The sequence below is a fragment of the Sphaeramia orbicularis genome, chromosome 22 (assembly GCF_902148855.1).
Source record: "Sphaeramia orbicularis chromosome 22, fSphaOr1.1, whole genome shotgun sequence".
Classification (NCBI taxonomy): Eukaryota; Metazoa; Chordata; class Actinopteri; order Kurtiformes; family Apogonidae; genus Sphaeramia; species Sphaeramia orbicularis.
In genome coordinates, this window is record NC_043978.1 from 21,398,612 (window position 1) to 21,470,700 (window position 72,089).

At 37.1% G+C, this 72,089-nt stretch overlaps 2 protein-coding genes and 1 long non-coding RNA gene across 4 annotated transcripts in view; 2 read left to right on the plus strand and 1 right to left on the minus strand.

The window, feature by feature from the left end:
- Positions 1-759: 759 nt before the first annotated feature.
- On the minus strand, positions 760-18,428 carry LOC115413967 (uncharacterized). Its single transcript, XR_003934529.1, has 3 exons — positions 18,418-18,428; positions 2,245-2,251; positions 760-1,083 (listed from the first exon to the last, which is right to left on the minus strand). It is a non-coding gene; the product is annotated as an uncharacterized LOC115413967 (long non-coding RNA).
- Positions 18,429-47,600: 29,172 nt separating this feature from the next.
- LOC115413618 (14-3-3 protein beta/alpha-1) lies at positions 47,601-55,790 on the plus strand. The gene is made up of 6 exons (XM_030126609.1): positions 47,601-47,726; positions 48,305-48,721; positions 52,630-52,753; positions 53,788-53,951; positions 54,041-54,136; positions 54,807-55,790. Exons 2-6 carry the CDS (start codon positions 48,428-48,430, stop codon positions 54,873-54,875), a joined length of 747 nt encoding a protein of 248 aa, XP_029982469.1. The 5' UTR covers positions 47,601-47,726; positions 48,305-48,427; the 3' UTR covers positions 54,876-55,790.
- A 1,837-nt stretch (positions 55,791-57,627) lies between these two features.
- adam17a (ADAM metallopeptidase domain 17a) overlaps positions 57,628-72,089 on the plus strand; it is a 19,824-nt gene continuing 5,362 nt past the window's right edge. For both annotated transcript variants that reach the window (XM_030126225.1, XM_030126226.1), the window contains exons 1-16: positions 57,628-57,845; positions 58,176-58,308; positions 59,455-59,588; positions 59,715-59,803; positions 61,243-61,432; positions 63,454-63,584; positions 64,752-64,838; positions 65,493-65,615; positions 65,854-65,998; positions 67,887-67,978; positions 68,414-68,566; positions 69,848-70,047; positions 70,181-70,284; positions 70,388-70,522; positions 71,632-71,762; positions 72,010-72,088. In XM_030126225.1, coding sequence (XP_029982085.1) covers positions 57,740-57,845; positions 58,176-58,308; positions 59,455-59,588; positions 59,715-59,803; positions 61,243-61,432; positions 63,454-63,584; positions 64,752-64,838; positions 65,493-65,615; positions 65,854-65,998; positions 67,887-67,978; positions 68,414-68,566; positions 69,848-70,047; positions 70,181-70,284; positions 70,388-70,522; positions 71,632-71,762; positions 72,010-72,088 — 2,032 coding nt within the window. In that variant the 5' untranslated portion in view covers positions 57,628-57,739. The remainder of the gene's footprint in view (positions 57,846-58,175; positions 58,309-59,454; positions 59,589-59,714; positions 59,804-61,242; positions 61,433-63,453; positions 63,585-64,751; positions 64,839-65,492; positions 65,616-65,853; positions 65,999-67,886; positions 67,979-68,413; positions 68,567-69,847; positions 70,048-70,180; positions 70,285-70,387; positions 70,523-71,631; positions 71,763-72,009; position 72,089) is intronic.

Genomic DNA, 72,089 nt, shown 5'->3' on the forward strand with positions numbered 1-72,089 from the left:
TCTGAAGCTGGAAACAGTAAGAACAGCCTTTGGAGAAGGTATTTTCATCTGTCTATACGCAAAAAACTGATTTACCTAACAACTGTAAGATGAACAACAATGAGATAACACAGCATCTGTGAACCGTTGTGGGGTTAAGTCACCTGACAGATGAAAACAGTTACAGAAATCTGATCAGAGTATTGTGCAGCAGCTCTACAGGCCCAGACACTTCCACTGGAAAACAAGGAAAGTTATTTACAGATGGTTGCTCAAGTCTTTTTCGACGTCACGTGTTATCTTTCTATATCAGCTCTCTGTTTTGAACCACATTTAATGCCATAAAAAGCAACGTCGCACTAATGTCAACTATAAGGAGAGGTTTTTATAAGCAGCCAGGTTTACCGTAGACCAGTGTTAGTTGAAGGAATGCCGACAAACAGAACATACGACATTCCCATGTGATCATACACACTTAAGAGGGTTATTTTAAGAGTCGCATCTATGGGAAATGTTGTCATCGCAGTTAAAACGAACACACAGAGATAGAGTTCATGAACACATCAGACAGGACTGTGACTTTTTTAATGACTGATCTGCAGAAGAGGAAAGGTCACACAGTCAGACGCTCCTCATTCTGTCAAATTATTTAGCATTTTTATTTATTTAACCCTTGTGTAGTGTTCAGATTTTTGTTATTCAGACAGTGTTCGTGGATATGGTGGTCCTGCTGCATTTGTGGGTTTTTAATTCAACATAATCAAACAATTTTATCTTCCATCCACACTCTGTCAGTGTAGCCCTCAGCAGCTCCTTTAGTCTTTCTTGTTCTCCCATCTCAGTCAGTTTCTAATTAATTGTCGCCCTCATTCTGGCCTCTTTAGCCATATTATTTGAAAAGGACGAAGAAAAGACTCACAAACCAATCTTCTCTGTGGCGCACATGAAAAAAAGTTACAAAAAACCCCCCCAAAACCCTGCGCTTCAACAAAACACGCATGCGTTGATTAAACTTAACTGAAACCAAAAGCGTTTCACTCTAAACCATACGTTTATTTTACTTTTAAAAAAGATACACTTTAGATTAATGCTCTGTAGTATGGACTTCCGGGTTTGTCAAACAATTTTATCTTAAAATACTCAACAAATGTTTACTTCATTCCAATTACAAGCAACATAAAAAGCATATATGTTTAATATTTGCCTTTGCTAGATCACATTTATGAATTAAAGTGCTACTCGTTTTTAGTTGTTTTTTTTGTTTGTTTTTTTAAATAAAACGTAATATAATCGAGATATGAGAGGGGGAAAAAAAAAAAAATTACTCATCATTTGTCTTTTAACAAAAAATGAAAACGGGTCCCACAGACCCAAACACCATACAAGGGTTAACCTTTATTTAACAAGTAAAAAAGCTCATTGATATTAAACATGTCTTTTTCAAGACTGTCCTGGCCAAGACGGCAGCAGAAGTTACACAAAAGGCTTGCGAAATCAGTCACATCTTTTAAATCACTTCTTAAAATGCATTTTTATAGACTTGCCTTTATGTGATGTTGTCTCTTTTCAATGTTTTTTTTTTTTAACTTATATTTTATTGTTTCATTTTAGAAATTTTACAACACAAAAAATCAGAACATAGTGTCAGTTGTCATCTTGTACACTGTAAGCCCGGACTTTGTATTTACTAAAATGCTTTAATTACAATCTACTTAAATGATTTAAGTTTTATTACATTACTATAAAATGTTAAGTATATTCTACTAATTTGTAGACATAGTGTTAATTTTGACTTAATGTGTGTATGCCAATATTTATTAGCCTTTTTGTGTTTCTTTTTGTATTTTTATAGAGCTGCACCATGAGTGAGAGCCATAGGACGAACAATGGCTTCACTGTTCATCCATGGTGATTTTTAACCAACGCAAACTTTTAGTACCTTGCCAAAGTACAAGCACCTTGCGTACTGGCGAAGTCCAAAGAACTAACTTCTGTACATGCTACAAAACATGACGTTGAATAATTATACACAGCAATTTACATTTCAAATGATTACAATTTAAATCAACTTGGAACTGAGTACAATGAACTGATGGAATTAAGTCTCATGATTATACAAAGCAATTGACAATGCAACAAACTTTAAGTTAAATTAGCTTAGCATTTAATGTGTTGTACTTAAAATAGCAATTCCATTCAAATCAGGCTTTTAAGTTTAATACACTCAAGTTTTTTTTGCTCATTACTTACATTTTTTAAGGCAACCGGTTTACTTAAATTTTTTGTGTAAATTCAACTTATCCGGTCTTACAGTGTATATTGTCCATTTTTTCCATCGATCTTCACAAGTCGCTTGCTGTAGTCTTATGATATACATAAGTCTCTCCATGTTGTGAATTTCTTCCACAATGTCTCTCCAATTATTTAGGGTAGGGGGGGGGGTCCTCTTTGCGCCATTTTTGTGTAATGGCTTTTTTAGACAATGCCAAGAGGATTTCAACCCTTTCATGCATGAATTATGAGAACCTTAATCAAGATTTTTTTTTTTTTTTCTTCTGGGTGTTTTTATTCCTCTTTAGGCATTTTTTATTTTTTTATGAAGCAATTTTCCATAGAGTTCCAAAAATGTCCACTTAACTGGACACCAAAGAAAGCAAAGACAAGTATTTACTGATATACTGTGTGAAAACTATGAAATAAGAACATTTTATTGCTGTTAATCTGATGTTTTTAACAAACTCTAATACAAGTTATTACTCACTTCATGGAGATAATATGCAAAAATAAAAAATAAAAAAATAAAAAAAAATCTTTCTGTTGTTAATTACAGTCTAATAACGGTAACAAGCAAATGACTTATACTCAAATATGTTAAATCCGGTTTATCAAGAACAGCAAAGTTCCAGTAATGTTATCAGTTGTAGTGTATGGGATGATGCATGTGTTGGCAGATATGAAACTAAAACAAAATCCATGAATATACAAGAGATCAGCTGTAGAATAATTGTCCACTGTAGTGACCATTGTGCATGAAAGGGTTAATCAAATACTCATCCTTACTTAGTATGTCCCTTCCTGTTCAATGACCCAAATATAACACAGAACATGTTCTTGGTAGTTCGTATCCCAATATTTTTCCAAGTTCTACACTGATATTATTCCAATACTGGGACAGTTTTATGCACTGCCAAAAAACATGCGCATGACCCACATCCTGCTCACCGCACACCCTCCAACAGGGCTGAGGTAATGATAGTGAAGCCTTTTGGATCTTTGGTGTTATAAAAAAAACTCATGATTTTCCAACAAAATATTTTCCAATTTCTGGAATTAGATGTAGTCACTTGAGTTTCACATATTTCATACCATGTATCATCACTTAATTCTACCAACAGTTCTTTTATCCATTTATCTCTAATATACAGAGTTGAAGCTGCTGTTCGACACCAATCCCTGATACAGTTTGGATGTCACTTTTCCTCCTTCATTCTTATGCGCTTTACCCACAATTTCAGTGATCTGGTTTATTTCACCTGGAAGGTCTGGTTTTATCTCTTTTTGATAATGGTCTCTGATCTGAAGGTACATACAGAAGTCATGATGTTCTAAGTCAAAGTCTTCTTTTTAATGTTTTTAATGTTGAATATTTCATTTTACCCTGTTTTGGTTCTTCATTTATACTGACATACATGTTTTTTTCCATTCCTTCATTTTGCATTGATCTGACAGCATCATGTTATGGTATTTCTGCCCTCTCCACTGCAATAAATTCAAAGTTAGTCATGTTTTCGTGTTTGTTGTGCTTATCTCTTCTATTGTGTTGTGTTGTTTTCTATGTTTTGATTCTGCTGTTTTATGAATTAATTAAATATGGGAAATTAACCCTTCGGTATCCCGTCCAGCAAGGCCCTTACTAAGCACCAAGTGTGCCTTTTTCGCACACTTGTGGAATAATGTCAAAAAAATTTTCATACAGTTTGTTTTTAATTCTTTTACACTTTTTTTCTATTTAATCAACTTGAGCTGTAAATAAAAATACCAAATACTCAATAATTGTCACATTTTTTTAACCCTTTAAATGCCATGTTTGTAATGTAAACAAACCATTTTTTTGGATGCAAAAAACAAAAAAAAAATTTTTTTCAATATACGACATAGAAAGTGGATCACATATTATTTGATTTTTTCATCCTGGCATATGTCAATGATGAACTCCAACATTGGTTAATTAGCATTATTATTTTTGGCGCTAGGTCAAATGTTCAAAAATGTTAGCATCTGTCACCAAGTGTGCATAAAATCCACACATATAAATCACACTCTTAAATATTATATATTGATTTATTTTTCTGCTTTAATTTGATTTTATTTTTGTAAATCAAGGTCAGCCCTAATCATACATATCAAATGGAAGAAATAGTGTGTTTTAGGCACACTTGGGAGACAGATGCTAGTCTTGTAATTTTCTTTTGTTTACAATGTGCAAATTTTAGTTGGCGGCCAGAATTTTAAAGATCATGCGAAAATGAACAACTTTTGAATTCTAACCTTATTTAAGTTGTGAAAAATAATAAGAAGTTTTTAAAACGAAGTACAAAGTGTGCCTAAATGGCACACCCGGATACCGGAGGGTTAAATATAGGAAAATACATGATTTACAATGAAAAAATGCTAAATAAAGAAGATAATATTACAATAAATAGTGATAAATCACTTAAGAAAGGTTAAATACAGAGAAAAATTCATTCGGGAACTGACACAAAAGTAGCTCTGGGTCTTTATGGGTTAAATCAGTAGGTGCTCTTGGTTGCTGGTATGTGTTTAGGTCTTTGAGGGTTAAATTCTCCAGGTTTTGTTTATAAATCAGTATAAAAGTGTCAACCACACCACATCCTACCAGGAAAGCCTCAGCACTTTTTTTTTTTTTTTTACAAGTTTGTGAACTCTATTAGAGTGGCGAACACTGTTCTTCTAAAAGATATTTCATCAGTTGGTGTTTTGATGATGGTATGTCCAGAATCTCCTGCAGGAGTTCATTTTTGGGTTGAGATGTAGTGAATGTGAACGTAGAATTCATGTCATTTTTACACTCCTCCAACCCCAGTGAACCCTCGTGGCCTGCGGATATAGGCGTTGTCATCCTGCCATCAGGTTTTTCCTTTAATTTGTCACCTGTCTGTGGGTGTTTGTGTGTTCAGTCCTCCTCAGTTGACCAAATCCTCACATCATCAACTTGTGACTTACAAAAACCTCCAGAAGCAGAGGTGACGGTGTGTGCTTTATGGAGCAATGACTGGAGTTATGGATGGGACCAGTGAGGTGATGGGACTGAAAGCTTTTATTGTTGAGGAAAGCGTGGGAGAATGCAAAACAAGCTCTGCCACTTGTCACCTGGTCTAGCCTCCTCTGCCGCCCAATCAGGTTTAGTGTCTTTTCCGCTGGATTGGTACTCACCCACATGAGCAGAAATCACAGTGTCTTCACTCACGCACCATGGGAAAAGAATTATGTAAAAGCAGTAAACCGTCAGATGAACCTGAATGGAACTGTTGGACAGTTGAAAAGGTCCTTCAAACAAAAAACTAAATACTGTCTGTAAAATATGCACCAAAAAAATCACTGAGAGTAAAATGTTAACAGTAAGAATTTCTTTCCTTCCTCCTTCCTTTCCAATTCTTCTTTCTTTCTTTCTTTCCTTCCAATTCTTCCTTCCTTTTTCTTTCTCTTTCTTCCAATTCTTTTTCTTTCTTTCTTTAATTCTTTCCTTCCAATTCTTCTTTCCTTTTTCTTTCTTTCCTTCCAATTCTTCTCCTTTTTCTTTCTTTCTTTCTTTCTTTCTTTCTTTCCAATTCTTCCTTCCTTTTTCTTTCTTTCCTTCCAATTCTTCCCTCCTTTTTCTTTTTCTTTCTTTCTTTCCAATTCTTCCTTCCTTTTTCTTTCTTTCCTTCCAATTCTTCCCTCCTTTTTCTTTCTTTCTTTCCAATTCTTCCTCCCTTTATCTTTCTTTCTTTCCTTCCAATTCTTCCATCCTTTTTCTTTTTTCTTTCCTTCCAATTCTTCCTCCCTTTATCTTTCTTTCTTTCCTTCCAATTCTTCCTTCCTTTTTCTTTCTTTCCTTCCAATTCTTCCTTCCTTTTTCTTTCTTTCTTTCCTTCTAATTCTACCTTCCAATTCTTCCTTTCTTTTTCTTTCTTTCTTTCCTTCTAATTCTAATTCTTCCTTCCAATTCTTCCTTCCTTTTTATTTCTTTCTTTCTTTCTTTCTTTTCTTCCTTCCTCTTTCTTTCCTTTCTTTTCTTTCTCAAAGGTAACTGCAAATCAGTATGAAGTTATCCTGCAGGATCACTTTCTTCCTATGTGGACATATTTCTGTGCTGATGGGATTGTCTGTTCCTGGATGATGTCATCAAATGGACACCAGGGCTCATTAAAGGCTTGGATGAATATGATATAAATTATCTATTAAGGCCTTCACAGTCACCAGATTTAAACTCGACTGAATATACCTAACCTGATGATCCGGTCGGCCCTCTTATCACCAAAATACCCTTCCTTCTTCCCCCTGCAGAAGGAGAATTTTATGTTCGTTTCTTCCTTCAAGTTCTCGCTGATCTGTTCACACTTTTACGCATACATTCACGTTCACAGAAACACACTTCCCTGTAAACCCAGACTCATCTGAAAGGAATCCTCCCTGAAAAGATTTACCGTCGAACCTGAAATGTGTCTTCAAGAGGAAGCAGGAAACAAAAACACCATCCTTTATGTTCTTAGTTTACAATTGCATTAAGCGTGATTAGGTCGGGCGTTCTCCTAAAACTACAATGGAATAAGTCATTATCTGTTGTTTTTATTACTGTTTGATGACTAATGACAGACTCTGATGCCCCTCCTGCTGAAAACACCAACACAAGAAACATCTGAGACCGGAGGAAGCATTGACACTAGTACCAGCACAGTGTTTGTCCTTTTAGTATGTTTGAGTTTAGTCAGCAGTTCATCAAGTTATGTTCCATTCTGAGAAATACAAGCCCCATTCCTTTGGGGAAAATCCAATCCAAATGTATCCATAAAGCATTTGACCAAAATACTGTGCAAAACCCAATAAAATACAGAAAAACAATAAAACACACTGCAAAACTACATGCTCACCAATGATGAATGAAGTCCTTTACTTAGTATTTAACTTTAACACATAAAGACCCAAAGAAGCACTGGTGACCAAAAGCCTCTACTGATGTAAACGTTTAATACCTGTTGATCCAATAATCCATTCTACCCTAACCATTCTATCTTAACCAGTCCACCTTAACCATTCTACCTTAACCTGTCCACCTTAACCATACTACCTTAGCCCGTCCACCTTAACCACTCCACCTTAACCAGTCCACCTTAATGATTCTACCTTAACCAGTCCATCTTAACCATTCTACCTTGACCATTCTACCCTAGCCAGTCCATCTTAACCATTCTACTTTAATCATTCTACCTTAACCAGTCCATCTTAACCAGTCCACCTTAACCATTCTACCGTTACCAGTCCACCTTAACCATTCTACCGTAACCATTCTACCTTAGCCAGTCCATCTTAACCATTCTACCTTAGCCAGTCCACCTTAACCACTCCACCCTAACCAGTCCACCTTAACCATTCTACCTTAACCAGTCCACCTTAATCATTCTACCTTAACCAGTCCATCTTAACCATTCTACCTTGACTATTCTACCCTAGCCAGTCCATCTTAACCATTCTACTTTAATCATTCTACCTTAACCAGTCCATCTTAACCAGTCCACCTTAACCATTCTACCGTTACCTGTCCACCTTAACCATTCTACCGTAACCATTCTACCTTAGCCAGTCCATCTTAACCATTCTACCTTAACCAGTCCGTCTTTACCATTCTACCTTAACCAGTCCACCTTAACCATTCTACCTTAACCTCACAACAGACGCAACCAGTCAACCTTAACCAGACCACCTTAACCAGTCCACCTTAACCTATCAATACATGCAAATAATTGGCGTAAAATGCAGTTCATTGTCTTTTCATGGTCGTCAGACATGACCCATTTGGACATTCAGGGGCTCCATAGTTACTGTGGAAACACCACCATCTTCTACAACATTGATTCACCAGTAAAATCCATGGAGTTGGATCAATGACAGTGGATGGAAACGCTTAGTTTATATTCAGTTTATATTTTACAAAAAAAGTCACTTTTTTCTTCAGTTTTCACTGTTTGTAATATCATGACCCTTTACTTTAATTTGAGTTTTTAGGAACATCTACATGACCAGTGAATTAAATATAGGAAAATACATGATTTACACTGGAAAAAAATGCAAAATATAGAGGATAATATAAGAATAAATGATAATAAATCACTTAGGAAAGGTTAAACAGAGAGAAAGATTCATTTGGGAACTGACACAAAAATAGCACTGGGTCCATCTGGGTTAAGATCAGTATTTGTTCAACCCTGAAAGACCGAAAGAGATCATAGCATCAAAAACAACTATAACTCTAAAACTTAATAGAACTTTTGAGCCATGTAAATAATTCAGGCCAAACACATTTTCTCAGCTTTTCAGCAACATCACGTGTCCCATTTGGATGTTCAGAAGATCCACAGGCAATGTGGAAACATCATCTCCTGCAACAGTGAGTCGTCTGTAAAACCCATGTAGTTTGACAAATGGCAGGAGTCGGAGATATTTGTTTTTATCTTCAGTTAAAGATTCATTGTTGCTGAAAAGTCAGTTATGCTTCAATGTTTTGCATTCTGATAAAACAACTTTTGAATTTGCTTTGAACATCCCTGTGATCAGTATAAAAAAAGTATAGGTTAGTACAATAAATAAAGTACTGTAAAAGAGTCTTACACCAACCGTTGTTGTTTTTACAGGGTAGAAATGGGCATACATATTTATTTCTCATTCTACTTTTCTTTAGATATCACAAGAAAATACAGGAAACATGTGCACAGCATTAATAGACACACAAAAACATAACTAAATGGGTTCTAAAGGTTAAAGTCAAGATTTATTGTGACCCCTGACCTCATGACAAGAAGCAGCGCAAACAATTAGAAGCATCTTTTTTTTTTTTTTTTTCACAAAACTTTGCAGGACCTGATGTTGCCCTCATTTCTGATCATTACGCTAAAGTTACATTTCATTTTACTTGATCTGACATGTGTTGAATGAAGCCTGGTATAAAACATCAGAAAATTAATGCAATAAATCTCATATTATCTGAATAAAATGGTTAAAGACATGGTAAGTGCAAAGGGAGGTCACACTAAACACGACCACTTTGGTTTATAGAAGCTGTTTTTCCCCTGAAACATTTGTTTTTTGTGATTTACATACTTCACATATATCCACATTGGATCTTAATACAGAGATTGAGAAATGCAAATGTGTTATCATTAAAATTTTACTAAATCAACAAACCTAATGTTAGCTGAGGACCTTTGCAGAGTACTTTTTATCTGCTCTTCAGTAAAAATTCAGAGGATGATATTACAATAAATGGTAATAAATCTCTAAATTGAGTCTAAAAACTACAACTAAATCTAACTTTCCAGGTCTTTAACGGTTAAGCGTGGGAAAGCTATGAGGAAAAGATGAAATATCAAATAGCCTTAAGAATACAAGGTGAAAAAAGTGTAACTGCATTTAGTTCCACATCACTGTAGCAGGTGATAATTCATAGAAATACCTGTTTGAGTCAATCAGTTTGTACACACTCTTTCACTCACACACACACACACACAGAGTTTCTGATTTTATTTCACTGAGGTGACACATTCAGCAGTCTCAGAGGACATGTATGAACCTGCAAGAGTTTCTGTTGTCTTCAAGCCAAACGCTGCTCCTTGGCGATTACAGAAACCTTCATGTTGGGAAGCGACTGCAGTACGTCTTGGTCACCTGTTCAACCTGTACAAAAGCACAGACTGTGGTGCAATAGTATGTACCTTATGCATTTGCACAGCTGCAGGAGAATCCTTTAGAGATTCACCTGGAAGGACGTGCGTGGTTTGATTTTATATCGACTCAATGCAAGTGCTGTGTTTTGGTGGAAAAAAAATGAAGCGTACCACATTAGCAGGAGCTCCAGAAAGGGGTTGGCAGCAAGTGACAAGACAGCCAAAAAGTTAACGTCAATCCCCAGAGAGAAAACAGAGAGGTTTCTGTTGAACCGGGGCCAAGAATCTAAGCCGGAGGGGGTTCGAAACAGTCACGATTGTGACATTAGTATGGTGGCCCTGAAGGGCAAACCACAATGACAAATCGCAAAGCACACAAGAAAAAAAAAAAGACGCACACAAGAAAAAGAAAATCATGCAAACAAGAAAAAAAAAACAAACACAAGAAAAAGGAAAATCAAGCAAACAAGTAAAAACACACACAAAAAGAAAATCATGCAAACAAGAAAAAAAAACAAACACAAGAAAAAGGAAAATCAAGCAAACAAGTAAAAACACACACACATACAAAAAAGAAAATCATGCAAACAAGAAAAAGGTCCTACCGGAAAAGGTGGGTACCTACCATGACCAGGATCTGGATATTGACTGGATTGTCATTCTGACAGGTGGGAAAACTGGAAGTTTATATTTAAATATGGTTGTCTGACGAAAACTGGCATAAGTATGCCCTGCATCAAAATAATCCCTGATAATTTCTTCGGTGGTAGCCATATTTAAATATAACCTTCCAGTTTTCCCACCTGTCAGAAAGACAATCCAGTCAGCATCTAGATCCTGGTCATGGCAGTTACTGTATCCTCCTTTTCCAGTTGAACCTTTTTTTGTTTGCGTGATTTTCTTTTTCTCCTGTGTGGGTTGTTTTTTCTTGTTTGCATGATTTTATTTTTCTTGTGTGCATTTTTATTGTTGTTGTTGTTTGTGTGATTTTATTTTTCTTGTGTGTTTTGCGATGTGTCGTTGTGGTTTGCCCTTCAGGGCCACCGTACATTTGCAAAGACATTGCATGTTTTAATGCAGATATTGATTGAAGTATATGTAGTAAAGCATGAAAACAAAAACAAAATTCCATTAAAAAATCTCTTCCTAAATCTGGGTGTATTTATTTTTATTATGTACATTTATTTACAATGTTAAAGTTGCGTAACAATGCCCTTGTGTATTTCTTTTTTTTTTTCTTTATTATGTACTTTCATTTGCATTACTGACATTCTCTATCAATATCTTAATGTATTTCTACCCCCCCCCCCCCCCCCCCCCCTTTTAACACATAAAGACCCAGTGCTACTTTTGGAACAGTTGCCAAATGAATTTTTCCCTAGATTGAACCCTCCTTAAGTAATTTGTCACCATTTATCATAATATTATCCTCTCTATTTTGCTTTTTTTTTTCAGTGAAAATCAGATATTTTCTGACATGTAATTCACTGATTATGTATTTTAATCATCATGCTGAGATTACATTTGAGAGTTATTATACCAAAATCAGAGAAAACTTAAGAAAAAGCAACTTTTTCTGTAAAATATACCATTAACTCAACATAAACCAAGTGTCTATTCATTGTCATGGATCAAACTCCAGGTGTTTTACTGGTGAATCAATATTGTAGAAGATGACGGTGTTTCCATGTTTACTACGGAGACTCTGAACGTCCAAATAGGTCATATCTGATGACCATGAAAAGATGACAAACTGCATTTTACACCAATTATTTACATGTATTGATAAGATTAGTGGATCCAAAATTATTAAACATTTTAGATCAGTAGATGCTTTTGGACGCTGGTGGATATTTGGGTCTTTATAGGTTAATTGTTATTGATTTTGTCTTGAGGAATATCTTGTAAAAAAGTAAAAATACTAAATGAAAAGTAAAAAAAAAAAAAAAAAAAATCTCTTCCTGTATGAAGTCAGTGATCTGTTTTATAAAATCGGATCTTTTTTTCTGTCATGTTGTTTCCTCCTACAGCTTCACGTCTTAATGTGTGTGCAGAGTTCAGCTCAGAGGGCGCGTGAGGCTGGTGTTAAAACAACATCTTTACATGTACGTCTATTGTTCACTGATCCACAGACCAGTCGAACCACCAACAGCTCAGTCCTTGGTCCATCCCAGGGTGGAGCAGAAAAATCACTGCAGTTGAAAAGCTGGATTAACCGTCAGCTTTAGTTTTGTCTAATGTTGATCAGGGTGTCCTTTAGAGAAATGCACATGGATATGTTCATGGTGACCAACAAATGAATAAAGACACAAAAAGTTTCAAAAAGAGCATCAGATAAGTGTCAAATTGAACTTGTTTTATCTGTATTGTGAAATCCCGCTATTTCATTGGTATTCAGCTGGTATTTTCTGTGTTTTCATTTATTTCTGGATTTTATTTTACAGGAGAGATGACAAGACGTCAAAGAAAGAGATATGGAAGGCCATATAAAAAATTTGTCTGTTGTATGATGAGATTTATTTTTGCAAGAAGTTAATTGGTAATATGTTATGATTTATGGGTTATTTTTGATGTATAAGGAACTGCATTAGAAGCAAACTATGTCATTATTTACATTGCTGGAAAAACTATGTCTTAGGAAAAAGGATGTGACGTGACAGAGGGATGTTCTGTTATTCTACTTTTTGTCAAGACATTGAAAAGTGTGTAATGTGGACAATTTTATTGTAGCACACAGTAAAATTACACTGAAGGTAAAACAATAACAAGTTTGTCCAGACTACAGGACCAGGACTCTAATGAATTTGTTTTATTTCGAAGTAGCATCAATACATTTTCTATTTATTTTATTTTATTTTAACTCATATTAGTTTTTAATTTTTATTTTATCATTACTTATTTTATATTTTGTGGTTGGACAGATTTACTGAAAATAAATAATATGTTTTATTTACTTAGACTTTCATATGTTTTTAAATGTCTTTGTACCTAACATTATTGAGCAAGTTTAAAAGGTTCAACATGATATAAATATTCCAATCTCTCAGCAGCAGTGGGCAGTCATGTGTCAGAACACACTGAGGACTAACAAAACTACTAACAAATCAACTCTTTGTATCCAGGGACTGTATCACTCACTAAATAAAGTATAAATCCAATTGTTTATGTAGCATATGTGTAATTACGATTTGTCATTAATTAGTAATTAATTTGTAATTAATTTGTAATTAATAAGTATGTAATAACAGGCTAATGATCAGAAGACTAGGACTGACTCAAGGAGAGAGAGAGAGAGAGAGAGAGAGAGAGAGAGAGAGAAAGACTGAGGGTTGCGTTTAAATAGGTACCATGTATTGAAAAAATAAACAGTGAACAACAACATATAACTGACAGTGCAGTAGTGAATAAACAAATGAAAGAAAGCTGCGGCAGTTCAATTTGAATAAGAATGCAACACTATAGTTCACAAACTGATGTGTTGACCAGTAGAGCAACAAAAAAACAAGAGTCCCCAAATATAAAGTTTGTACAGTTCAAAACCCACACTGGGATTTTATGAAGATGTGTCTATGGATCCAGGTATGGCAGTAGAGTTTGTGTTAGAAGGGGGAAACCTTTCAGAAGTGGGCAATGAGTGAGTATGTGTGGGGTGGAGTGTGAAAAATGGTTGTGGGCTGAAGGAGCCCTCCTACCAGCCAAGCAGCAGGATGCATTAGGGGGTTCTTCGCACTGGGTAAGTGCAACTGTTGAGTTTGTGGGCTAGGCTCAAAGCCTGGTTCATTAGCTCGCCATCGAATAGAATAATCACAACAACCTGGACTGTATAGAGAACAGGATTCAATTACTGAACAGACCAACAGGTTACATCCAGTGTGCACACAAAATATCACCAGCTGTATTAATTACTTAATCAAATTCAACCAATAGTGTATTCATTCATCCAATGAATATACATCAATCATATTTTAAAATAAACAACATTCAAAATTAATTAAACATGAATCCATGCATTAATCAGATCATTTGTACCATTAGTTAGGGAATGAAAATAAATACCCAATTAATCTTCAACTCAAGCATTAATCAAATCATTAACACAGTTGAATAAGTCAGTATTTCATGAAAATAAATACACAATACTATTCATTAATTGGTCATATCATTAATGCAATAAATAAGTTCATGTCACAACTCAAATTAAACAGGCATGGACATTAGGTTTGAGGAAGACCTCGTTTGGAAGCAGCAGCAAAATCACCAGCTAACCACATCATATGAATTAATTAGCTGCGGCTAAGCTAGCGCGGCATCAACTCACCAATTCGGGTGATAACTTCGTCATACCGGTCCGTTTAACGCGGCTTGGGTCTTGGTGGACGGCTCCTAAACACCACAATGTGTACACTGAGCGTTAACTTATTTGTGGTTATAAAAGAAGTGAAGTATGTTCAAACCAACCTTCAGCGTGCTTCTCGTATAGCGTCTCTGCTACACCTGAGCATTAACTACCGTGTGTATGGAGGGTATGTATTTACGTCACTTCCCCCCGGGCCACGCCCCTCTAAGTCAGGCTGAGTGGCAAAAACCAACCTGCTCAACATGACCGAGTATAGCAGTAAACACAGCCAGACCAGCAGGGTACGACTTTATTCTTGAAAATTATGATATTTTTCCCACCTGTTTTTAAATTACTACATTATTCTTGTAATATTATGGCTTTATTGTCGGAATATGATGATTTTAATCTCATAAACGAATGACATTTTTGTTAAATTATGAGGGTTTTTTTTTTTTTATAACTACAACTTTATTCTCATAACATTGTGATTCTTTTTGTGTTCGACTTTATTATCATAAAATTATGGGTTTTATATTGATATTTTATGACTTTATTCTCGTAGTGACAAGCGTTTTTATTTTCTTATATGGCTCTAATACTCCGTCGTAGCTTTATTCTCCAGTATAAAAACTGGAGAATAAAGTATTATTTGAAAAACTGGGTTAGCCTCAGTTTAAGTTAGTTTACTAATCATGTAGGAGCACAAGGTTCAGAATCACAACATGAAGACAAAAACCATGAAAGATCTGATGATGAAACTAAGAGCTTTACTAAGAAATAACATTAGTCAAAACAGCATGTCATTTAAGGTACGATTTTACCCAAAAATACAGCATAAATCCACAAATCTAGGTTTGGTTTCCTGGATTTGTGGAGCCATCTACTTCTCTTTTCTTTGTCTTTCGGTGTCTGTAAAACGATAGCTCTGACTGCTTTTCAAACCTGTTCATACAATCAATCGCACAACAGCTCTTCCCCATTTTTTATTACATATTGTTCTTAAGTTTAGACAGTATTGAAGCCAACACTGCCACTCATCTCTCTTTCTGCCACTCAGTGGGCGGAACCGCGGTGACTTCTGCTAGTGGTGACGTCACGTACATACCCTCTATATAGGAGCAGTGGTTGGTTTCACCCCGTCACGCGACTGAAGCGTGACTGGCTATACCCTATCCCATGATTGCATGACGTCCCCAACGCCAACACATTCAACATAATGAAACACCATGAAATTATAATCACACTCACTGGAGACAGACATGAATTAAAGTGATATATACGCAGTTTTATCACCAGGGTTACATTTACATATATCAATATTATGGTACCATCAAGTTTGATGGTGAAAAAAACACCAAAAAAAATTCTCTTATAATCTTCACAAGCTGCGTCAACTGATAGTTTACATTAATGCTCTGTTATCTTAGCTCTGCTTTTAGACAGAAGACAGACACAGTGATTTTCTTTTCATGGAATATCAATTATTTTTCCAAGATTTCAACAGATTTTATTTGGAAAAAGAAAAATAGTGGTAGGCACTTCAGTGGATCAAAAAATACAACATGTAAATGTGTATAAAGGAATAAGGCACTCATCAAGGAAAGAGGTAAAATGTATGAAGAACAAAAGGGTCAAATGCACTATGCGAAAATAAAAAAAACATAAATAAATAATCATAATAATCCATCGTCAATGTTCAACAAGTAAGTCGTGCAAAAATACAACAGCTGGAACAAGTCCAAAGCACTCTGATGCTCATCATTACCTGTATATGATGTATAGTTTTTTTCTATAACAGTCCTTTTTGCCCTTGTAATTCATCATATTTTCTTAATTTACATTTTTCTTGTTGTTGGGAAAACTGGGTTATTGTCATCATCAATTTAAATTCAACTCTCCATTGAATTTCAATAGCAGAAACATTTTGTGTCGTTTGCACATAAGAAACACTGACTTTTCACGACTTTATCACATTATTCTAATAATTATTTCCAAAACTGTGGCTCAATAAGGGAGTGTAGCTTAAACTGAACCTGTAAAAAAAGCCAAAAAAACATTTAATCCTTCAATTAATCACAAACATTCCTTAGCAACACATAAGGACTTGAAGATCTTTAATCTGATAAACAAAAGCAAATGTACTGGAGTAAAAACTACAATATTTGACTCCAATGTATAGTAGAAAAGAAGTATAAAGTATAGGTTCTTTAAATTTGCTCTTAATGTCAGACTGATGACATGAAACAGTGACAGATTAATAGTTCTTATTTGTGACCAGTAGAGGGCAGTGTATGATAAGTCTAGTGTTTCCCTCATGCTCACACGGTCCTCAAACGCACCACTGCTGTTGAAACAGGTTGTATAACACTACTGTTTTGTGTTTTTCTTTCTTTCTTTCTTTCTTTCTTTCTTTCTTTCTTTCTTTCTTCCAATGTGCTTTCTGTTCTGGCTTCTACGGGCAGTTGAGCTTTATCCACTCATCTGCATTTCACACACATGAAACTACACACAAATAGAAAGGGCTTTATATTCACACGGCCTCTATTTTTATGCAAATGACTTCCTGTACCATAGTGCATTGCAGCTCTTGTCTGGGGAAATTAGCTGAGTGCTGTTACTGACGCTGATAGAAGGCAGTGTTTGATATGTACCCCACTGGAGGCCTCTTATTAGCTCATTTTCTCTCACTTGTGCATGAATTCACACAAACCTGCACTGTCTCTGACACCGTCTTTGTCTCTTTCGTGTTCACCCTCTCATGAATATTTCACCATTTTCATCCTCCTGTTTTTTTTGTTTTTTTTTTTTCACTCTCATTGGCTTCAAGAGCAAAACCTGTTCTGTTCGTCCCTCATCCTACTCTCACCACCTTCCTCCTCTTATCCTCTTATCTTGATGACAGGAGGTGTGGTAAATATTGATCTTTTTGTGTCTCTGTTTGTGCCTGTCATGTACAAGACCAGGACTCACGGTGTAATGAACTGAATGAACACCCAGGGGTTCACAGTTGATCAATATGATAAGAAATCTACGACAGAAATCTATGACACTATGGATCTTTTTTGTTAAAATGTAGACAAAGACACATGCAGGGAGGATAGACGGATAGATGAGAAACTCCAGGGAGGATGCAGGAAGCAGGATATCAAGACGGGAAGTGCAACAACAACGTCTTTCCCTCCCCTGCTGTTCCTCCTCCTCCTCCTCCTCCTCCTCCTCCTCCTCCTCCTCCTCCTCCTCCTCCTCCACCTCCTCAACACACACACATCTTCCCATGTAATTCCCCTCCCTCACAATACTCTGCAGCCACAACGTTGGCGTGCCAGTGGTAGCCATGGAAACCACTGCATGCCGGCTGCTTGAAATGCACCCATGAAAGCAGGACTATCCAACTGTATGAAAAGAACGGTGGAAAACAGACAGCATTCATCACCATGACGAGGGGAACTTCAATTTTACTGCACATACATCAGGTTTTATCTGAGAATAGCAGCTCATTTCATTTCCTTTATGGTCGTTATTGTAGACGAATGTGTTAAAAATAAACACAGAATGAACAGGTTCTCAGAGAGGGTTGATAGAAGTTCCATGTCCTGCATTCTGGTGAATTCATGCATCAGTTTTTGCCTTTAATGCATAATTTTATGGAGAAGTTTTATTAGTGTTGGGCATATAATTTCTTTAAGTCAACTAGTTACACTAAGTTAAGTAATAATAATAATAATAATAATAATAATAATAATCTATATTATAAAAGGGAAGTGGACTCTGTGTGTGTCTTGGGCATCACCCAAACTTACTTGCATACTTACATAATTTTGGTCAAAGAAGAGACTAGCGAAAACATCAAGTTGATAGGACAAATATTTTAGAAGATATTAATAATCTTGGAATACAATAGTCTTACAATTACGTCCCAGAATCATGGAATCATTGTTGAAGTGGGTTACCTAGCAACAGATAAACTATAGGGCCACGTTGCCATGGTGTCACATTTCCTGTGCCAGCTGAGAGGGTATTCAACTGCAAATGCCAGTGGAATTTACCAAAAAACTGAACTGTATCAGGGGTACGTTTATCACATCAACATTTATACCACATCTAGAACCTGTGGTTCTCCACGGGTCTACGTGCTAGTGATGATAATAATAGTGATAATACTGGTTTTAACAATAATGCAAGTAATAATAATAAAATAAAATAATGAAACTCTTTAGTTCTTATTGCAAGAAAAAATCAAAACAAACAATATTTTTTCCACCTATTTTATTTTATTTATTTGGACATCTACTCAATCATTCATTAGTTAGTTGTGTATAATATAGATTTTATGCTCATTTATATTTTATTTTATAAATCTTTTACTGTTTTTATTCTGTAATTCATCTGAGTATGCTCGTAATGTGTTTTTTTGTTGTTGTTTGTTTCTTTTAGGTTGTTTTGGGTTTTTTTCTGTGATTGTGAATGAGTCACATTGAAGAAGATTCACTTTATACAGATATTAAAGTATTCTGAAGGAGTGAGTGAATGACAATTTGACCTTTTTTTTTCTTTTTTTTTTCTTTTTTTTTTTACACTTTCAGGCTTAATATCTTATATATTCTATATATATATATTCTATATCTAATATCTTTACTAATTGATAATTGGTGCATGTCCCTGATTTTATAATTATGTAAAGCAGCAGTGCAAAACCTCAAAATATACATTTGGTTCTTATGCCAGAGGTCCAGAATGTTGGTAGTATGACCAGAATGATCAACACAGATTCTTTTTTTTTTTTTTTTTTTTTTGTACTTTTTATTAGTTTTTTAAATTGTACTTGTGCTTATTGTACTGTATATTTCTTATATGCTTTTCTTTTGGTGTTCTGTTTGCCAATTTGGTATGTGTGTGTTTATGTGGATGTATTTGTAGGAATGCCACCTGGATGGGGGTGGGGTGGGGGCAAGTTCACAGATTTTAAAAGAAATGCCTTAATGATGTCAATGTTGTTATGGAAAAATGATAAATAAAGTTGTTAAAAAATATACATTTGATAAAAATGTCCTGTCCTGAGTCCCATACCTACAAAATTACATCATGAAACAACAAACTGCAACCAAAAAAAATAAAGTACTGATGCCCCACCCTACCCCCCCCAAGTCATGTCTAGCACTCTAACAGAGGTTTCTAAGTTGTAAACAGAACCTTGTATCACTGAAACCCTTTCACCATGAAGGAGAGGAGAATCAGCTGAACAAGCTGATGTAACTAAGCCAACAAAATGGGGAAAAACAGCAACATAAAACGGTTTCTCTGGATTTGAATGGTAGTCTGATTTATTATTGGGTTTAATATGGCAGTTGGCTGTCACATTGAGGCTCATAGTTCATGTTCTGTGAGTTGCTAGGCTTTAGGAGTCACATTGTCTGAAAGAGGAGGAATGTGGCTATATTTGCTATAAATATGACGAACTGGTTGTAAACAGTAATGTGGCTCCAAGTAAGTGGTGCATTTGATACCATGACTTCCCATTAGAAATGAATGGGATAAACGTAGTAATGGAACGTAAACAGCACTGATGGAGTCACACAAAGACTCACAATTGGGAAAATGTCTACTTTTAGCAACACTGGAAGCCAAAGCGGAGACACACAGACTGGCCTTTTATTCTGTCAGTCTTCCTTTGTGTTTGTTGTACCAGGTGTCAGCCAGATTACTGACCAGTCGGCAGTGACACATTCCTCTGGCATCCTCCCTCTGTCTGCATCGGACGCCCTTCGTCTGCCTGTCTGCTTCTGCCTTTATATGCACCACATGACCTCACTGCCCAAAAAGATCATGCGGGGATGTCATTGAGCATGTCAGTCTGTTTTTTTTTTAAATGTAGTTGGTCTCCATAGCAACAGTCAAAGACGAAGAGGAGGGAGCCAGGTTTGTTGGGATTAATCATGATAGGATGCAGACCATATCAGACTCAGAGTGTGAAAAGGAAAAGATGCTGAGATTGGCTTTGCAACATTCTACACTCATTAAAAAGATCATGTGGAGACTGTTCCTGAATGTCTGTACTAGATGTTTTCCTCCAGAATGTAAAATAAAATAGAAAGCCATTAAAACAACGAAGATACATTAGATACATGCTGATATTTGAGATTCAGGTTTGTGTTTGATATGGTTAAGACTGATAAATGTGAAGGAAAGAGGTTAGAAAACTGGTGCATCTGTGTCATCATAGAGTAGGGTCACCTTCAGAGGAGGGGAGGGGAGAGGAGAGGAGAGGAGAGGAGAAACGAGGAGAGGAGAGGAGAAACGAGGAGAGGAGAGGAGAAACGAGGAGAGGAGAGGAGAAACGAGGAGAGGAGAAACGAGGAGAGGAGAGGAGAGGAGAAACGAGGAGAGGAGAAACGAGGAGAGGAGAAACGAGGAGAGGAGAATTGAGGAGAGGAGAGGAGAGGAGAGGAGAGGAGAAACGAGGAGAGGAGAAACGAGGAGAGGAGAAACGAGGAGAGGAGAAACGAGGAGAAACAAGGAGAGGAGAAACGAGGAGAGGAGAAACGAGGAGAAACAAGGAGAGGAGAAACGAGGAGAGGAGAAATGAGAAGAGGAGAGGAGAAACAAGGAGGGGAGGGGAGAGGAGAGGAGAAAAGAGAAGAAATGAGGAGAAGAGAGGAGAAACAAGGACAGGAGAAACGAGGAGAGGAGAAACAAGGAGAGGAGAAATGAGGAGAGGAGAAAAGAGGAGAGCAGAAACGAGGGGAGGAGAAACAAGGAGAGGAGAAATGTGGAGAAGAGGAGAAACAAGGAGAGGAGAAATGAGGAGAAGAGAGGAGAAACGAGGAGAGGAGAAATGAGGAGAAGAGAGGAGAAAAGAGGAGAGGAGAAACAAAGAGAGGAGAAATGAGGAAAGGAAAGGAAAGGAAAGGAAAGGAAAGGAAAGGAAAGGAAAGGAAAGGAAAGGAAAGGAAAGGAAAGGAAAGGAAAGGAAAGGAAAGGAAAGGAAAGGAAAGGAAAGGAAAGGAAAGGAAACCAGAGAATAAAGGAGATGAGAGGAAAGAAAAGGGAGAAAAGAAGAGCGTAAATGAGAGAAGAGAGAAAACAAAAACAAGAAGAAAGGAATCAAGAGGAGAGAAAGGGAAAGCAAATGAGGAAATAAATGAGACAGAAGCACAGGAGACAAGAGGAAAGGAGACACAAGAGAAGACATGAGAGGGGAGGAGAAGAAAGGAAGTGAGAGGAAAGAAGAGGAGAGGAAGTGGAGTGAGAGGAGAGAACGAAACAAGAGCAGAAAAGAAGAGTGGATGAAACAAGATGGGGGGAAAATGGAGGGGGAGAAAATAGAAACGAGAGCAGAGTGCGCGTCATCAGAGCAGAACGTGACCTGAGGCCTGGACGCAGATTGAAGCTTCTCTCTCCTTTACCGTCTGTGCTTCTCAGCCTTTTAGTCACATTACCTCAATGAACCACAGCCCGGACACTGACAGATTTGGGATGAAGTAAAGTCCATACAGACCTTTAGAAGTGGATTCAGTAGCAAAATCTGCTCCAAACAGACAATAGACAACATCCAATACCACTCATAAATGTCAAACAAACACACAAAGAACTACTGATAAACCTCAACATACAGACTAACAAAACACCAAACATGTTATCAGATTTTCCATATTTGGGTCATAAATCACTTCCTGTTGTAGCATTGTTTCCAGGAAGATGGTATGGCAGTACTTCCTCCAGGGGTTTCCTTTGTGTGTTTATGTCCATGCTTCTTGCTTCAGGCCCGGTCCAAATTTAGCATTTAACACAAAACATTGAACAGGAAGAGTTAATACAGATGTTTTGAACTCAGGTTTGACTGTCAGAAAATCCATTCTGCTTTTCATTACATAATGTTACTAAACAGCAAGCAAATCACAAATTATGACCATTGATTTATCCCTTTTTTGTCAAATGGGTAGTGAAACCGACTGTAACCATGGTAACAGAGGCCTTTCATTCTGATTCGTCAGTTGTTGCCAGTAGTAACCTTGTGTTTACACTCAGTGTGGATGATGTCATTAAAAAAGTGGAGTAAGTTAGACTGGAAATCATGAAATATTTGAGGCTGTCTACACCCAGAAAATTATTTTTACACTCAATGTGGCCAGATTTCTGATCTTTCATACAAAGTAACTATCAACTGACATAGAAGTTTAACCATGAGCCTAAAACTGAAAGGAGCTAGAAATCCAGGTTGACCCTTCCAGGGAAGTGCACAGTGTGATCCAAATCATTATCAAAGTATATAAGGAAAGTAAATCAAGAATAATTTCAACAATCTATCATGGGTTCAACTCATACGACAAAAATTCAACCAAATATATAAAAGAAAAATGGGAGAAGGAGCTCAATGTGGAAATTGCAGATGGTGAGTGGTTTAATATGTGGAAGATACACCAAACATCCACTAGTTCGGTGATCTGGAGGGAATTTTCCTGGAAAAATCTGGTGCGTTTCTTTATTACACCTCAGAAGCAAAGTAAGCAGTTAAACAGACAGCAGAAATGTTGGAGGGAATGTGTAAAATGTACCTAAGTAATGTTGGTTTGTTCGCCTTTTGTTGTTCTGTCAAATATATGTGTAAAAAATTTCAATAAAAACTTAAGTGAAAAAAAAAAAAAAAACCTGACAGGAGCTCAATTCAACTGCCCCATTAAACCATAATAATAAATCAGAGCCGTTTCTATTCAAATGCTGAAAAACTCACCTTTTTGCATCTGTCTTTCCCACGATTTACCCCTGAAAAGATATGAAGAATATCCATTAGTGTGTTCAGACAAGTCTACACTATGTCACAGTGAAAAGATTTAATTGATACAAAGCAACACTTACTACTGAGAGGCCTTGTTTGAGTGCTACCGAAATGCCATATTTCCAAATTATGGATACAAGGTGCAAGCAAGAACCAAATGAATAAATAAAATCAAAGCAGCTTACAGTAAAGGTAAAAGAATAATAAGAAAAGGCAATTAGTTCCTCAGGGTCAAGCTATTCCACAGGGTTGGAGCCAAAATACTATTCTGATTGGACAGATTGTTTGTGATTTATAATAAAAAAGAAAGCGTGGGCAGAAAGCTCAAATTGCTATGGCAACAAGTCCACAGTAAATTTAAGACAGAATAGAGGAGTAGAAGAAAAATAATCAGCAGATTGATAATAAAGAACATTCATCCATTCATTTTCCAAGTTGTTTAATCATCTGGAGGGCTACAGGAGAACTGGAGCCCATCCCAGCCAGGGGGGCCACCAGGGATTTAGAGCCCTGTGAAACAAATATCTCTTTGGACCCAAAACTTCAATGTCACAAACTTTTAAAATATAACACTGTGCAGGTATCAATATTCTGCTTACAATAGATTTTATGGTTTTGTGCAAGATTGATGAGAAAGGTTCAAATCATCTTTTATATTATTATTATTATTATTATTATTATTATTATTATTATTATTATTATTATTATTATTATTATTATTATTATTATCATTATTATTATTATTATTATTTGATAATAGATTTGATTTCTACCGCACTTTTCAAGGCACCCAAAGCGCTTTACATCATTGATCCATTATTTATCCACTGTCACACTCTGGTGGTGGTAAACTACATTTGTAGCCACAGCTGCCCTGGGGCAGACTGATGAAAACATGGCTGCCAGTCCACACCAAACGACCCTCTACAAGTCATACTTCTTCCCATTCCTTTTCAAGCACCGAAAATTTTGTTTGATCACGTTGTATGGTTCTTTGTGCTCAAAATAAAACAAAACTAACTAACCCCTCTGACCACCACCAAACATACATATACCAGTGTGAGTGACTGAAGGCAATGTGGGTGAAGTGTCTTGCCCAAGGACATAATGGCACATGACTAGGACAAAGCTGGAATCAAACCGCCAACCTTTCGGTTACAAGACGATCAGGTTCTAGTAATATCTTCAACAAAAACTGGCAGCCCTTCTTAGAATATTACTATTCACCCAGATAGTGACTAGATGCCCCCCCCCCCCATCCCCTAATTAGCTTTAATTACCTACTTTAATCTTATTTATTTTATTGCAAATCCAGCAGTGGTCATTTTTTTCTGTTTCTTTTCCTTCAGTGTTTGTGTTTTGTTTTATTCTGTTTCTTTTTTCAGGGTGGGAGGGAAGGGATAATGGCTTATTATAGTTCATTCATAGAAGCCATTTAGGTTACATTAAAATTGTTGCTTGGGATACATTGTATAAAGACAACTGTCTACTGTCTTTAACTACAACACATGGAAATATTGTACATGTTAGATATTACCATGTGAATGAAAATCCAATAAAAAGATTTATTTAAAAAAATAAATAAATAAATAAGACGACCTGCTCTACCCTCCTGAGTCACAGTCACCCACATTTTGAAAATAGTGTAATATTATAAATAATATTAGACCTTTTCCCATTGATATACAAATACAAGTAAAATATAGTTTTACTTTTTGGAAATGTATTTGCTGGTGTCAGCAATGAGCGCTGGCATCTGGACCAAACCATATCATGAAACAAGGAGGGGGGATGCAGGCCAGGGGTCAAACAAACAAAACAAAACTAAGGCAAAGAACAAATATGACTATCAGTGCCCTGTGAAGCAAACACTCTTTTATGGTGATAGAGTAAAAATTTCTATTATAAAAAACACAAACGCTCTATTTTCTAGGGCCCCTGTCAGTCATGGGCCCCTAGAATCATCATTACCCTCATTAAGGCACCCCTGATCCCAGCTACCCAGCACAAGTCACCAGTTCAATAAAGATCCTGTTGAACAGACATGACTGTGTTTACATGGAGGTGAGAAGTCATAAATAATATATCTGTGAGGGTTGAATCCTCGCACATCACTTCTAATGGAAGCGTAATGTTGTCAGCAGCTCAGTGGTATCTACAACAAACACATGAGCTGTAAAGGCGTGGTAAGGCAGAAGCTGGTGTTGAAATGTTGAAACACCCCCATACGAACGCCCACACATAATCAAAAGCTCAACAAGCCAAGTGATGATACTGAAATCAAACTCCTATTTATCCTTTTTTCTATTCTATCTGCAGTAAAAGGCTTAATCATCAACCATCAGCCAAAACGGATTGGTTTGTTCTTTCTGACATTTCAATGGGAAAGCTGACCTGTTTTACCTGTAGTGTAAACATTTATTCTGGTTCACAATGCCCACCCCTGCCCCCACCCCCAACTCACTCTTCCTCTTTCACTCTATTAGGGCTGCAGTGTGACCCGGCTAGCTGTTGCTAAGTTTATCTCTGTGCCAATCTGTGCCCTAGAGGCGTGCAGAGGCAACCCAGAAAAGACAGAGTGCAGTGTCAGTTAGAATAATCAGGAGAGAGAGAGAGGGGGGTGGTGGTGGTGGTGGTGGTGGTGGTGGTGGGGGGGATGAAAACTCATGATGGCCTGCTCTGTTTTACACGAGCTTTAATCCTAGCTGCAGAACAAGGCATCGTGGGCGAACGTGTGTGTGGAAACGAGTGCTTTTGAGAGTGCGTTTTGTGTGGGTGTGTAAGAATGAGAGACCCTATGGTATTTTATCTGCTACTGAATTTGTTATCACATTTGCATCTCATTACAGTGCCAACACAAATATTAGCTGCAAATGATAGCGCGGTGGTTCTTTATCGCGGGAAAATTAGCTCAGTACCCTCTGTGATGACCCCTCTCCTGAAAAGAACTGGAACTGACTCACTTAATAATTAACACCAACCCCCCCCCAAACCATTTCATCTGGCCTTTGCTAATTATACCACAGTTACAGAAGCACTGTACTATGTGGAAGCTCACTTGATGCAAACAAAATACTTATACTTTAAAGCAGTGATATTTTATTTTATTTTATTTTTTATTTTTTTTTATGGAATTATGCCTTTTAAAACATTTCCCTGTGGTCTACATAAACTGTAAATGTTATGCTTAGGTCTGAATTCTTCATTAATTCAACTCCACAGGTCCATCTTCAACCCTATTTCTGAGTAATGACACCAGAAAGGTCATTTTGAGCACTGGCCCTTTAAATGCACATGAACCACTTCACACCCCATCCCCTCTACGTTGTTGACCATGCTTCTCTGTCCCGTTCAGCCACTTGTGTTTGTTGATACAACCAACAACTGAACATTTTAGGTAATCGGGTCGAAGTTTGGACATATTTTCAGTTTTTACTACAACTGCTGCTGCTGACAAACAATTATGTCGTAATCAGAGAAATATTTATCAAAAGTCTTGACCTTATATGTGCAAATGTCATGACGTATCCAGTTATAAAACGTAACAAATTAAGCGGGAATTGAAACAGGTTGTAGAAATCTATTTGATTTTTGCCGCAATTAATATAAAGATAGCTTTGCAGCACCTGGAGGGTTCAAATTCAAACTTTATTAAACTATTAGGGCTTTATCCATGTTGGTTTAAGATGCCCCTTTTTACTGTTATTGATACAGTTCATTAATTGGGATTGTACACGATACAATAAACTAATAAACTAAACTATACTAAACAAATACACACAAATGAACCAAAGACTAATAAAAGTGGGTTTAGCAAAATATGACCCCTTTAACTGCTGACTATTTAATGTTGTGTATTGAGACTGGGATGCCCTCTGGAACAGGTGGAAGAGGTGGGTGGGGAAGAGGAGGTTGACAGCCAAGTTGTCCTCCATGATGGACAAAGACTCCCACCCCCTCCAGCACACACTCACTGCACTAAGGAGCTACATCAGTGACAGTATGAGACACCCAAAGTGTGTGAAGGAGCGGTATCACAGATCTTTCCTTCCTGCAGCGGTCAGGTTCAACCTGTAGCATGATCAACATACGCACAATTGTAAATAGTATATATAGCTTTTTCTATTTGTCTTTATTCTTTGATTTTGCACTTGTTCTGCTCTTCTGCGCTTTTCTTGTGTGCTTTTTGTGCAACACTGCTGTAACCTGGAATTTCCCCTTGTGGGACAAATAAAGGCTTATCTTATCTCATCTCGTCTCTTCTTATTATGGCCTTTTCTTAATGTTCATATTTCTTTGACTTGCCACTTGTTCTGTATCTATTTAACACAGCTCTTTTTATTCATCTATCTATCTGTCTATTTGGATCTCTATTAGCTGATGGAGGACATCAGCTACTCTTCGTTGGGTCCTCCCATTCCAAACAGACATAACAGTATCCATCCATTCATGCTTCATTCTGCATATAAGCTATTATAGTTGTTGCTTGATTATATATTTGACTACATCTTTTTATTTGTCAGTCTGTAAAGGTGTTATAAACACACATTTATGATTGAAATATGCTGTGTGTAACTTGTCCGTGATTTTTTATTGCATTGTTAAGTGTGTGTTAACCTTAATATGACAAACAAATATAATGAATAATTTTGTGTTGAATAGCTCAGCTCAATTGACTGTATCTTGTCGCACATGATATAACACCAAAATGGATGCCTCCTTGGCACATTTTACCTTAATCTTTGAGATTGAGGTGAAAAAGTATCAAAAGAGGTGAAAGTCACAGTTACGTTGAAGTGGCAGAAACATCTTTTTTGACTGAGAGGCAGTTACAGTGATGACACCTCCTCCGCTTTCAGGTGTGTAGTTTATCAGTCAGCAGTTTTACCACAAACTGTAAATTTCTTGACTTCTTGACAAACATCCTACAAGTAGAGGATCGCATAATTAACCTCCTGAGACCCAGAAAAGCACAAGTTTTGACTTTTTCACATTAAATAATTGATTTAATTGGAAACAGCACAATGCAACTGTTTTTTTCAGACGTATTTTAAGATTTTTATGGAATGTCCTTTGTAGTTGACAGCATTTTTGTTTTTTTCAATAAAGCTGTGAAACTCTTGCCTCCTACAGAGGACAAAAATGCATTGCTGGGTCTCAGGAGGTTAACCCATAACAACCCAATGTTACTTTTGTGTCAGTTCCCAAATTATTTTTATCTCTATATTTAACCTTACTTAAGCGTCATCATTTATCACCATTTACTGCAATATTATCTTCTGTATTTTGTGTTTTTTCAGTGAAAATTAGGTATTTTCCTACATTTAATTTAATAATCATGTAGATGTTCATAAAAGCTCAGAGTATAGTTGATGGTTATGATATCATAAACAGAGAAAACTGAAGAAAAAGCCACTTTTTCAGTCAAATATATCGTTAACTGAATATAAAACAAGTGTGTCCATCCACTGTCATTGATCCAACTCCACGGGTTTTACTGGTGAATCAATGTTGTAGAAGATGACAGTGTTTCCATGTTCACTACGAAGCCTCTGAACGTCCAAATGGTTCATATCTGATGACCATGAAAAGATGACAAACTGTATTTTACACCAATTATTTACATGTATTGATAGAATTAGTGGATCAGAAGTCATTAAATATTTTAGATTGGTAGATGATTTTGGTGGCCAGTGGCTGTTTGAGTCTTTACAGGTTAAAACTGAATCAAAAAAATTGCTTAAAAAAAAAAAAAAAAAAAAGATTTGATTTAGGATAGTAGGAAGAGGCGGGACTTTGGCTCTCTATTCAGACACAGATAGACATGGTCAGTGGTCATACACCTCAACACTGGATGCAATCTGTCATAAAATGAAAAAAAGAAGAGGAAGTCCATTTTCAGTTACTGTAAAAGCATGGTGTACTGCATTAAAGATAACACACTTCCTCTGTCTGACTTTTTCTATGTTTACAAAGGCAACAAAGAAGACAAAGAGTTAAACATAAGCTAAAAGAAAGACATGATTTGCACAATAAACCATAATCTAACATACTATACATACCTGAGGGAACACCAGGAAACAAAGGCCCCAAAACTACAGTGCTCTGCACAGTTTGAGCTGCTGCACTGGAATATGTTCCAAACCTATTCAGTCAATATATTGATCCACAGCTTAAAAAAGAGACATGCTTGTGAATAATTGAGTTTGTGACCTCTTTGCAGTCAGCTGACATCATCACTCTAGGTCTGGATCCAAATACCCTGGTGCACTGGAAAAGCCCCTCTGGCCAGCTCCAGGGGGGTGCTGTAGTATTCTCTGTAGTATTTTCACCTACAACATTGTACTGTTCGAAGCTTTGAAAAGAGACTCTGCAACATGGCTTTTCTGATTACATCACAGCTCAAGAAAGCCTAGTATGGTCATTACAATCCTCTACCTACAATTATATTCATTATTTTCTTAAAAACCAGGCAGGACTTAGAAATGCAATAAATTAGAGCTAATCTCCATCATCACATTCACATAATTTATGTTTGTTTTTGTTGATTAAGCTTAAGTAGTGGAAGAAGAAGTATGCAGATCAGAAGTAAAGGTTCTTTATTCAAAACAATATTAATTAGGCTAATGTATAATTTATTTGATTATCCCTGTCAGTATTTTACCTCTGCATTAATGTGTTGCATTTTTCTGCTGTACATGTTTAAGCCTGAGCTCATTTGCATGACTTTGAGAACCGTTGGCTCCTGCAGTACATAATTTTCCATAAGATCATCAGATGTAGTATGTGTCACTGTCCTATGAGAAATAGTGACTCGGAAAAGAAGGAGTTTTCAGCTTTGTGAAAATGTATTTCACACAATGATTTACTACTGGGAGAGAAAAAAAACCTGATATTACCAGATTTGACCTAAATCACATACATTGCTCCCAAATCTGAGTCTGAATCTCTGTGGCGTTTCAAGATTTTGAGCTATACACAAGTCAATATATAGCCATTGGCTGCATAATATTTTATTTATTAATTTATTTATCAAGGATAATGCAGTGAAACATAGTGGACATATAGAAGATTTGGTGTTCTGCACAAAGAGTACTAGCTAATTTGAAACTCCTGTCCCTGAATGGGCTTTTCAAGTATTGTCTCAACAATAGCATAAACAACATATCACGTCGTGTTTTAGTTCTATAAATTCTAAGTTATCAAAAGTCAGATGTCCTTTAAGATCTGACAAAATAAAAGCAAAAAATGGTGCAACTCAAAGTGATCCAAAACTGAATGCTGGAATTTTCCTTGGATCCCAGATTAGAGAACCCACATATTCCCCTCAAAGCTCAGATCTAGAATTAACAGACTGGAAATCATTTGTGCAAATATTGCAGAATACTCTGTTTAACCTTAGAGCTGCAAAACACGACCAACTAGTTGAGAGCGTAAAAGCATCTGAACAGATGGGTTGTAGAATGTCGCTCAAATGCCTGACCTCTACTTCCATCTTAAATTTTTTCCACCCCGTTTGTGTGATGTGAGTGATGAGTATGATGAATGATGTCATCCAGATACTTCTGAAATGGAAAACAGGTACCACAGAATTTCACCCCAAACACGGTGGTGAATACTATTGGTTCCTACAGCGGGAAACTGTCACATGCAACAAGCACAAGAAACAATACCTGACACATTTATGAACACTTTTGAGCTGAGCTGATGGACTCCGATGCTTAAGTTTATTCTTCATTGGGTTTGATGATCATATTTAAAAGTAAATTTGAACAGTTTATAATTTATCATCTTCAGAATGTGAATATGCAACTAAAGGGTTTGGTGCAAGGTTGGAAAGTGAGTGTTTTTTTTTTTTTTTTTTTACACATTCATATGACTCAAAATACTGAATCCTGGATGAATTCTGAGTAGATTCAGCATAAATGATTCAGTCAAATCAGATGTTTTCCTCCAGTTGCTGAGATTTTGTGGAGGAGGAGTGGAGAATTTTAAACTCAACCCATAGAGCAACATTTCAAACTTCAATTTATCACAATTATTGAAAATGAACACATTCAGAGGTAAAGTAAGTAGTTTTCATTGGACAGGAAGGAAGTTATAGATTGTAATCTGACAATTAGCTATAGTTGCCATTGAAAAATGTTTAATATGGAGTAAAATGTAGAATATTTGCCTCTGGGATGTAGTGGAGTAGAAATACAAACCTGCATAAAAGTTCAGGTGCCCTGTTTACACTCAAGTGTAGTGCTTGAGTAAAAATGCTTAGTTACATTCCATTGCTGTTCTTGTGGCATGTTGAAGCACAGTCAAGGGAGTGTCTTTTTTCCCAGCAGGCCTGGTGATTGAGTCTGCTCTGCCTTCCAATAACTCAACATTTCAAAGATGCACAAAAGATCATATCTGCGTGGGATTGTTAACTGCGTAATCCTACTCGTCAAAGTCAAGACTACTTTTGTTTCTCACAGACCTGTGCATTTCTTAGTCATAAGTAGCTCATCTGTGCCGCGTCTATATTTAAGACACGCCCAGTTACTCAGTGAACATTACAGAGCTCTATGGGACTCAGCGGTGTATACCCATCTCACCTTTGGGGAAACCACAGGGAGTGGCTGATATATCATAAAATAAGCTTTTGTAACTTTCCATTTCAGTGCCTAACCACAGAAGAGGAAGAGAGGGGTTTGTGTGATCGCCAGACTTAATGTTTTATAAAAAATTATCACATAAGTTTTTACATTATATCAAACTTAAAAGAATCAAAGCTGTCCAGAAACATGGTCTTTTTCCTGCACAGTACACAATCCACTACTACCAGTACACCATTCCCCTCAGGAGCCACATGTACTTATCATGCATACTTCCTTAGAGAAAGCATTTACTCTCCTTTTTTACTCTCTCTCCTTTCTGGCTGCATTCCTGTGCAGAACGGGCTGCTTTTCATTTCTACAGGTCGACACAGGAACCCCCTTAGCGTTCCTGTCTGATTGCCTGACACATGTTGGTATTTGGGTGTGTACTTTCACCAAATGCAGAGCAACAATGAGTATTAGGCAGATAAGGGGATGTTTTCTGTGCTACTTGTACTGCATGTATGTCGATGAAACAATGAGATACAAAGATGACAGATGGCAAGGGAAAGAGGAGCACTTCAGCTTACTCCTATCAGTGTTTCATTTGGCTGAGTATCTGGTACTGGAGCACCCTGGGTGGGAGTGTTGGAAGCTCATTTGTTGTGTAACACCTTTTCCCTCCTCCACAATATCACTAAACTCTGCTACAACAAGGTTGAATCACAACAGCTTTCATCTTCCGGTGTGGGATGTTTCAAGTTTTATGCTGTTTTTATGCTCTCAGTCTCCCAAACTTCCCCCATGATACACTTTGAAGAACAAAAACTCAACCAGGGAATCAGAGAAACAATGGTGCAGTCAGAGCAATAAACTACGTGAGCTTCTGCATAATTTTTTTTTTTTTTTTTTTTTGCATCATTTGGCAAAATTCCATAATTACATTTCAGTGTATTGTAGCGCAGAAATTAAACTCTCAAGTGGTTTGAGAGGAATTTGAAAAATGGTAATTTTACACCTACTCTAGCCATGGGAAATCATTGTCGATATAGATGCGTGGTGTTTTCAGAGAGGTTTACAGAGATGCCAGTTTGCCTAAAGAAGTTTTATTTCTGTTTAAGCACCCAAACTACTTTAGAAACAGGCTGATAATCCCATAAATATCAAATTAAATACACCATTAAAAATGAATTGCAATTACTCATTTTCATTTAGGAGAAACGAAGATGAACTCCACATGGCTAATTTGCATAGCGTTGCATTACATACTGGTTATACAGTCACAAGTATAGACGCGTTGAAAAGATACTGTATATATGATATAAACCTGCTTAGCAGTAACCATAACAAAGCACGTGAATCCACAGAATTTGCTAAATTCGTTAGCTTCCTATCATCTTCATTCGTTCTTATTTCCTGCACAGCTGTATCAGAATTTGCATTTATTTTACTTCACATAAACAGTCTAATAACAGGATGTGATGTGATCAAACAGTATCTGGTCCCTTTAGGTAATCTGATAATTTGTTAGTCTGGTAATCTGGTAATGTCTTTTGATACTATAATACTAATTTTTGCGGCTGCCTTTTTAAATTGTAGGCTTGGTTTTTTGTTTTTCTTTTTGTCTTTTTTTTTCCTCTTGTATTTTTTTTCCTTTTTGTGAATGTCTGAAAATATGATAAAATTAATGAAAATTAAATTACAAAAAAAAAAAAATACTAATTGTGAAAACATTGAATTCATTATAGATTGTAATATTACGAGCATGTGAGTAGTGACTCATCACAGTGATCTCAATAATTATGTGTTTACTTCATTAATCATCCTGGTAAACAAAGATAACAGCAGTGAACCAACAAAGGAGGTCATCAGCTTTCCTGTTTCAAGATGGCAGCACCCCCCCGAAGTAAAATGCTTTTTTTTTTTTTTTAATCAAAGTGAATTGCAAGTTTTATTCCAGTGCCATATCTTATCTAAGTTACAAATAAAATAAACCACAATAATATTGTTCAGTGTTACAGTTGTACTTTAAATTTAAACAGTTTTTTGGATTTCTTCAAGCCTGAGGTTATATTTCCACTCCTACCACTACTACCCTGGGATTAAACTTTCAAAGTTTTCTAACATATTCAACCAAATGCATCAGAAAATGAGATTTAAAGGTTTAGTGTGATACATTTATGCTGATATTTTGCAAAGTTGATGTTTTTCTCTACATCTGGACCTCTTGTCAATGAGTAAATAATAAAGACAGTCGAGTGAATTCCTATTATTTAACCGACTCCCCAAAATGATTCACGATTCATTGATCCATGTGTCTATTTCAGTTGAGTCCTAGCACAGTTAAATTCCAAATGGCATCACCCACAAACCTCTTGCACCTTTCACCGCCTAATAACAACACATACACTCCTAGATGCTCCCAAAATAAGATTGAAATAAAGCAATAAGATAAAAAGATAAAAAGGTGGAATAATGGGATTGCTAATAAAATAATAAAAACAGGAAGTCTGCTCTGAGGTACTATAGAAATTATAAATCACCCTAAATCTATTAACAATAAAAAAATTTTTTAAAAAATCAAATAATGTGCTTTTCTGCAAGTTATCAGTTAGTACAATTAACTTAGGGAAACAATGGTTTCCCCAGAGTAATGGTTTTCTAATTGCATCCTCTTTTACTTATGCTTTTACTTTTTCCGGAGCTTTCTGCTCAGTCCTTTCACTGTCCCTTTCAGCTTGCGTAACATGTTTTCTGGCTCAAATAGAGTAGCCTGACAGAGAGGGCCAGCCTCTTGCCAGAATTCGCCTCACTCAGGGTTCTTCTGCAGCCAAATGCCACTCCACTCTGCAGCGAAGTGGAAAGATGCTCCAAGACTGGGAGCACTGTGGTGGTGTGTACAATATGTGCATGTATGTGCATATGGGATGGAAGGGGGAGGTGTGTTCAGTGTACACAGCAGATGTTATGGGATATATATATATATATATATATATATATATATATTCTTATTGAAAACCAGGAATAGGACGGTGGGATGGTGGTAATGTGAAATAGGTACAGCTCTAGGCCAGCAGGAAGGTTTTTGCCGGTGACGATGTAGTGTATACGTGTGTGTGTGTGTGTGTGTGTGTGTGTGTGTGTGTGTGTGTGTGTGTGTGTGTGTGTGAACATGCTTGACTGTAGAGCATCTCTGGAAGGCTGAGTCAGTGAAGAGAGGGAGGGAGAAATGATAATGAGCATACTCCACACATTACAGTAGGTGGGGATAGGACAGCAGCACTATATCCCAAGGGACATTGCTTTAAGAGTACTGTGTTTGTATTAACCTAAATAAATGAGTGATCACATGAAAGGACAACCTCTATCAATGTGTGTTAAGATCAGTTTGCAGAAGAAGCATCTGTTTGTTATAATTATTCTGATAAGGATGGAGAGGAAAGGAAATGAGAGAAGAGGAAATGAGAGGAAACAAGAGGAGAGGAAACAAAAAGAAGCTAGAGGAAATAAGAGGAAGTGAATGATGAGGGAAAAAAACAGGAAATAAGAGGAGAGGAAATGAGAGCAGAAGAATGGAAGATAGAGGGGAAAGAAATGAGAGAAAAGAAAAAGGAGAAAAGAAGAGAATAAAAGAAAGAAGAGGAGAGGAAATGAGATGAGATGAGATGAGATGAGATGAGATGAGAGGAAATGAGAGGAAACAAGAGTAGAGGAAGTAGAGGAAAAAACAAGAGGAGAGGAGAGGAGAGGAGAGGAGAGGAGAGGAGAGGAGAGGAGAGGAGAGGAGAGGAGAGGAGAGGAGAGGAGAGGAGAGGAGAGGAGAGGAGAGGAGAGGAGAGGAGAGGAGAGGAGAGGAGAGGAGAGGAGAGGAGAGACATTGATGAAGGTCATGCTGCAGTGAGCATGCCCTGCTTGACAGAAAGAAAAAAACTTCATGTACATACACATACAGTGTAGAGGTTCAGATGTGGTTTGGCAGAATCTGTACAGTGATGTGCACTTAGTGGATCCAAGTTGTACATTATTCATATACAGTCCAAGAATGACAGGATGAACACAACCTATATGCAAAGCTGTACTGTACACAAACTGTGTGCACACAGATTTTCCGTACACAGTTTATTATAGCCGCTTTGTTTAAAACCTTTGGGAAAAGGTTAATTGTAAATAGGCAAGTCAGCACTAAAATCCAAATCAATACAGCAAAAACCAATCTGCTAATTCATTGGCATTCCATGTTGGGTTTAATTAAATCTTAGACTGATACTGATACTAATGAGAGTGTGCTTATGTGTCTCATATGGTACATCGGTTTCTACAAAGAGGACGGGAAGGTTTAGAAAACCTCTCATCATGGTGTCAAGACCATTTATGCTTTAATTTACCATGATGGACCAGGTAAGCACAGTGAGGCTAATCATATTTAGAAAAAACAACTTCTTCCACCTCCACTCATGCCCAGATACATTATTAATAATATATATTCCACACAGTTTCTTTGCTTTGGCAGAGAACAGCTTGTTGAAAACAAAACTGAGTAGCAATGATGCTTCTTAAACACAGAACAAGAAGTTAATGAGGTTCAAAAAATAGCTTCTTCTCATCTATTATTCAGCTTCTTGCCATCAGCAGCTGTTGAAACTTACAAAGTCCATTTGCAGGAGCACATCAACAGTCCTTCATAGTCACAGTGAGAGTTACTATGGAAGTCCTCCCTGAAAAAGTGAGTCTGTGTGAGCACTGCAGGGACTGAACGTGGAGTGTTTCTCCTTTATATTTCATGTGTGCCATATCAGCAAAGCTGTGCAACTTGCAATATTTAGGTTATTTTGGATTTTTCTTTTTTTCATTTTTGATATTATCAGTGCAGGTTATTCTATCAATGAGCATTTTGTAACAAATGAAGCACACATTTGGACATGTTGACAAGCATTTGCAACAGGATGTGTGCAGTGCGCAGCAACCCCTTACTATTTTTTGGGTGTGATGCATAAAATATGGCTACATATGTGTTTGTTTTTGCATGCTGTTGTTGAAATTAACCAGAAAAGAGCTCCAGAATGTATTTATCTCTACTAAACTGTGGAATGTTGAACCCCTGTGGCCCTGCAATAAACTGGCAACATGTTCAGAAATGGTTCAGAAAATGAATGAACCCCTCTATTATCATGATTTGACATGACCTATTCACGTCACTTATGTTCACTTTTTCTCTATGATGTTAATATAATGCAAAGAATTGCAATATATTGTCAGGGTGTAATGATGACTAATGCAAAAAAAGGAACTTGAACACCTAAATAATGTGGGGATTGTTCTACATTTCAGAAAAGCCATTGTGTACTTCTAAAACTGTGCGTCCAACACCAAAAAGAGCGAATTTGCTTGTGAATGGCTCACTCTGGCTCCCAGATGGACGGCATTATTGTCAAAACACCAGAGGCTGTTTTGCCAGTGGCAAACAAATATTTTGACAGGATATCTGCAGCCCAGTGGAGCATGTTGGCTGCTGGGACTTGGGACTCAGCCACAGAAACTACACTGGTTGGGTTGCTGATTGAGATTGTGCAGATACTGTCTTTATATGTTCTAAGAGGTATCACTGTGTGTTCAAAGTGCTCAGGGCCTCGCCTCAGGCAGGTGAAAGTTTCAGAACACACCTAACAGATTCCTTCTTTCAAATATTTCCTCGCCACTAAATGTCAATCCTGTTTTGTCGGTCGCTGCCACTGAATCTTCCATTGAAACATGCTGTTTCTGTCAATGTGTTCATATCTGGCATGGTGACTCTTTGACGCTACTCAGTGTCTGAAAAGATATTTGGGTAAGATCAGCTCCAACTGCACAGGATGATGTTGGTGAATATGATATTTTACAACCAGATAGATGTGCATTTGTCAAATAGACTGTATATATTTAGTGGACTAGGGTACTTTGGGATTACCCATTGGTTTATGAATTGCTGTTTTGAAACCAGTAGTTTGTATCTGTCACCATACTGGCTTTTGGGACCTAGTACTGACCATATTTGCATAAAAGAGGTGTTGTGGGAGCCTAAGGGGTCAGAAGTGAGCTCATGATAAGTGCTGTTGTTGATGTGGACAATTCTCTAAAACCAGAACAAACAGATTCTATTCAAATGTTTGTTGATAAGACAGACATGTTTGTTGTGGACATTTACAAGCTGGCTCAACATTTTTTTGCTCTCATAATGGGGGTTCAATGTGAAAAATGTTTTGCAGACCTTGCCAAGTGTGGTGACTTTTCACCTGAAGTTCTACATGAATTCTTGCAGGTACTGGATAAAATTCATGCTGGAAGATCCCGGGGCCTTGAATGACATTGTAGACTTATTTGCAAGAATGCTGAGCCAAGCAGAAGACAATAATGTCATTGATCCAGATTTACCTGAAGCTACTGCATCTGCATCTGACAAGAAGACGACAGATGGGTTTCCATCAAAATGAATTGAAAACTTTATCTGATGAGCCTACAAAAGAAAATGGGGATTCATACATGTTTACCTCTACTGTTGGTTCATCCTCATCTTGGTGTACCATTTCATACAACAGCATACCATACCGTACCATACCATACCGTACCATACCATACCATACTGTACCGTACCATACCGTACCATACCGTACCATACCATACCATACCGTACCGTACCATACCATACCATACCATACCATACCATACCATACTATACCATACTATACCATACCATACTGTACCATACTATACCATACTATACCATACCACACCGTACCATACCGTACCATATCATACTGTACCATACCATACCATACCACAGAATAACATAACATAACATAACATAACATAACATAACATAACATAACATAACATAACATAACATAACATACGTACAATATCATACTTTACCATAGAATACCATACTGTACTGTACCATACCATACCGTACCATACCATACCGTACCATACCATATTGTACCATACCGTACCATACCGTACCGTACCGTACCATACCATACCATACCATACCATACCGTACCGTACCGTACCATACTATACCATACCATACCATACCATACCATACCATACCATACCATACCATACCGTACCATACCATACCGTACCATACCGTACCGTACCATACCATACCGTACCATACTATACCATACTATACCATACCATACCATACCATACCGTACCATACCATACTGTACCATACTATACCATACAATACCATACCATACCGTACCATACCGTACCATATCATACTGTACCATACTATACCATACCATAGAATACCATAACATAACATAACATAACATAACATAACATAACATAACATAACATAACATACGTACAATATCATACTTTACCATAGAATACCATACTGTACTGTACCATACCATACCGTACCATACCATACCATACCGTACCATACCATATCGTACCATACCGTACCATACCGTACCGTACCATACCATACCATACCATACCATACTGCACCGTACCATACTATACCATACCATACCATACCATACCGTACCATACCATACCGTACCATACCGTACCATACCGTACCGTACCATACCATACCGTACCATACTATACCATACTATACCATACCATACCGTACCATACCATACTGTACCATACTATACCATACAATACCATACCATACCGTACCATACCGTACCATATCATACTGTACCATACTATACCATACCATAGAATACCATAACATAACATAACATAACATAACATACGTACAATATCATACTTTACCATAGAATACCATACTGTACTGTACCATACCATACTGTACCATACCATACCATGCCATACCATGCCATACCATGCCATGCCATGCCATACCATGCCATACCATACCGCACCGTACCGTACCATACCATAGAATAACATAACATAACATAACGTACCGTACCGTACCATACCATACCATATCATACCATACCATACCATACCATACCATACCATACTATACCATACCATATCATATCATACCATATCATACCATACCATACCATACCATACCGTACCGTACCATACCATACCATACCATATCATACCATACCATACCATACCATACCATATCATACCATATCATACCATACCATACCATACCATACCATTCTGACAACCTGTGGCAGCTGACAGTTTTTGGTATGTGACAAGTTGAATGTGCAGAGAAAACTTTGATGTGCCACATAATCAGAAAAACTTTTTTGTGATATTTAAATTTTCCACTTCAATTTTTTATGTGGAATTTGAAAACGTTAATAAAGCAGGTTCCACTAGTATTGATCAATGTTTTCTTGGGCTAAATATCAGGCACCAGGGTTCTGATCTCTAATTATATACCTATACAGACGATATCAACAGAATCAAGCTCTGTTTCTCACATTTGTCTCCTCCCCTGTGAAACTTCAAATGTATTTGACTTTTGGCGACCTGTTCACTGTTTCATCCTCTTAGCCATTCCAAGGAACATCACTTTAACCCACAAAATCATTAGTGCTTTGTTCATGCAGTCGATTACATCTGTCTCCTGGAAATCCCACAAGGTCTTGCAAGTAGATTTTAGTGGCATCATCAAGTAGAGAAGGCCAGTGCTATAAAGACAATCAAGAAAGCAGTTTGGCTTTACATAACAGGTTCTGGAGGTTGCAATACCTTCAACAGACACAGGTTTTGGAGATGTTAGATATATTAAAATCTTAATATCTTCCTCAACTTCAAGGTGAATAGTTTGCTGTAGTTAGGTTTAGTTGTTGTTAGGTATCAGGTCTGCACCAAGCTGATAAGGAAACAATTTAATAGGTGCACACCTTCCATCTCATCTGAAGTAAAAGCTCAGGTGAGATGGAAGGCAGTGATTTAAGCTTTTAGCCCAGATCCAAAAGGAATGTAACTGCACTAATGATACACTTGTTCAAAAACGCTCATAAAGTTTTGTACCTAAGAACAATGTGTTGTTGTTTAATGTTGGAGTTTTTAGTGTTTCAGGCGTTTTTCTGTATTTTAGCAACAGATTGGTTCATAACAAAAACAGCAAAAACTTTCAGATTTTGTATCTTCAATGAACAGAGATGTGCATGTGCAGACACTACTGAAATATCAAAATAGGTGCCAATAAATGTAATTCAGGCTGGTTTGATACACCTTTGATGATCAATGTCTGATTCTTAAAAGTAAGTTATGTGTCACCAAATATATCTGCAGAAACAGTACTTTTTATTTGTTTTATTTATTACTGATGTTCTGTTTGGTGTCACATATGCTAATGCGGTCCTCCAATATCTGAGTGAATATACACAATATGATTAAACATTAATTCAATGTCACTCAAGCCTCACACACTTGAAGATTTATAGATACAGAGATGTACAGAGACAGTGAGTCAGAGGTGAGTTTGAGTTCATTTAACAGCAGCTTTCAGCAGACGGTAATTTCACCAGCCAAATGCATTTTACAATTTGCACTGGTCTTTTGTGAATCAGATGTTTTTTTCACTGCAGCTTATTTGCATAGAAACAGGCAGATTTTGCTTCATATGTATGAAAACTCCAAAATTTACATCCATGCAAATGACACAGGTGGATGAATTCCAACCTTATGTGGGTGTTTTGTGAGTCACATGCAATATTTTTGACTCAGATGAGTGGGGTGTCACAGTGTCATAGTGGCCTTCTGCCTCACAGCTACAAGGTTCATCTAAGTCTCAGTCAATCTCAGTTGGATCAGAGCTTTTTTGTGTTGACTTAACCTCTTCTCTTTGGGCTAGACAGATTTCCACCAGGTCCTCCAGGTTCCCCCACCATTAAAAACAAGTACATATATGTTCATTCTCTGGTTGGTGCCTCTAACCTCAGAGCTGATGAAGATCTGAAGATGATCCCTGAGCACCTTTGATGCCAGCTCACTGCTCCTATGTGCTACATTCTAATGCTAATGCTAGGTGCTAGTTTTGTGTGTGTGTGTGTGTGGGGGGGGGGGGGGGGAGCACGGCACTCAGATGGATAAGATGTAGATACTGAATTTACCTTCAGGCATAATAAAGTGAGTTAACTTTATGCAGTTCTTCTCTGGATATGGCCCTTAATCAATGAATTTTTTTTTTATTTTTCTTTTTGTTTATATATAATAGTGAGACTATTTTTAAAAAATATTTAGAACATTTATTGATTAAATTCAACCTGGAAAAAAACTACAATCATTGTATAATAATTTCCATCTAATTTAAAATAAAAATGATCCTAAAGGAAGCTGTGGGATAGATTCCTAACCTTAATCATTGCTGTTAGGAGTTACTTTGCTCTTCATACAGCTTATAAAGAAGATGTTAGTTGTATTGTTGCTGTAGAAGATGTATCCTGTGTGAACTGACCAAAAGATGAGATAGATTTGTCTGTACTGTGACCTGACCTTTGCTGTTCTTCCAGGTACCTGAACAAAAAGATTAAATATATGTATTACATTAGGATACTAAAAATAATTTAGTATGTATGAATGAAAAAATAATAAGATGCCTAGAGCTTAGAGTGACCTATGACATGTCCTGTGGGGAAAGAATGAATCACAGGTCAAGATCTTCATGTCCATTCTTGGTTACCGTGGCAACCGCTGAGATAAAATTGTGTCTTGTAATGAATAATTTGCAAACATATGGGACCAGATGGGGGTTTTCTATAAAAAAGCAAACACGCATTATGATTTGACCATGATGAACACTTTATGGACACCGCACTCCTCAGCTGCATTTGAGCGCAAAGCATCTCAATTCTAACATCTTGGCTGTTCCACATACCAGATGATACACTGGGAAACATGAACCTGAGTGACAGAAGCCACCGTGCTGCTGGCTAATATCCCTACAAGCAGCTCAAAACTAGAGCTGAAGCCTTGGGATTTCCCAACCTATTAACCACTGCTATTTTTAGTCAACTGGCCTACTGTGGACAAGAGAGTCTTCATCTGAGAAAGGCATGACTAATAACAGAAATAGATGCCTTAGTTAATATCCCATGGAGTGTGAGATGATGGCAGAAATTCAACCCCCAAAATTGGGAGATTGGACTTGTTTGTGTTGGAAAGTGAAGAATTTTACTCATTTGCTCTGTTAGAAATAATATTTTTTATCCATTCTAATTATATTTTAATTCCCTACAGCAGTAATGTACCTTCAGCTGGTTTGCAAGAAGAAGAATGAACAAAGCTGGTGTATTTGTCTCTTGTATCTGTAGAAACAACAGAAGGCCTCTTGTGTGGTTAGTTTTGTATACAGGATGTTAACCTTTGAGTTCTTTCCTGTTGAGGGCACTTACAACAGCTCTAATGTATCCTGAACTGCACTGCAGCAACAGTATGAATGCATGTTTTTTTGTTGATATCACTGATGTAACTCATCCTTAGTCTTGTTCTTCAAAGATACAGTCAAATGACAGTGTGGTGGCATTAGATGGTAAAAATGATGGTAAGAAAAATGAGTACATAAATGACAAGTACAGTGCATACATTATATGAGCAAAGCATTGAGGCATACATAGTGTGAAATGTCATATTATGAACATTTTGCAGAGATGGAACAAGTTTATTGAAGGCCTTTTTTCAATCTAACTGAATTCATTCTGAGCTGAGATTTCAGCATAAGGGTTCAGTGTGTAACATTATGTAGTAATAAAACTGCACAATTTTTCCGTCACTACAAAAACCACCAACAAATCAACACTATGTATTCACAGACTGAATCACTCACTGAGTACAGTATAAAGCTCATAGTTTACACACATCTGTATTATGGTATCATCAAGTTTTCCTCCAACACTCACAGACGCTTATTTTGACAGTCAGTCAAAATAACACTGTGTTTTATAATCTCCACCTGCTCTGCCAGCTGATAGTTTACATTAGCTCTGTTAGCTTAGCTCTGATTTTTGACAGAAAACAGCCACAGTAAAACCACAAACCACTTCCTGTTTGGTTTGTGTTGTCAATGGCTGTACTAAATGTCTGTTTGGAATTGTCCAAACAAGGTCAGAGCTGTCACAGTTTAGTCTGAACCACAGAACAAACAGCAATTTAGCAAAGATAATACCATTACATAATAACTTTACACCTTCATAAGCTTCATATAATCAAACTCAGCCATGTAGACGAAACCCTCCCAGATCAGACTGCAATCGTTTCATTTAGGGCTGTGTCCAGTGGTGAAAACAACAACAGTGCTTCTAGTTTTCTATCACCAAGTCATTTTCTTTGACTCTAAAAGTTGTTTCTCATCCCATCTGGTCACTTTCTGATACTTTGGTCAAAGGCTCCATGGTGTTAGTTTTCCTCACCATGGGAGACCAGCAGGGTGACTCACTACTCCCTCTAGTGGTCACATAAATCTCCTGTCCCATCAGTGTAAATAAATTCAGTTCATATCTCTACAATCCAACAGAATGGAATTATCTCCAAACTTTTTAATCTAAACACTCTGATGATCATTTTAGGTCATTTTTTAATAACAGAAAGTTGAAATATATGCATGTATGAAACATATATGTATGTTTAAAAAAGCTAAGGCCAGAACAAATAAAAAAAAGTAGATGTATTTCTGTTAGAGGGGTTAATGTTTGGAATGGCCTGGAAGATCAATTCAAACAGCCTAAAACAATTGCAACTTTTACAAAGATAGAGCTCAGGATTGACTGAAGAAAATACTTGTTTAAAAGACTAGGATCAATATTGATAGTTGAGACAAGACATGATTTACCTGAATTAAATTGAATATGTATTCTCTTCTGTTGTATATTTGGTAATGATTACATTGAAATTTTTTTCTTTGTTTATTTGTTTTCATGTGGAAACATTGTGTTAATTGTAAATAGGGTTAGGCAAAATATGTCTTAACTTTAGCCTAAACCCTTTTGGTCGCATTGTATATGGAACAATGGATATGTTGTTTTTTGTTTGTTGTTTAAAGTAATTAACGACCGAATAAACTACTACTAATACTACTACTACTACTACTACTACTACTACTACTACTACTACTACTACTACGTTTGCCTAAAAAGGTCAAGTCAAATGCAAAATTGTCAGTGACCCAAATCGCACTCTGATTCATGTTGGATTTTTCTTTAAATCACCTGAAACCTCGGTGCCAACAAGTCCCCGGGCTGCACCAGACAGCTGGCTTCATCATCAGGGAGTCAGTACTTGAACACGCCTGCAATCAGCCGTGAAGAAGAAACAAGTCAAAAAGCAAACAACAGGGCAGAACAACAGCATTTCAGCTCTATTGTCCAACATGACCTTCACTTATCATCAGTGGAAAACACCCAATCCAACCAAAACAGCAAAGAGGAGAACATGAAGACAAACAGGTTTAACAAAAAGTGTAAATCTTGTCTATACTGGTTGCTTCCAGTTCAGGCCTTTGAGGATTATTCGTATTAAAATGTTCTTATTCTCCCAGTGTTTTATTGTCTATCAAGATACTCACACACAGCTTACGCAAATAGAATTCAGGTTGATTGGTATCAGTGTAGTTTCCATTAGTTTCTACACATTACGACCACACCTTTTCATGAGGTCAGCGGCTGACAGGTAGACAAGGTGGAGATCAAACTAGGACAAAGGTAAAAGCAACAGGGTTTCAGTTGTGTAAGAGAAAGAACAAGATCGCAAAAGTTTGAAAGGGCGACTGATAACAAACCAGACTGGAATAGAAACAGTGCTTCATGGTGTTTTCCCAGAAACACAAGATAATGTAATGTTTTAACCACTCAGTCTGTTTTTATGCTATAAATACAATATGTGGGCCTGTTTTTGCAGAAGCAAGTTTAAGACTACTTTGAATTCTGTTTGAATGCAATTACAAAAAAACTAATAATCTTTTTGTAGAGATAATTATGTATCCATCATTGTGTAGTTTGTCTTTAATTGAATTATCACATATTGATGTATATGCACAGACCATCTTAAATTAACACTGAGATAAAAGATTTCTTTCCTTTTTAGAATTAGACCAATGTATATTTTTAAGGGCCAATATCACATTGATAGACTGAATCAGGAGAGAGTTATTATCATCCCACATCTCTCCAAAAACAATCCTTCCCTTAAAATGTATTATCTGGAATTACCATCTTTAACCTCCTAAGACCCAGGAAATATCAGCAAAGTACAAGCTTTTTTTTGTTTTGTTTTTTAATTTAATAAGTGCCTATATTGGAAACATCATGATGCAACAGTTTTTTCAGATGCAGTTTTTAGAATTTTTATGGAATGTCCTTTGTGGTGGACAGTTTTCTTTTTTTTTGTATAAAGTTGTGAAACTCTTGTCCACAAATGTGGACAGTGGGTCTTAGGAGGTTAACCACATTATAAACTGACTGTTGGATGGATTGTCTAAGTATAGGTAAATAGAATTTCGGACAATTAATCAATACACAGAGGACCGAAACAAACTACCTGTAAAAAAAGACAAATTAACGTGGGATTGGGACTTTTTTTTTTAATCTTTTGAGCCATTATTTTTCCTTAAAGTCAGTATTTCCAATTTAGGAGCCTACTATTGCCATCGATCACTATCTGCACCAACACTGATAATTTGTAAAATGTCCTTTTAGTTCAGATTAAATGGTCCATTTCTATTCTTTAGCCTGTTTTTTCCAGGATCAGGAGGACAGTTTTTTGGGAGTTGAGTGTCAAAAACTTACTATCTACATACATGTACTTCAGGTTATGGTAGAAATGTCTATTATGTAAAGCAGATGTTCTGAACCTTTGTCAGCATCCCAAAAGATCAGTTTTCTTCCCAGGTCCCAAATTAACAGATTTGGTGATTGTTATATTGTGTCTCTCACCATCACATAATGAACTTGCACTAAAAATGCAAACCTGTTTGTGAAATCCACATTGTGACTGAAAAAACCTGCACCAAGATTTATGGTTACATTAAAGACATACCATAGATATCTGTATTTAGAGGCTGTTTTAGGATTGTTAATGCTGACACATATGAAAACTAATATCCAAATGTAACATTCACCAGATTCTCAGAGTCAGATCTTGTTAAAACCTTGATGGTGGACATTTACATTTGACAGAAAAAGTTCAGTGATTGGATGCTCATAATTCATATTATCATACCACCAAAAAAAACCAAAAAAACAAAAAACCTCAAACTGTCAGAATACATATACCAAGAGAAACTAACAGTGTTGTAGACTTGAACTGTGTAATTGGCTACAGTTTTTACCAGCAAATGACAGAGATGTTGATGATAAATTTGACATGACACTTATCACAATGTCAGTTTAATGACTCCTGAAACTACTACTACTACTACTACTACTACTACTACTAATAATAATAATAATAATAATAATAATAATAATAATAATAATAATAATTACATGAATTTGGGTAATCTGTTTAATTTAATATATGTACAATCTACCCGGCCATAGCTCATTTGATTTGACTAGAAGTCTTGTGGCATGCTGGATGTTTACAATATACAGTAACTTTTAAGTTTATTATTTGATAATGATTGTGCTCTTTCAGATGGTAAAAGAATACAGACAGATTATAATAAAAGGTGAAAGGTAATGGATTCCAACGTTAAAATGTGTTTATGTGACTCTAGTAGCAATAAGAACAACATAGAATAGTTCTTCAATAAACCTCATGCAAAAACACAGAAATAAAACACAATGTAAGTAAAGGGAGTAGGTGCCACGCCCGCCTACGGCCCCTACAGCGTGTGGAAGAACGGAATGATTGGATGACCATCACCATGGCAATACAATGACGTTTTCTCTCTTGCTCTAATTGGAGGAAACCCCGTGGCCCCAGCCCCAGCCACTGCAGCGTTCAGGCCTGTCAAACCATCAGAAAGACCCACCTCTTTCCCCCGCGCAAAACATCTATTGGTTAACAATATTACATTGTCCCGTCAATCAAGAGCAAATACGATTTACGATTGGAGGATTGAGCTGAAGAAGACCCGCCCCATTTTAGCAAGTTCAGTTGGATTTTCACTGCTGCTACCGTTCTTTGCCTTTCGGACCAATCTCTCCAAGCGATTCACTTTGTGGGACAAAATTGGACCTCAGTAGGTCAGAAACGATGAGTTTTTTTTATTCTTCTCGGTTTACTTTCAAGATCCAATCGCGGGTTGATCGTTAAATAACAATTTGAAGCCTGTTTGGTGTTTTGAATGAGTTACTAGTAGCGTTAAAGGAAGATTTTTTTCTATTGCAAGGAGTGGCCCATGTAGGCTACGCTAGCTAGCTGTGGCTAACGCGCTAGCTAACTCCAGCAGACAGCTTTGTGGCGGGTTGCCGTGTAAAACGGGCTTTCAGCAAGCTAACGTATTTGCTTGAGATGCCCTTAGCCTACCTCAACCAGAAAGACTCGATTAAGATAACATCTTTCTCGGAATATTTACGTGTAAGATGATCTAAGCAGGACAATAACGATAGGTAAAATACTAGTGTTCAATAGGAATTTTCTATAGCTAAAAGTGTCGATTTTAGCGATTCGTGACGGTGAAATGATACTATGTTCAGGTCCAACTCCGTCTGTGCCAAGCGGTCGTGTGTTCATTGTACTCTGATGGTCGATAGATAATGTTTTCTTTCATTTTTACGTAGTTTGACCACCACATAATAATTTCAGTAACTTTTTTTTCCAGCCTTAACGTTACTGTGGGGAAGAAAATCGCCGACCCATTTCATACTCATCCTTCACCTCTACAGTCCTTGACGACCACATTACCCCGGATTTCTGATTTATCGGTCCCTGAATTATAAAAACTATGGATAGAAGTGATTATATCCAGCAGGCCAAGTTGGCGGAACAGGCTGAACGCTACGACGACATGGCAGATTTCATGAAGAAGGTAACAGAGTTAGGAGGCGACCTGTCAAACGAGGAGAGGAACTTACTGTCCGTCGCCTACAAAAACGTGGTTGGGGCAAGGAGGTCGTCCTGGAGGGTGATTTCCGCCCTCCACACGAAGGTAGATGGGACGGATAAGAAGCAGCAGATGATCAAGGAGTATCGGGAGACGGTGGAGAAGGAACTGGAAGACATCTGCCATGACGTTTTGGTAAAGTGTTACATTTTTCCTTGTACTTGGTGTAGTATGGAAACATGCTGACCTACCGGAAAAACTGCTCTTAAAGCAAAGCCATAGTGTTTCATTTAGTCATTTTAGCCCTGATTATGAGTGACACCAATGCATTTTTTTGTTTTTTATGTCAGGAGAAATTAACATTAGAATCGCCATTAGGTCACAGTTTCCTTAAATAAGAGTTTTGTTGTCGATTTTAAGGGTACATCTGTGCACATTGATTTTTCTTTTCTACATTAAACATTTTTGCATATCCACAAGTTAAATGATGTTTGTCACATGGCATCTTCTGTGTTCCCTCTCAGCTCTTCTGTTGTATAAATATGGCCTCTGAGCCCAGAGAGGACAAGGAAGTATTATGTAGTCCTCCCACTGTTCCTGTCTTTTGGGAATCTGGATTTAGAACAATGGGCTTGAAACTTCGTGAGGGTGTAAAGTGACAAAAGGTCAAAATAGTGGCTGCACCAGTAAGGTGTGTCTGAATGGGCGGGGAAAGAACTCAGGGGCATATGTGTAAAGATTTGCTCTGGTACCTGTATTTTGCAAAGCCGTTCTCATTCCAGTGTTCATGCAGTCCCATCTGGCAGATGGATCTCTAATGTGGTTATCCAAGTGCAAGAATTTGCATGCATAAATGACAAATGAATTGACCGAACAACCTATTAACACCAATGAGGGTGTGCTTGCTATTTTAAATTAGATTCACTCCCTATTGTCCATATTCAAAGGTTAGAACATGAGAGATGTCTGCTTTTACCTGTTCTGTACTCTAATGCAACCACATGGATAGATGGTTGAGATTATTAACCTGCCTTGGGTTTGAAATGATCTTTGAGGAAGTTCAGCATGAAGTGTGAAATAATTTTTAATGAGCTACTGTCTTTAAAAATGTACTGCAAAGCTGTAGAGGTGTTTGATTTTCAACCTGCTTCCCAAGTGGATGCCTGGAATGATATACGTCTACATCAGTGACTCAGCCTTCAGTGTCTCTGCTAGTGAGTGTTGACAGAGGGTGTGTCAGTCCTCAAGCCTGGTTAGTTTTGCACTTACAAAGGCTGTGCAGACACTGCAATAGACAAGCAGCTTGTGTGACCCTGTGTCATGATTTTCATCAGTTCTGTAGACTGTTTATTTTATAAAACAATACATGACCGAAAAGGCTAGAATGCTCTAAAAATGTGAAGCGCAGTACTCAGGTGTCTATTACATACTCAGTTGGACATGGACGTATTGGAGACCTCTCCAAGTTGTCATGAAGACTTTTATGAATTTTTCACATTCAGTCAGCAGTATGTTTGGTCACAAATCTGATGTTTTTTTCTTTTTTAAAAAAAAGTAGTATTGCCAGTTGCACTGAACCTTGGGGGCGTGCTCAATCCCTGCAGGACATATGAAGGTACTCAGACACATAACAAGTCAGGCTTTCATGCAGCAGAACTGTTGGCTTTCTTGTGTGAACTGGTGACTGAAATCAGAGCTTTGTGTGAAAACAGAGAGGGGCAACTCCTTGTCTTGTCTATTGTGCAGAGCGTGCAGTGAAAAAGGAATGCTCAGCACTTGAGACATGCGCATGTTTCGGCTTAGCCAATCTTTGTGTCACTAAATGACTGGGGAGTGGCTGCTCGGATGGGTTTTGCTCAGACAAGGCCAGTTTCATTCTTCCTGTGGTTCAAAAAGGGAAAATATGTTTAAAGGTATACTGCTCACTGCATTACCCTGTGACCATGGCTATCCTTATATTTTGCATGTTAGCAAGCGTTTTCATTCTGAGTGAAATGGATGATCTGTTCTCTAAATCAGTTAATTTAAGCATAAGCCACAGTTTCAGTAACACAGATTAGGCCAAGTAAGCCTCTGATGTCCATTGGAAGACTGCAAACAGCTAACCTTGTCTGATCATAGGATGCCATTTGCAGCACATCTCGTCTTACATTATCACAATTAACATTACTACATTTAATCACTATTACTTGAAAGTTAAAAGCCTATAACGGGTTTGGTTAAAACAAATAATTTTAGCTTTCTCAGAAACAAGTCTCTATGAATGAACTAATGTTGAAATTCTCCTGAACCTGTAGTTGAAATTCACTCTGTAATAACACAACTTGTCCACCAATAACTCCTATTGACTGTGTCAGTAGGAAGGCATCAAAGTTCAGTGTAAGGTGCTGACAATAGAGGTGCAGTCATGGAAATGATTGGAAATCTAATGCAGAAGACAGCTGAGAACTGGGAGAAGCATGACCTGCATTGTGGGTACTTGGAGTAATTTAAGCTCGGAGTCAGTGCATTTCCATTAACAAAATGTTTGTGGAAATGGCAAAATTATTATTATTATTATTTATTTTTTTTTAACAAAGGAGTGAATGCACATAGATGAAATGGAAAATGTGCTTATATATTTAGATGTTGTGAACATTGATGTTGTGATTGATCAGCTAACTGTGCAGCTATTTGCTTCCCTGATATTTTGATAAAGTGTGAAAACATGTCTTGCAGTGCAGCAGGTAGTGTGGTCTGATGGCAGCAACATTATAACTATTTGAGATAGAAAATGACAGAATGCTCTGCTTCCTCTATGCTGAGCCATAGTAGCCTACAAAGCAACCACTTAATGATACTACACCAAACAATACTCCTACTATTCTTATCTATGCTGCCTAGCATTCCTGCGCTTTAACAGTATTCTCATCTGTTCTTTTTTTAAAGTTAGGGTTGAATTTCAAATTGTTACAATTATTTGAAGCTTACACTTGCAGTGATGGTTTTCCTGCAACCTCCAAATCTCTAAATCCTCCTTCCCTGAATTGATGACCAACAGATCAGGTGATGCCCTGACCATTTCACATTAAATTTATGAGCTGACCTAAAGTGAAACAATTGCTAGACTGCTAGCATAGCGATACATAACAAACAGGGCAGATGAACTAACCCTTCAATTGTTCATTTCTCTGCCTGTACTTCAGAGTTTTGGTTTTGTTATAGAGAGGTCATGTTTTTGCCTGAATTGTATGTAATTTATGTAACAGACTTGTTGCTCCATGTCCTGGAGTGAAGTGACCACTTTCCTGTTTAGTTCTTGGTAAAAACCAGCCCATCTCCTTGGTGTCTGTGTGTTTTGAGCTGCTCAGAGCTCTGCAGTGTGTGACAGGGAGCAGACCCAAACCCAGGTCTCTCATCTGGCAGACTGATCTCAATAAATGGCCTTGTATGTCATGCCAGTTCTTGTGGCATTTAGCGTGCTATACCTATGCATTTTCAACCTTTCGTGTGTTATTCAATGCCATTTGATCACGTGTCAATTTACGCCAAGATCTCGGTTTCACTTAACTTTAACTATAACACTAACCCTTCATGCGTGGTATTTGACGCATCGATTCAGGTTGGACAGGGGGCTAACAACAGCGCGAACATGTATGTGGGAAAGCGGATAATGCGTACAGATAACATGCCAATTAAAAGTGGCTTGTATATTTACGCGAGTCATGATATGACGTTGTATCTGGATAGAAAAATCACAAAAACAGATCACAAACCAACATCTTGATTAGAATTCAAGTTGGTGAGAGTCCAATACTGCTAGGCAAACTGAAAATGTCTGAGCTTAATTGATGCTTGGGTTTTTAATTATTTGGCCCCAGGGTTGGAAAGAGAAAAGGGAGTGGTGGAAATGAAGGCTAATGGGACAGTTGGGATGGGTGAGGCCCACCTACAGTTGTCATATACTGAACATTATTGTTTTCCCAATATTTTACAATATTAACAACTCTTCCAGTTTATGTATCTGGTTTAGTTGTTGTTTTGCCAGATGGATATGTGCACTTTTGGTTGAACATTAACTCTAATTAATAAAATTAACCTTTTCTTTTCTTTTCTTTTCACAGCGCCTGCTGGATGAACATTTAATTAGTACGGCCTCTCCTGCTGAGAGCCAGGTCTTCTATCTAAAGATGAAGGGGGATTACTACAGATACCTTGCTGAAGTTGCTAGTGGTGAAGGGAAGGAGAGTAAGTTTAGTTTTCTGTTCAGTTGTTTTTATGCAAAAATGCGTTATTCTTGTCATTGTCCTATTTGACTTAGACTCTTTTATGTGTATAGTAAATTATATGTATAAGATAAACACATCAGCTTCCCTTCAGTCTTTTTGAATCTTAGCCTCTTCACAAATTAAACTGTTTTTCCAAACCCTGAAAATTATTTCAGCTATATTGATGTGTGACCGTGGGGCCCCAACTCACAAGAGGGAAAAACGGGTAGATGGGATGGGTGGTAGTGAATGGAGGGGGCCTCCTGCCTCCCTCTAGGCCAAATTAGCATTTTTAGCATTGTGTATTTTAGATTTGTCCATTTAATTATAATAAACTGGTGTGCCGACGAAATCCACTGAAACAGGAGTAAATATGCATTTTTGGAGATTTTTATGCTTGGAGATTAATACACATTTGATGCTTAAGTTTATTTTTTTAGCATTGGCAAGCTATCTCTAATATTGCTGCAAACTTGCCATAGGTATAAAGAACATATTTGTAATCTGCATCATTTTGCTGCTGTGTAATGTTTTATTGTTGTTTTAAAGTGTTTTGATTTCATAGGTTTAATTTAGAATTAACTCAAATTACAGTTACATAGTAGTAGAGATAGTTGTTGAGGTTCATGTTTTGCTGAAACGTCAGAATAATGAGTATGCTGGAGGTGATGTCTTTGATTTAGTTTTTGTTTCACAAACAAAAAGTCAAATCTATCACAATAGCCTCTGCAACCAATACTTGTGTGTGTACTTACGGGGAAAAAATGGCTCTTTTGATCCCTCTTTGGTACTTAAACAATACACCATCTTTTTACCAACACAGCAGCATAATGCAAAAAATGCAGTAATGACAGAAATTCACTGAGTGCAGTACTTGGCACACAAGTGTTTTACATGAAGACACACATCAGTTTTGTTGACATGTAGTAGGCATGAAATTTGATAGACAATAACCTCATAAAATGCACACAGTTGACTGCTGTTTTCTGATTGATTTTCTTTGTCTTTTGCCAGAGGCCACTGACAATGCTCAGAAATCATACACTGCAGCGTATGAAGTCAGTCAGAAAGACATGGAGCCTACACATCCCATCCGCTTGGGCTTGGCGCTTAACTTCTCTGTCTTCTACTATGAAATCCTCAACTCCCCAGAACGAGCCTGCAACTTGGCTAAAACGGTCTGTAGACAAATATGCAGTCTATCCTGTTACCTGGCTTTCATTCTAGTCATACAAGTACTCAAATGTTTTGTTTTTTTAACTTACAGGCCTTTGATGAAGCCATTGCAGAGCTCGACAAACTAGGAGAGGATTCCTACAAAGACAGTACTCTCATCATGCAGCTCCTCAGAGATAACCTGACAGTGAGTATTCTACTCTTATGTCAATCACCCATGTGTACCAATGGGGTTAGCCTGATCACAATGGCAGTTTAAAGGTCTTGCTATGCTGTAAACAAAAATGCACAATCTATGGTCTTGTCTCTTTACCTGTATGAGGCTCTAAAGTGTTGTAAAGTACACTTATAATAATCACTACCTTAAAGGAAAATAGGTGATTTTCATTGAGTTTATGTCGGCCAGTCCTTGTTCTCAAATTTTTTTGGTTTATAACTTCTGACATGATGATCAGGACCAAAACGTACATCTGTGAAGAAATTTCTGCGCCAAGGTGGCACCCAAGAAGATGCAATTCTGTTGATGCCCTTGAATAGCTTGGTGAAATCCTTCTAAAGCCTTGGAAAAAATATTCAGAGATTTAAAGATCACATTTCATTAATGACTTGAATCTCAATATGCACAGCAGGGCGGTGCATAATGTCTAGGTAAACACTTTGGTTTAGTATCCCAGAAACGCCTAATATAAATTAGTGTGTGTTGACTTTTTTTCATTTACAGCAGTAAATTAGATAGGTGTTTTTTTTTATCCATTTGTGGAGCGGATTGTCATAATGCCAAAATATAAATCAAATGATTGCCTTTGTCAAGTTGGGAAAGGGGGATGTTTAATAAATGTTTTTCTGTGTCTCCTCAGTTATGGACATCAGACAATGCTGCTGAAGAGGGCGATGGAGGAGAAGCGGGAGAAGGCGGCGAGAACTAAAATCTACAAACTTAAATGGGTCATCTCCAAGAAAAAAGGAAAAAAAAAAAAAAAAACTTTTTACACATCTTTCATTCCTTAATGCTCCACTCAAACATTCTCCCAATGAACCCTATTGCTGAAAAGCATTATGTAATGAAAAATTTAAATAAAAATGATTTGTTTCGCAAAGTAGATTTGGACAAAAAAGAAAAAAAACCCTCCATTCCTTTGGTTTGTGTTTGTCCTGGCCTTTCCATTCGTGCAGTTGCAGCTGTAGAAAATTGATAGCTTGACATAGTGTCAAACTCCTGGTTCAGTTGATGTCTCAACTGGAAACCTAAATTCCACCATTTGAGGAGTTTTGGACTTTCCCAATTACCAAATGTTAGATTAAAACAAATCCCTAATACCTTTTTAGTGTGTCTTTCTCTACACAGTTGCGTGGTACGGTTATACAGGATGAGATTGTCACATAGAAGTTTCATACTGCAGGGAAAGCCAATCTGGCAACATACAATAATAACCAAGTAGTGCCCATTGTTGAGTTAAACCCTCATTTTCTGCCCTGGTTTATGAAGCCACTCTTTCATTGAAGCATGTCTTTTTGAAGGGGAAATGGTGAGGGTTGTCTGACCAAATGCAGGGATCTTTTCATGGGAAGACTATTCTTTCATGCATGTCTCTTGAGATATTACACTGGAACGGGAACAAATGCTGTAACACACGTCCAGTTGAGTCTTTTTTTTTTTTTTTTTTTTTTTTTTTTTTCAATGCAGGTTTGTACACATCCTAAAAGGGTGTTTTGTTTGTCTGTCAATAGAGATTTGGACCACTATTGTTTGCTACTCAATTGTAGTCCCCAAAACCCTTGTGGAACTGTTTGAATCCCTATGTATCGGCTATGTATCATGAATAAAACATTTTATAAACGAAGTCCAAGGTGTCCTTTTTCCTCTATTTATTCTATTGGAAATATGACTGTTTTAACTCAAATGTTAATCTGTTAATTTGCTCTCACAATCTGATGTTTGAGAATTAGGATTTTTAATAAATGGTAATATCAACCCTGAATTAAAAGGTGACTGAGACATGGAAATTAACTACATCTCTTGCATTTTCTAGGTTTATACCCTAGATAAGCTCATGCCTGTATAAACATGCTGTTAGTGTAGTATTTGGCAGTAAAACAAAATTTGCACAAGGAAAAATGTGTAAGAAAACCCATAAGTAAATGGTTCATACTGCAGATTTCTGAGAACAGTATAAAGTAGATAACGTCAGTACCACAAAACCCTACAGAGCCTACTAGTGGAGATGGAGAGAAAAAGGAAGGCCATGTTTAGATGAAGTAATGGCAGTTCTTTTCTGTTTTGCTGTTTGGGGAGTAGGGAGCAGAGTGACTTCCCTCTAAAAAAGCCTCTAAGAGAGAAAGCTGCCACTTACAAGGAACTTTTGCCGTAGGTGAGGGTGGGACTGGGTATTCTGCTTTTTCCAATATGCACTTTCACCACTAGACATCACTATAATCAAACAGCACTTTTACTAAAACATGGCCTAAAATTCTTTAAAACAGGGGTGTCAAACTCATTTTCTTTCAGGGGCCACATTCAGCCCAATATGATCTGCAGTGGGCCAGACCAATAAAATAATAACAGTGAAAAAAGTTAAATTATATTATGAAAATATTTACATCAAAGTTTCCTTACAAATCTGAATAACATGAACAATCTTTTTGATTTATTGATTTATTCAGAACATGCAATGAAATTTAACATATGTGAACTAGCAAAACATATGTAATAATACAAATATCAAGAATCATAACAATCTTAGACAGAAAAATAGCACAGTAGTTCCATTTACATGCCTGAGAAGGGGTGGGAAGAAGTGCAATTTAAGAAAAATAACTGCAATTTTAACAATATTCTGCCTCAGTTTATCATTTACACATGTACATTACAATTACAAATACACAAAACATTTAGTAATGAACAGAATACTGTTAAAATGACATTTGCTTCTTTAAAGACATTTCAGGTTGTTCATATTTGTTTGGGTTTTTCCCCATTTTTTGTAGAAGGATAGTTTGTAAATGTAAACATTTTCATGTGATTTTACTTTTTTTTTTTTTTTTTTTTTTTACACAAAAAAAAAGAGAAGATTTGACATTTTCATTATTTATAGGTTATAATGAGAATATTTTACTGGTTCTGACTCACTTTAGATTGAATTGGCCTGTATGTGGAACCTGAATTAAAACTATATTGACTCCTTTGATTTTCAAGATCTACTGTGTAATTTTTGCATTTCACAAATTCATCCCCGGGGCCGGATTGGACCCTTTAGCGGGCCGGATTTGGCCCGTGGGCCGCATATTTGACACCTGTGATTTAAAACAAGGCAATGAATTCATTTATTGTATGTCCACAAAATGACAGAATGGAGGCCTCGTTACATATTTTCTTCCTCTCCACTAGGTGGATCCATACTATCCTGTACAATGCATTTATTTTTAATAACATGCATCTGCACATTAACTTTTGACGCCATGACCTTAATCTGTGGTATTATTCTTAAGTATTGATCGGAACGTCATCACTACAAAATTGTGTGTACTGCCAGGAAATAAAAACCCTCGAAGAAGAGACTTTTTTTTTTTACTTAATTTTTTTGTAGACGCATATACATTTATCTCAATAAAACAAGCCCAGTCCTCATGAAATATGAAGAGAGAAAGAAAGGTATCTGCTAAAAACCTGGGTTGAAAGCGGATGTTTACCACTCGTTGCACTTCCGGGTTGCTCACTCCGTTATCTCAGACCAAACAAAACCACAAACTTATGACAATGACAGTATTAGCATAGCCCGCATACTTGCGTAACATGAAGAGCATACTTTTATTTGCGCTTTTCGCTCCTTGTTGGGTCAACAGCGCCATTAAATCAAGAATTTCTACAGAGGAGGAACGTGAGAAAAAGCCCGAATACGGTAGGTTTCATAGCTAGCTACGTAAGCTAACGTTAGCTTTTCCTATCGTTGTTTCTTCAACTTGAAAAACGTTAACTGGTGTTTTAACATAATATTCATGGCAGCGGGCATGTTGTGTTTGTTCTAATTATTAAAACTGATAATTGTATCGATGGTAGTTTAGGTTAATATGGCGTTTAAAGTTAAAGAGTTTTGGCTAGCTGCTAATTAAGCATGTCATCAGGCTAATAGGGAACTGTGCGTTTCCCGTTGTCGTCTTTTAACGAGATATATGCTCAGTCTGAACACTTTCTCCATGGTCATATATATTCCGCTCCACACATTTTCCAGATGCACTAAATTCCATCCTGTCAGATTATGAGGTTCTGCCATCGTCAGGCCTCCAGCTGCACTCTGTCAGGAAGAGGGATGTCCACACCCAGTCCCACCTGGAGCGACTGGTGAGCTTCAGAGCTCTGCACAGGTAAAGCAGCACCATCACCACCACCACCACCAGACAGTTGGGATTTTCATAAAGATTTGTCGAAAAAAACTTGCGAAAAAACCTCTGACAATGAAGAATAATGTCCTTGTGTGAACAATAGGTCATGGGCTCCAATACATCCAGCAATTTAACCTAATATGAGGCTGCAGCTGTCTGCTGAAGAAAGATAGGGAGTTCAGGGGTTTTCCTGAGGTTTATGGAGAACTTAGGTGCAGTGATTACACCTAAAGAGAGGACATATTACAAACTACACTTATCTACCAGTAAAATGCCTCCACAATAAAACTAGTGAAATTATACCAAGTTTGAGCCACTAATAATTAAGAAAAGTAAGTTAAAAATGCTCTGTAGTTGTAGTTTTCAAGATACACTCTTGGGTCAAAACATGAAATTCTGATTATTAATGAGAGAATGGGTATTACGCTAAAGGAATGTTTGTCTCTGAGCTACCAGGTCTACTTCAAAACATTTTCTGCACATTACATTAACTTCACTTTTCAGATTCTGTATAGTGGAAGTTTTCTAAATCTATTATATAAATGTTCATAAACTAATATGTATGTGTAAATACACTTTAACATATAGATTTAAAACATCAGATAACCTGCACTTTTGTCATTCATCTTATTAAAGTATGTAACATTTAGAACATTTAATCTCTGAGGCAGATAATTTCTAAAAAAAAAAAAAAAAAAAAAAAAAGTATTTGTAGAAGTTTAGGCACTAATTACCATGTAATGTTAGGCTTCTTAACTGGAGCTATTGGCTTTGAGAATAAAAATTGCAGGAAAAACAGACAAACTGTCACAAACTATCATTATTCTTACAGTGGCTACTCAGTTATTATCAGGTAAAATTAAAGCTTGTAAATTAAAAATTGAACCTACAGATTTGATCAACCTTTTAAAAAATTCATTATTTTTTCTTATCTCTAGTTGTGACTCTCATCTGTTTTTGTAAAAACAGTGACTAGTCATTATTTTTTCCTACATGAATATATGTATTTTATACATATATATGTATATTATTTTGTAGGTGCAAAGCTCTCCTGTAGTAAAAGCAGACATCCAAATATGTTGGTATTGACATTTATCGCATGTGTTGAATTCTTACTTTTGTCCACAGAAATTTCAAGCTTTACTTGACCACCAATACAGACCTCTTCACTGACAACTTTAAAGCTGTATTTGTTGATAAGCATGGAAGGGAAAAGAACTACGACGTCCAGCTTCAAAACTATTTCAATGGCCACGTCGTTGGTGAGTATATTAAGGGATGCACATATATTGACACTTTTCAATTCTCAGTGGTTCTCCCTTGTATTCATTTATTGGGATTTATTAGATGACTAGATGGTAATTTTCATTGTTAATTTGTGTTTACAGGAGAAGAAAATTCACGTGTGCAGGCACACATAGATGGAGATGAGTTTTCTGCTCACATACTAACTGATGAAGCTGAGTACAATGTTGAGGTAAAAAACAGCTGTAACATTACTTAAGTGAACATTACATTTTGACAGTTAAACAGTTTTATCACTTGAAGACCCTCAAAAAGCCCTACAACTAAAGTCAGCTCTTCATTAACCCTTTCTTTATTGTTTGGAGTTTTTCAATGCCTGTGCTTTGGCTTCAATACAGCTTAATAAACGGTACTTTTTTTGGTGTTTTCGCTAAATCTTAAGGTTTATTTTTCAGCTCATTTGTATTTTTATACTTTCAATGCGGTTTCAAAACATAAAAAACTATTCTCCACAGCTTGAAGTTCTTAGTTAACAATAAACTATAATGATCTTTGCACCTTAAGTAATGACATCTGGTGTCAAGGCTTGTATGGGCTATATTGTTTTTTCAGATGATTTGGAGGGGAGTTACTGTATGATCAGTTGGTGTATTAGCTACAATAGAAGGTGATCTATATGATTGTTAGTAGAAACAGACAGGAGTTTGTGCACACAGTAGTTAAGCTGTGGACTGCTGTTGATAAGGTGAGCACCAAAATTCAATATTAGTATATTAATAATAATATTAATAATTCAGTTAATAATATCCGTTTAAGTGTGCACAGATTTTAGAATATTTTTCAGAGCTGAAGATGTTGAGATTATCTGTAGGATTGATGAGGATGGACAGGAGTAGGAACAAGCACATCAAAGGGACAGCCCAGGTTGGACGTTTTGGGGACACAGTAAGAGAGGCCAGATTGAGATGGTTCAGACATGTGCAGAGGAGGGATAGTGAATACATTGGTAGAGGGGTGATGAAGATGGAGCTACCAGACAGGAGAAAAAGAGGAAGAACAAAGAGGAGGTCTATGGATGTGGTGAAGGAGGACATGCATGTAGTTGGTGTGAAAGAAGAACATATAGGGGACAGGGTCAGATGGAAGAATATACTTTACTCTGATGACCCTAAAGGGTGCAGCTGAAAGATGAAGTAGGGTGCTATTAGTTTTGACTGATAGAGGCATGGGTAAACCAGCAACTGTCCTAGTCTGTAACAGAAAATGATTTAAGGCAGAGGAGTCTGGTGGCTTTGAAGAGAGAATAAACGCATATAATAGTGCAAGTCCAGCTTTGGAAAAGGGATAAGCTGTGAAAATATTCCACAAAGAACAGGTGGGTCTTTTTTTTCAGGTGATTAAAATCTGTTTTGTTGATGCCCATGACAACAGCATTAATATCATTTAGCTTCCATGTTGGTACTCCTGTCAGCTTCTCCAAATTGGAGGCATGCTGATTCCATCCTCTGTAGATATTATACTGACTAATAAGTACCTCACATACCCCCTTGTCAAAATATCTGAAATAACCTTTTTGAAATAACATTTCTAAATGGAAAATTTGACTCCTTCCAACTTCTCTGACCCCCTTCATTTTCTCTTCATGTCACGTCTGTTTTTTTGATCATACAGCCCCTGTGGAGGTTTACAAATTCTCCAACTGATGGTAGGCTGCTAGTGTATCGCTCCGATGACATCAAGAACCTGAGCCGCATTGCCTCTCCAAAAGTGTGTGGTTATATGCATGCACAGGCTACAGACCTGTTGCCACAAACGGCGAGAAGGGATTGGCAGGAGCAGGAGCAGGTGGACCAAGGAAAGGGTGAGCGAGTCCATCTGTTTTGTTCACATGGTGTAGAGCACAGGTGTCAAACATGTGGCCCGGGGGCCAAATCCGGCCCACCAAAGGGTCCAATTTGGCCCGCAGGATGAATTTGTGAAATGCAAAAATTACACTAAAGATATTAACAATCAGTGGTATCAACATCATTTAAATTCAGGTTCCGCATACAGTCCAATTAGATTTCAAGTGGGTCAGACCAGTTAAATATTATAATAACCTATAAATAATGACAACCCCAAATTTTCCCTTTGTTTTATTGGTGTAAAAAAAAGTAAAATTACATGAAAATTTTTACATTACCAAAGTATACTTTTACAAAATATGTGAATAACCTGAACAAATATGAACAAACGGAAATGTCTTAAGAAAAGTTAATGCAATTTTACCAATATTCTGCCTGTTACTAAATGTTTTTGTGATTGTAATGCACATGTGAAAATAATAAACTAATAAACCGAGGCAGAATATTGTTAAAATTGCACTTGTTTTTCTTAAGACGATTCAAGTTGTTCATGTTATTCAGATTTTTAAGGAAACTTTGTAGATGTAAACCTGATCGTAATATAATTTAACTGTTTTCACTGTTATTATTTTGCTGGTCTGGCCCACTGGAGATCAAATTGGGCTGAATGTGACCCCTGAACTAAAATGAGTTTGACACCTCTGGTGTAGAGAGATCGACTGCATTCTCATTTGTGTCAGTGCATATGTAGGAGGAAGCTAATGGCTGGAGATCTCAAATCTCGTCCAACTCAAGCTCTCAGCTTTAGGGCTGTTTGAAGACGGTTAAAAAGAGATAAGAAAAAAAAGAGTGGGCGGATAACAGAGATTTAAGGTTGAGCACAGGGAGAAGACTGTTGTAGTGTGACAAAGGAGGTGGGCGTTAGATACTTAAAGAGTGACATTAACAGCAGCCTTTTAATCTGTAATATCTAGTCTTTTCAATGTACATACACGCTACTGACAGATGGGTATTATAGAAAAACTGAATGTTCTGTGATTCTTTTGTGCTGCATTGGAAATGTAAAGAATATACTAGTGATAATGTGCCAGATGAGATTTCTCAAACACCTCTCACTGGCTCCTGGTTCAAAGCACTCACTGGGGATACGATCTGAGGTGACTGTTCTTATGGAGGAGGCATTAAAATTCATGGAGCTTCTGCTGCCCAGTGAGATAACTCTGAGTTGTCACTGGTCTCCCACTGCTTGTTGTGCAAAGCAGATCGGCGCACATTCACATTCTGAGCAGTGAACATGAAGCGTCTGATGTAATCCTCAAATGGCATATCTTATTTTTTTGTTTAAGAAAGTTTAGGTTGTACTTTATCGTGATTCATATCATCATCAGATTTGTATGATTTATATTCCATGTTTATTTATTTAGGATTGAATTATTTATAGATATACATTTAGAACAGTATTTAGTAGAAGAATATCAGTCATTTCTGTGTTTTGGGGATTCAGGTTTCATTCTTATAAACTCTATCTCAATCCGAATTTAGCACAAATGTCCACTTGAGCTCCAGCATGAACTGACTCACAATTCAAGAATTTATTCACTAATTACGATCAAATTTCACAGTTGTGTAATAGGACAACATAAATCACATTTCCATTATTCAACACCACAGTCGTCTGTCTTTCAAAATGTAGACCTATTTTCACTGTTCAGCAACAGTGAAGCACACGCCATTTTACTACAAAAAGAGGTAATATCTTAAACACCTTATCACGTTATTTCTTCTGTGCAGAACAGAGGCAGAGTTAAATCAGTTCACAGAAAAACAAAAAAGAAGACGTGCTGCTAAATGTGAAAATGAGGGCAATTAACAATGGGATACTGGAGCATGGCCTCATTATTTAACTTCTTGATGCCTTTATGTAAGTTTACCCTTGACTTATATATATTTGAATGAAGCAGTGCTTATGTAACATTGTGCCTTCTCCTCCTTCTGCTTTCCTGTGCATCTGTTTGTGATTGTTGGTTTTCAATCATAGACTTCCATCAGAGAGCGAAGAGACAAGTCCACGACCATAAGAAGAACACATGTCCCCTGCTGTTGGTGGCAGACTATCGCTTTTTTAGACACATGGGCCGTGGACAAGAGAGCGTCACCCTCAACTACCTGGTATGACTTCATGGTCATGTCTGCAATGATTCAGCATTTAAGGGTTTAGTTCAGGGGTGTCAAACACATGGACCATGGGACAAAACCAGCCCATCAAAGGGCCCAATCTGGCCCATGGGATGAATTTGTGAATGCAAATATTACACTGAAGATATAAGCTCAGTTCGACCTCAAGTGGATCGGATAACTAATATACTATCATAGTAACCCATAAATAATAACTATCTCCATAATTGATTACATGAAAATTTTTAAATTTACAAACCATCCTTTCACAAAACAATGTGAATAACCTGAACAACTATGAACACCATGAAATGTCTAAAGAGAAATAAGTGTAATTTAACAATATTATACCTGTTACTAAATGTTTTGTACCTTTGTTGAGCCACTATGATCTGTACGTTGTAATGTGTCTTCTGTTAATACAGGGTTCCTGTCTTGAATTTACAGATCTGCATTTAATACCTTAAAGTCTTTAAAAGGTATTCAATTTAAAATGGTAGATTTAAGATATGAATCCATAAACTTGTTGGCTGTACTGTGTTTCAATGCATCTGCTAAATGTCCAAGCTGCAAAGAAAGTAACGCTAGTCGACTCAGTTCCTCTAGTTCCAATCCGACAATTTTGCAGCCCCCGTGAGGAATGACTCGGATTGGTGGGAATCAAGGTGTTGGAGTAAATGAATACATTTTCCTAAATTCTAGGAGACACAAATTGTTGCCAGTATGGCCATGAAATAGGCTGTGAAATGGGCATCAAATTCTGTTCAAAGCAGTCTTGAAAAGGTCTTAAAGTCTTGAATTTGACTTGTAGAAACCTGTAGGAACCCTGTAATAAGATGAGGCATAATATTGTTAAAATTGGACTTTTCGTAAGAAACTGCATGTTGTTCATGTTATTCATATTTTTTAAAGGATAGTTTGTAGATGTAAATATATTTCATAACATAATTTTACTTTTTCACTGTTTGGCCCACCAGATTATGTTGGGCTGTATGAACTAAAATTATTTTGGCATCCATGGTTTATTGTAAACGAATCACTCTGCCATCCATTTTAATTGTGGATAACACACCTCCAATAAAATTAACTGTTTCTTGTATTACGGGTTATATATTTCTAGGTGCTACTCATTTGCTCTGTCTTTGGTTTGATGTCTTGTAGATTGAGCTGATTGATCGAGTCGATGACATTTACCGGAACACAACTTGGGATGATGAGTTTAAAGGCTATGGAGTTCAGATCCACCAGGTGTGTGTGTGTTACTATCTCATCATCACACTGTTGTAGTATTGTTAAATCTTGACCTATAATCAGTGATCAGGGCTCCTAGCAGCAACATGTCTTTGATTTAAGATCTCTCCCACAAGTGAATCTGAGAGTACCACTGTCCTTCGGTGTGTTAAGAACAGCATTTTTATGAAGAACTGAAATCTTTTGTGCGTGCCTCGTGGGTAATTTAATTTATTCCACAGGCTTAGGGAATGAATGGAGGCACTGTTCATCATACTATGAGCACTAGGCTTTTCTCACTGAGAAGATATGCATTAATTTCACGACGCATTCATTTCCCAATCTTCTTCACTCTAAACGTCATAAAGAACTAGATGTAATGAGCTGCTTTTAACCACAAATAGATTAGGAAAGCTTTTACGAGAAGATGTACTAAACATTCAAGCTCAACATCATGGCAAATTATGTTTTAGTTTGTTCTGAATAATTAATCAGTGATAAGGGCATAAAAATTAATTGAGTATGTTTTATACAGCTGGACTTCCTTTCAGCTGTGATACAAACCATACATGATTAATGAACAAAACAGACAAATGACTATGAAAAATGGAATTATGTTTCATTATACATGGAAAATCATTTATAAATCTTGTCTTTGGTTACTGTACTTAGATAATTATCAACAAGGAGCCTACGAAGCCTCCACCCGGCTGCCATCCTATCAGCTGGGTCCATTATAACATGGAGAACAGCTCGACAGGACAGGAGGCCTGGGATGTAAAGAAACTTCTGGAGGTAAGAGAATACTCTGGATGAATACTGAGTAACAGCATATGTGGTTTGAAAACAAAGAAACTTAGTTCATGTTTGCAAAATGTGCAAAATCTTGTGTGTGGTTTGAGCATTAATAGTGTTTTTTATGTGATCTCACCACACAACTAATTAACTGAAACACAATTGATGTTTGTGTTTGCTGTCAGTTGACAACTATGCATTTAAAATTGCTGATAAAAGTTTTCTATATGTTCCTTAGCAATTCAGTGCTGACATAGCTGACAACGCCTCCACTGTATGTCTGGCCCACCTGTTCACCTACCAGGACTTCGCAGAGGGGACGCTGGGGCTGGCCTACGTGGCCCCATCTAAACCTCATGCTCTGGGCGGACTCTGCCCTCGACGTAAGTAGATAATGAAGCCTTAGTTGAAGATAAATTGTCAGAGAGATAACAACAAATATCTAGTCAGATTTTTCTCATCATTTTATGGCACCAGTGTGGTTTATTTCCGATGCGAATATACACCTTATGAAGAAGAAGAGCCCATTATTGGGACAAACCCTGGAGCATAAATAAAAATGAATGAATTATGAATAATGAATTTCTGTTTGCTGTTTGTGCGCAGGGCAAATTTGAGCACAGTAACTTACATTTACAAACCCTCTTAATGCGAGCTGAAGTTCTATTATGGGGCACAAAATGATGGCTTAATCAAAATCACCTGTTAAGCAAGGTTATAATAGTTTTGGATTTTTCATTATAGTTTAGTTTTATTTAGTTTTGACTTTTTCTCTAATTCAGTTGGTCTTGATTTATTTTTAGAGCAGGTTTGCTAGTTTTTATTGGTTTTCATTTTTTTCTAAATGCTTAGTTTTAGTTTTTTCATATTGTTTATCTTCCTCGCTGTTGTATTCAGATAAATCCCATACAGGACTCTGCTGCTTTCTCCCAACTTTAGTCTCCATGTTGTCAGGTAGAGTGGGGACAAGAAGCCGACTAAACAACAATTGACAGACCATGAAGTGCCGTTAGCTAAAATTGCTTGTGTGAAATAAATCGATTTCATATCAGTCTGACATTGACAAAGATGAAAACGAAGGGAATTTTATCCATAATTTAAGCACACAGCACAGGTTCAGTTGGTTATCATTTTTTCTTTTAATTATAGTTTTTATTTATTTCAGTTAACAAAAATATTTTTTCAATTGTAGTTTTCGTCATTTCATTAGTTTTCGTTAATGATAGTAACCTTGCTGTCCAGTCTCACATGGAGAAAAATGATGCGACAACAGAGATGATATGTAGCATTTCTGTTGCTTTATACAACTGTTTTTATACAGCTGTTTAGAGGTCATTGTGATTATGCTTAATATATTCAGTTATGTAGATGAGTAATGACCAGGTGATTATGTGATAATGATAATGACAGACCTAGACACAAAGATGCAGCCCATAGTGAGTAGCTAGTAGCATGATACAAACATGTTCATTGTGCAGTAATGAAATCCTGACATGGTTTTACACTTGGCTCTGTCCCTCTTACGATGCGTGTTTCTCATAACCAGTTATGTTATGCTGGATTACTGGAAATTTGTTTAATTTATTTTATTTTGATTATTTGAACATTTAGAGAAATAGTGGATTTTTAAATTCAACTACTATTTAACGTCAATGACTGTGCATTTAGCCAAGGTGCGGTTTGCAGGGTTCATACGGGTGCTTGAAATCCTTGAATTTCAATGTTGTGTTTTCAAGGTCTGAAAAGTGCTTGAATTTTAGGTTAAGTGTCTGAAAGGGCTTCCAATTCTAACTCTGTGATGTGATTAATTTATTTTTAATATTAACTCTGCCAGGTTAGATGGCAAGCCAAAGCTACTTAAGAGAGGTGATACATTTTGAAAAATAACATTTTATGTCAAAAATTAAAATTACCAGGTACCCTCAGGTTGACTCCAGGTACATTTTTATCTTGATCTTTGGCTTGGTTCCAGTGTGCCTGGAGATCGCACTTCTCCTTTAACTTCTGAACATAATTTTAGACGTTTATAGCATAATACAATGTACATCATTGTGATAAAAAGTGAAAAAAAAATTAATGAGTATATGTATTCCTGTAGATATAGCGATAAGGTGTTGTGCTAGAAAAATTTGAGAATGACCCTTAAAAGTGCTTAAATATGACCTTGAAAAATGTGTGCAAACCCTGGGTCTGAGAAAATACCCCAAAATGAGAGGAAAGTCAGAGATAACAGCAGATACTGACTGTTTCTTTCTTTGTGGTATTTTGTAGCATACTACCCATCTGCCTCTGCCAAGAAACCCAGTTACCTCAACACAGGCCTGACCAGCACCAAGAATTACGGCAAAACCATCTTAACAAAGGTCCGTTTTCACTTGCTTTTCCAAACATATTCTTTCACTGAATTAATTATGGGTTGCATTTGGTTTCAGTTAGGATGTTATGTAACATGTCACCCTGCCAAGTTTATAGTCAAAGCAGAACGGACTCACCTTGTGGTGTGGGTGGTGTGAGTAATGATTTTATGTCTGTTACATTTACACAAAACAAGTATCAGTATGCTGCATGTTCATCTGCACAGTTAACAGCTCTGAGCTGAGAGGATTGTCAGGGATCAAGAAAACACCCACTGTTTGACACATACATGATTTTTGGCTGTGAAATCTGTGCTGTACAGACTGTAAATGAGTTAAAAAAGGAGCATTCTGTAAACACCACTGTCTTTTTCTTAGTGAAGTTTGACAGCATTTGTTAGCTGATAAAATGATACAAACTCCTGTGTATTCATGTCACATTAGGAGGCAGATTTGGTGACCACTCATGAGCTGGGACATAATTTTGGAGCAGAGCATGACCCTGACAACATTCGTTTCTGTGCTCCCACTGACGACCAGGGTGGGAAGTTCGTCATGTACCCTATTGCTGTGAGTGGAGACCACGTCAACAATAAGGTACCTTCACAAAAAGCAACAATACAGAATATCAGCACATATCATACACAGTAGACTATTACTAGTTAAGAAGATACAATTGATGCAGAGTGTGATTTTTTTTTTTGGGGGGGGGGGCGCACATGCCACTTGTCTGTGAGTTCCTGGGTGTTGGATAACTGTGACTCATGGGTGTTGCTGTGAAATGTAACCGCAGACAGTTAATATTCCTCCCCCGCCAGTGGCCTTAATGCCTCATAAGTACAGTACATCACTGTGTCAGCAGTCTTAAAGGGAAAAGAGTGGATTTTTTTTTTTTGAATGATAGAAAATGCTTCAATAAAAATGCATTTAACACTATGAAAGCTGTTAAAACACAATTAAACAAGCCACTCTTTATATGCTTAATTTTTTTGCTTGGCACTGTATTTGAAGCTGTTAGTTTCACAATTTTTTGCTAGATGACTTGCATAATTATTTCAAAGTGGTTCATTCTGGTCCATTATTATGATGACTGAGCTCCATTTGAAGCTGTGGTAATAAGCTCTTTAAACATACATCCGTAAACATATTACTGCACCATATTCATCATTTTAAAATATTTGAGTTTATTGTGAATCCTTATGAATTTGGTCAGTTAAGCCTTGACGAGGTGTGGAAAGAGATTGATACGACAGGAGGAAGATAAACAAAAGGAAATGAACGGGCGAGAAACTGATGCTAGAAAAGTCCAAATGACTATGATTGTTATGAGTAGGGTCAGTCTGTTCTGCATTTTTGAATTGTTGCACAGAGGATTGTACAAAAAGCCCCGTATTACTGGCCTAGATGCTGAGGAATCATCTAACACATCAGATTGATGACACAGAAAAGAGATGAATGGTCTATGTAATCATACTTTTGACGTAAGATGCTGGCGGAGTATCTTTGCTTTGTGCAAATACAAGACTTTACTAGAGTCCAGCAAACCTGTACTAACAAAGCACTGTTAACATAACTGAACACTACTTTAACTATAACTATATTTTCTGGAAACTATTCTAAATATCACTGAAGCACTACATTGCTTGGCAGAAGATAAATGAGTGACATCAGTACATTATTACCATATTTTTGTTGTGTTTCAATTTTATGAAACCTCACCAGTATTATGTTGTACTTTGATAAAAGCAATAAGCTACAAGAGGCTAGAACATACTGTGATCTTAAGGTTTCTTTCTTTAGTTGTTTGTCATGAACACTTCTCAGATACATACACTCAAGATGATGTTAAACCTGTTTCCTTTCCTTTTCTTCCTGCAGCGTTTCTCCAACTGCAGCAAGACCTCCATAGGAAAAACGCTGCGTTTTAAGGCTCCTGTGTGCTTCAAAGAGAGGAACAGCAAGGTATGTGGGAACTCTCGGGTGGAGGAAGGGGAGGAGTGTGACCCGGGGCTACTTCACCTCAATGATGACCTATGCTGCACATCGGATTGCAAGTTCAAACCTGATTCTCAGTGCAGGTAAGATTCTTAGATGACAAAGTGTCAGTTTCAGCCTCCCTTCAAGCTAAAGTTACGCAATAAAACGTTTGAAAGTCGGTTGGTTTAATGTAATGATTGCACATGCATGTTTCCTTCTCTTGTCCATCTATAGTGACAGAAACAGCCCGTGCTGCAGGAATTGCAAATTTGAATTGGCAGGAACACGGTGTCAGGAGGCAATCAATGCTACATGTAAAGGCATATCCTCCTGCACAGGTGAGTTCCTCCTGCTGGTCAAACTCAAGAACTGCAGCGATTGTCTCCTAAAGGGTTGTGATGTTGGACACTGTTTACTAATACTCCTTTGTATATGGTACAGGCAACAGCAGTAAATGTCCACCCCCTGTAAATGCCGACGATGGCACTGTGTGTGTCGACAACGGCAGGTGTCGCAGCGGAGAATGCAACCCTTTCTGTGAGGCCGAGCAGAACCTTCAGTCATGTGCCTGCAACGGTAAACAGTCATTTATCATAAAATCAGAGCCTGTTTTGATAAACATTTAAGAGGATGGTCAGGATTTTCATATTTAAAGAACCAGTGTGTAGGGGATTTAAGAGTTAATTGCAAAAGTGGACTAAAATGGAATGGAATATTAGAGTTAGAGTTGCAGACATGTAGAGAGAGAGGAACGAGCGAGATAGAAAGGAGGATGAGAGAGCGACAGTAGGATAGAATGAGAGCAATGGAAAGATAGAGATGGTGAAACAGTGAGTGCAAGAAATAGATGGAGAGAGGTAGAGAGTGAGAGAGAATGCAATGGGGGGGGTTGAGAGAAATTCATGGGAAAATTCACTGGTCAAGGAGGCAACAGGATAAAGTTTAAGAAAATGTGCATGCATAAGGTAGTTAAAAAAAAAAACCCAAAACAATACGAATAAAACTCTATAGTCCTATATCCTCCTGAGACTCAGCAAAGCATTTTTGTCCTCTGTAGTGGACAAGAGTTTCACAGCTTTACTTTAACAAAAAAAAAAAAAAAAAATCCACTGAAAAGGACATATTTTATATATATATATATATATATATATATATATATATATATATATATATATATATATATATATAAAGTTAAAAAATGTATCTGAAAAAACTGTTGCATCATGCTGTTTTCAATCAAGTCAATTATTTAATGTAAAATGGTGAAAATGTTGACTTCCTGGGTGTCAGGAGGATATACACCCACACACACACACACATATATACATATATATATACATATACATACATACATACACACACACACACACACTATTATTATTATTCCACCCATCCCATCAATTTTCAGAACTGCTTAATCCTTGTGAGAGTTGTGTGGGTACCAGAGCATATCCCAGCTGCTATCAGTTATAGTACAAAACATATTTGCTTGCTGCCATGCAAACTGATGTTCATAGAGCGTAGATGGAGTAGAGTCGGTCAAAACCATTTACCTGATACATGTGGTGTGATAACGAGCTCATTGCTGATGTCCAACCTTGGCTTTTGTCTCTGTCCATTGCAGCTTCACTCAGAGGGTGACAGTGACCATGAACTGATATAGTACTTTTAATTCTCTTTCCCAGAAACCGAGGATTCCTGTAAAGTGTGCTGTAGAAAAAAGGATGGCACCTGCTCTCCCTTTGTCCAGGCCAATGGAAGTTTTCTATACCTTCGCAAAGGAAAACCCTGCACTGTGGGATTCTGTGACGAGACTGTAAGTTACAATTTTCCCATAATGAGCTGAGCTAAAAATAAAGTTGATTACTGTAGAGATAGATGCTCTAAAGTAAAGCCGACCTTTCTGGTCACAATGATACAGCTACTTTAAAACATATTGAAAAGCCAGATTATTCAAGACAGTAGTTAATGAGTAAAAAAAGGAGGTTGTTTGCAAGGTTAAGTGTCAAAAATTAGAGTCTGTGTGTTATCTTTAGCGAGTGTTAATGTTCATATCACCACAGGGAAAGTGCATGAAGCAGGTGCAGGATGTGATCGAGAGGCTGTGGGATTTCATCGATAAATTGAACATCAACACATTTGG

Bases quoted from the DNA above. Each gene is read 5' to 3' on its own strand.
- LOC115413618 (XM_030126609.1), top strand. From the start codon at position 48,428: ATGGATAGAAGTGATTATATCCAGCAGGCCAAGTTGGCGGAACAGGCT. The intron at 52,754-53,787 runs GTAAGTTTAGTT...GTCTTTTGCCAG, and splicing joins TAGTGGTGAAGGGAAGGAGA to AGGCCACTGACAATGCTCAG. The intron at 54,137-54,806 runs GTGAGTATTCTA...GTGTCTCCTCAG, and splicing joins TCCTCAGAGATAACCTGACA to TTATGGACATCAGACAATGC.